This window comes from Ostrea edulis, chromosome 5 (assembly GCF_947568905.1).
Source record: "Ostrea edulis chromosome 5, xbOstEdul1.1, whole genome shotgun sequence".
Classification (NCBI taxonomy): domain Eukaryota; kingdom Metazoa; phylum Mollusca; class Bivalvia; order Ostreida; family Ostreidae; genus Ostrea; species Ostrea edulis.
The window spans coordinates 55,008,596-55,069,543 of NC_079168.1; the positions used below are offsets into that span (position 1 = coordinate 55,008,596).

Sequence of the window (60,948 nt, forward strand, 5' to 3'; positions counted from 1 at the left end):
GTGGACGCCGCCTACCCGCCCGCCCGACTGGAGGTCCACCCTTCGCCAATTTAAAAGCCGAAATTTGCTAATGCAACTCGGCAAAAAAGAACTTGATACATTGTCAGAATAGCTTAAACGTATAAGAGGAATATCAAAATCCCGCACATTAGACACATGAAAACAAAAGTACATACCATTTATCCGTCTGTGTTTAGTAAAGCAGAAATAATAAAAAAAATTTAGATAGGTTACATGAGGAACAGGTTTTGGTTTCAGCTGACAAAGCTTAAAACAACATTTTCTTTGTTTGTAAGGCTAATTATTGCAACTGTATTTTAAGCGAACTTGGCATTCATTCCACTTTTGGTAATCGTACGTATATTCCAACTGCCTTTTCAAAAGATGAAATTTTTCAAAACCATGCTTTAGTTTTAGGCACATTTAATATCCCAGTCAATGGGTCGGATGAATATAAGTTACTGCACCTATACCGAATTCCTAAACTTCATAAAAACCCTTTCAAACAAAGATACATTGCTGGATCCAGTAAGAGTTATACCAAGCCTCTATCTTAACTGTTGTGAAGGAGAAGCTTTCAACGTACTGTGCCACTATAAAAGCCAGAAGTGTTATAGATCACTTGTGGATTCTAAAAATTTCTAAAGAACCTCTAGTAAACTTGAAATCCCGAAACTTTTCTCAAATCAACAACATCAAAACGTATGACTTTTCAACGTTTTACACGACCATTCCTCACGACAAATTAAAGACTAGAATTTTTTTTACATCATAGAAAGTTGCTTCTTCAACAAAAATGGAAAAAGGAAATATTTGTATTTAGTGATCAGTCATCCAAAAAATACTTTGTTAAACACCACTCTGATTCCACGCACAACTACTCTAAAGTTGAAACAAAAAAATATCTTGAGTTCCTCATTGAGTTCCTCACTGATAATAACTTCGTAGTCTTTGATCTCCCCTCTGTTGGTGCGGGTTTGAATCCCGCTCGCGCCGGTAAGTGGGAAAGTTTAATTTCGGGAGGTCGGTGGTCTCTTCCCAGGTACATTGTATCTGGTTTTTCTCTTCCACCAATAAAAACTGGGCGCCATCATATAACTGAAAAATTGTTGAGTGTGGCGGAAGACATCAATCAATCAATCGTAGTCTTTTATGATCAGGTCCTCCAACATTCTGTTGGATTTCCCATGGGCACGAATTGTGCTCCTTTGTTAGCTGACCTGTTTTTATGTTCTTATGCAGAGTCTATTGAAAAGCTTCTATATGAGAAGACAAAAATTCTTCCTGTGGCCTTCAACTCGACATTTAAATATATCGATGATGTTTTATCTACTAACAATAATAATTTTGATTCATATGTCGATTCGATATATCCCGTGAACTCGAAATAAAAGACACGAGTGTCCACCACATATGCTCAACTCAACTTAATGACAAACGGAATGATTTCAGCTTCTCCATCTTCAGTTTCCCATATTTATGTGACAATATTTAAATATCACCTGCATATGGTGTTGATGTGTCTCCACTGACTCGTTATGGAAGAGTTTGTTCTGTGTATGACCAATTATCAAATCGAGACATGCAACTGACAAACAAGTTGATGTTACAGGGGTTTCAGCAGTTTCGTTGAAGTCAGCAATTCACAAATTCTTTTGGTCATTATAATGATCTAGTATGCCAAATGCTGCCTAACTTGTTTCATATCGATTGTTAGGTCGTTCTTGACACACTGATTTTGACTACGGATTACTCCATTACCTGATCAAGCCAATGGGCTCACGGCGAGTGTAACCTGTCGAGAGGGGATGTTTACTCCTCCAAGTAAACTGACCCCACCTCTGGTATGTCAAGGGGTTCGTGTTTGCCCAACTTTTTATTTTTGTATTCCTTATGAGATTGATCACTGTCCGTTATCTTCACCTTTTGTGTAATTATCTTTGATTGGCATGTAATATTAATTTGGGCCACTTACGTTCCATGTGAGAGGAACTATGTGTAGACGATATATCATTTTGAGCAGAATGTTTACAATTTTTTGTTGTAAACTCCATAGAGTAATGAATACATAGCTGAATCATCTTTTTGCTTCTGGTCAGTCGGTGACCAAGAATTGAACTAAGAAATTACAACTTCCTGGCCGTAAAACACGCGAGACAAACCCTATAGCGAACGCCACGACGTGATCTAATGATAAAACTGATGTAAGTTAGTGTGAATGTCGGATGAGAAAATGCTTGTCCTGTTGTATATTTAGCTCAGGGGCGGGGTCCCGAATCGTTATCAATGTTACAGCAGTGTCTATTGAAGCCATTCAACCTCAATGTTTGACAAGTACACATAAGTGTTGTTTGTATATACGTAATTATCTTATAGATTTATATGTTGTTTTCAGTTGAACTTAAAGTAAGGTTTATTTTTAGATACAAATATTTATGTTAAAATTTGTTAATTTATATCTATTGATGCCAGTAATTATTTGTGTGTTTATTCTAGCAGCTGAATTTTGTATTCATATGTGTTTAAATATTTGATTGCTTGATTGATTGATGTTTTCCGCCACACTCAACAATTTTTCAGTTATCTGGTGTGGCCCAGTTACGATGTACCTGGGAAGAGACCACCGACCTTCCGAAAGTAAACTGGGAACCTTTCTCACTTACCGGCGCGAGCGGGATTCGAACACGCTCCGACAGAGGTGAGAGGCCGTGTGATTTTGAGCGCGATGCTCTAACCACTCGGCCACGGAGGCCCCGAAAAATATTTGAAGTTTTTAACCAATTGAAAGATTCTCAAATGAACTCGGGGCAAACCTCCTTTTTACTTACTGTGGTCCGTTTTATCCCTTTGCCCTTTTTATCCGTTCACCATTTTTTATCCGGTCCGTTATTCACATTAAAGTCCCTATGTCTGTTTTCAGCCAACCAGATTGCCGCACAAGGCGTCTTATTTACATGATTTAAGGTGCTGCCATGGAAGACGAAATAGCAACCTTCACATCCACTCCATTCACCTTACTTTTAATTGACTATTTCATCAACTTGTGTCTATTTTTGTTTGCCCTTTTTATGCACAACTTTTAATTGATGGTACCGTATATACTCGCCTATAAGTTGGTTCACCTATAAGTCGGTTGTATAGTTTTTAGGGGTTTTTTTTTGGAGGGAATTGCCATTGACCTATTTATAAGTCGGTCTAACTTTTTTCAAGAACTGATTGTTTATATCATATCAATGCTCTAATGTTTTTACCTGTGTTTCAAATGATATTTTGAGAAATGCGCCAATATTTGATATTTTTTTCTCGGCAAATCAATTTCATATCAATACTCTTATGTATTATTTGTGTTCCGATAATATTTTGGGATATGACATCGACATTTAATTTTTTATTCTCAACAAATTAAACAGTTACGATTTTGTTTATTTCGTCTATGTTTTTGTTGTTTGAAAAATACTAGGCTATACAGTACGCCATCCAGAAAAAATACTTATCCTCTTAGGACACTTCTATAAATCGGACATAGAGTTTTGGTTAAAAATTTAACTCCAAAAATTCCGACTTATAGGCGAGTATATACGGTAATTTATACAACAATATTATGGCTGTAAGACCGCTGTTGTGTAATACTTTCATATAGATCTTGCATTTCTAGTCAAGAAAAGTCTCCATATGAGTGAAATTTCTCGAGAGTCTACCAATATACAATCAATCTAGTCAAGAAACACTTCATATATCAACAAACTCCCCCAGCCATTTTTTCTGTGTTTATTTCTGACTTACAATTTTCATCATTTAAATGTGATGACTAGGTTTGATACTTTAATGTGTTTTCTGTTCTGATTTTTAGGGAGACAATCAGAACTGCAATGTAGCCGTGGATTAATAGTGAGGTTTTAACATTTAGGTATTAAGTTTGTTGACCGTTATGTTGCTGTCGGTTAGAACTGGTACGGGTAACTTTTTTAAAAACATAAAACGGCTCTATGATCTAATAGTCACATTATACCGCAGGGTGACCTAGGAGTGTCTTTAGGGGCTTGTAAGTAGATTTGTAATTATAGATGTATGTGCTTAATTGAACGTTAATGGCCCACAATTTCAACTCCTATTGATATACATGTTAACATTTTATCATTAGCGTTGTGATTTGTCATACAGTCGTATCTTCATAGCTTTAAGCCTCACAACCACTACATTTAATGCCATGTCTATCATTAAGCTGCGTTGTGTTATAATGCACATTATAGTAGTGTATATCTTAATTTTTCATATCCATTTGGGAATAAGTTCAGGGGCGATCGAATATGACACACACACACACACACACACACACACACAATTATTATGCTATATATGTCTATGCTATCTATGGCTATGGCAGATCACACACTCTTTCGTTTTCATAAATTCATGTATACTGTCTGATCTTAATCATAAAATGTTGGGAAGAAATGCAACACAAATTTAGGAGAAATCGGTGACATTGTTAGGGAAAGTGGAGGTTGTTTTTAATTTGGAATGGGATCGGATTTGGGCCTTACTGGAGATGATGGAAAATCCGATCTAGCTGTTACTTTAACATTAAATAGTGTTTGTTCGCTCATATCTTATTGCTCTTATTGGGGATTTAGATAATCTAAAATCCAGAATCACCATAATTACTGTCTTTAAATTGTATTGATTGATGAAATTATTTTTTATGTATTTGTTAGCTTAGAGATGAAGATTTTTCGACTAGACGCGGAGATAATCTGGATGAAGTTGGCCATGACATCCACGACATTGTCACACTGGACGACGACGTGAGTGTTGATACTGTATATTATTGCTTGTAATATACATCGTGTACCTATTTCAGACGGCAACATTTTATATTCTAGGGGTAATGTACATCAATCAGTATTTTTATAGAATTCATATTCTGTTCTTACACATCACGTATATGATACGATTTAAATAAATGAACACATTCCACCATTAATATTTCCGATAGCAGAGGATGTAACTATGTAGAATACTGTATTGTAAATTATTCTGCTTTTTGTTTGACGTCATAATACAAATGCTGAAGTGGCAGGGACGTAAACCTTTTTCTTACATTCTACTATTGGAATATAGATTTACCATATTTGACCTAATTTGACCCCTTGTTTTGCGACAATGGACCGTTTGTTGATTCAAAAGAAGGTACGTGCACATAAAACGGATGACCACCATAGGACACTAGAGGGTTTACCGGTTCAGAACACTGAATTTGTTTTTAAAAAATCTAACCTTAGAGTGAAAACATCAAGGCGATAACAGAAAATGAAATTTAGGGTTTCTTACCTTTAAGTTTTTTCTCAGTGTATGACCTTCACTGTACAGGTGTGAATAATGCAACCAAACGAAATATTTTTCGATGGTACAAACTTTATTGTGCATAAAAATAAACATCTTTGTAAAATAAACAGGATAATTCTAGGTCCAGTGGTCAAGTGTCTGTGACAAAATGAATGTAAACATTGTCAATGCGGTTTTCATCGCCTCACCTCACTTCACCTATCCTCTTCGTGCCCACTGGTACATGTAGACAAGGCCCCGATATTTTTCCGTAACCTTGAACTTTTGCTTTGCCTGGTTATTAGCCATGCAGAAACTCCCAATACTTGGAGGACCGGTGAGTTCCTGTTGGCGTTCTCCTTCCCTTAGCCACGTGTTTCAGTCATTCGAAGGCGTCCGAGACTCACTTTTCACCACTGCCACCAGCTGCAAAGCATTCTCAGGGCCACCAAACGTGGAGATGGGACGCGTGATATGCTAGCAGAACTTGTTTGAGACAGTTGGCATAACTCAAGGTTTAATAATTATGGTGAGACATAGTGGCATCGGGAACACCCATTGAGACCGAACCAGCATTTGACCCCATTTCATCGCATCACTGCGATCGAGGAATTTCAAAACATTCACTTTGTCAAAAGTAATTAGAATAAAAATATCTGGAAATTTTGTCAAAGTTACATAGAAGAAATTTTGTAATATCTTCAAATGTTGTCAATTCTGCATCAGACACGTGAAAATTTTACATGGATATTGGGGCCTTTGTCATGTCGTACCTGAAATTATATTCCACTCTTTCTGAACAGATGGATCCTTTGGAAAATAGTGGAATGATGTTGCCGTGCCCGACGACTGTCCTCCTTACAGCAACAATAAACCACGGAGCTTGTTGTACGTGCATCATTCACTGCTCGCTTCTGTACGTAGATGTGATGGTTGTTGAAACTGCTTCGTTTTGAAAATGCGCGTGTAAATAGAGTCTATCGAGAAGATTGGTTTGTACAAAAGCAATAATTTCCGTACCTAAATATAACAACTACTCACGTCAATTTTCCAGTTTGAACCCCATGGTATACCGTTTTGTGCGTGACACCCGTCCCTCATTGCCTTAGGATTAATTTAGCATCCACGCACAAAGCGAAATGTTACTTCACTTTATTAATATGACAGAAAAATTATTGGACTATGAATAACTGTAAGCTTAATATCGGACTTTCCGAATTTTTCTATAATTTTCGTATTGTTTGTTCATCATTACACTACAGAGATATGTCAGTTGCGGATACAGAGTGGGGCGGGGGGTTCCGACCTCGTTGGCCGATCATGGTAGAAAATAAATACATTTGCCTATTGCCATGTTTTACGTTTTTTCCGGTTGCAAAATAGTGATAGTACCTAGTATAGACTGTGCCCCTGGAAAATGGCACGGAGTAGAACCCACTCCCCTTGGAAAAAATCTGGATCCACGCATGTATATGCATGTGAGAGCGAGCTAACGGTAGCACCGATGATATATTTCTAGTACTTATGGTCTCAGACATAGTTGAATGAAAGCCGACATGAAGTACTGATTATGGAATTATTATTCTTTTTGGAGGTACATGTACATTTCCTACAGCTGTTATTGGATAATTTTATTCCGGGAATGATCGTGAAAGACAAGGTATGTTGCTTCCATGCTACCGGAGGTATATGACCAATCTGCCAAAATCACGTGAACGTCTGTTTTCTTTCTGTGATAAAGCATAATGCTTAAATGAACAGCTCCCAACATGGTACTCATTAGGAAATGCTTCAATAACAAGAATTGTTTGTAAAACATAAATGCCCCCATGGTGCAAAACTGAAAAGGGTTATACACATGAATCATTTAAGTGATAGCAGTACCAAACCAATTCAAGATATTAAGCAGACAATATCTCCCTATGTCCAGAGTGGATTGACCATGTGACCTAAAAATCAATAGAGATTATCTACTTCTTATGCTATACCAGTGTACCAAGTTTAGTGTCAATCAAGCAAATGATTCTTAAATATAGGAGACAATATATAACTATGTCCAGTTTAACCCTTGACCTCTGACCAGGTGACTTAAAAATCAATAAATACTCCTTAAAATGTACCAATGTACCACGTATGATGTCTGTCAAGCAAAGATTTCTCCATATATTGAACATACAGTGTATTCTAATGTCCAGAGTGGATTGACCCTTGACCTTTGGACCTGAAAATCAATAGGGTTCCTCTTCTACTCATAACCAATCCAACTATGAAATATCATTACGATCAAGTGAATGGTTCTCAAGATATTGAGCGGACAACATGTGGTCTACCGACCGACCTACATACCGACCGACCTATTGACCAACAGGTGCAAAACAATATGCCCCTCTTCTTTGAAGGGGGAGGCATAATTATAGGAGACAATATAATACTATGTCCAGTTTAACCCTTGACCTTTGACCATATGATGAACATCTACTCCTTATGACGTACCAGTATACCAAGTTTGATGTCTGTCAAGCAAAGGTTCTCAATACATTGAATGGACAGCATGTTCGTATGTCCAGTTTGATCCTTGACCTTTTAACATGTGACCTCAAAATCGATTGGGGTCATTTTCTCCTAAGATGTACCAGTGTACCACGTTTGATGTCTTTAAGCTATGGGTTCTCAATATATTGAGCACACAGTATATTCCTATATTCAATTTGACCCTCAAATGTGACATTGTGACCTCAAAATCAATTGGGGTAATTTTCTCCTAAAATGTACCAGTGTACCATGTTTGTTGTCTGTCAAGCAAAGGATTCTTTAGACATTGAGCGATCAGTATATTCCTATATCTAATTTCACCCTTGACCTTTGACCATTGGGTCTCAAAATCAATAGGGATTATCTACTCACAATTTATCAGTATTCCAAATTAAATGTCTGTCAAGGAAATGTTTTTCAAGACATTGAGCGGACAGTATCTTACTATGACCTTTCTTCTTTTGATCTGAAAATCAAGAGGCGTCCTTTGCTATTTATAACCAACCCACATATGAAATATCATTACGATCAAGTGAATGGTTCTCTAGATATTGAGCGGACAATATGTGGTCTACCGACTGACCGACAGATGCAAAGCAATATATCCCCTTCTTTGAAGGAGGGCACGCTTAAATCAATATTTTCTCTATTCACGTACATTTTATACTCTTGAAGGAAGACAATGAGGGAGATGCAGATAATGCCCATGAATTTCAGGTGGTTGGAACGAAGGGTGAGACTAACGCAGCTCACGATAAATACCGGGAATATCAGGTTAGTTCACTTAATACAACATTGAATGGTTTCAGCATATTTACCTATAGAATGGAGTTATCGTTCCTAGATTCACGGGCTAGGAAGATATAGGCATGTTTTTCTATGTACCCTAACACAAATGTTATAGTTTACTATAATTAAATATAAATCGGATACTTTGATGTACTATTATAGTAGAAACGTCGATAATTTGATGTACATGTACTTTACACTATACTCAAATCAATGATGTTTTGTTTTCCTGTGTAAAACAACTTTTTTGCATACAAAATCTTTGATATTTGATTATTGTATTGATGATTTACACTAGTAAATCTGTCAACTAAATACATTTTACAGACCATGATCTTATTGACAAAAAATGCTTTTATTCTTCAATTTACTATCATGAAAACTTTGATTTTTTTATTTACTATTGTAGAATCTTAGATAAAATGATTAACGATATATGTACCGTACTATGTAGTATTTTTTAAAGGATATCTAAAACAATTTGTATTTAAGATATTCCTTTAGAAAGATCTTTGTAGTAATGGTGTTATTTTCTTAATTTCGGATACATGTGAACATGGACTCTCAATGAAAAATCTTTTTGAAATAGATTTAGCCCCAATAATTACCATTTCATTAATTTGGAAAATAACATAAGATGTGATTTAAAGGCATAGGATCTAAGATATTGGTAAAATCTTGCATGTTCCAAAAAGGTGGCGAAATTAAAGATCATAACTCGAAAATCACAAAATGTTCCTCAGAATGTTTACAAACACATTGGATACGATAGTAATTACAAAATAATTCCCTGTTCTCATTTGCCTAAACTGGCACCCTGTTGACTTTGCATCTCTTATGTTTGTGTGTAGCCACCAATCAGCAGGGTACCAGTTTAATATATTGTCCTCCAGACAAACATTTTGTAAAGGGCTAAAACGTCAAAATGACTTCAATTTCAAAGCGCTGCAGCTATAGATAACTCATAATTAATACTACAAATTTGTTGTTTTTTTTTAGTTCTTCTTGCAAAATATTGTGATGTAATTTTTTAGATAAAAGATAGACCCTATGCCTTTAAAAGTAATGACCTCGTACAAAAGATTTTTAACCTCTTATAGCATACCTACTGCGGATTCTTTTATATGAGATGTTTGAATCTCACTACGGGAAGTGCATTCGGAATAGAAACGGTTGGCGTTTCATGTAGAATAACTGCTTCTGCATATGACATCTTTTCAGGATGTGTAGCTACGCTATAAGTACTAGTAAAAAAATCCGAAAAATGAGTGCTTCAAGACAACAATCGGACAAAACTGAAGAATATCAATTTTATTTAAACCAAATTAATTCAACGTATGGTTCTGTTTAAAATAGAGAACAAACATTCATATTGGCAATGAAGAAGCTGTAATTCAGGACCAAGAAACGGAGTGTCTGGAATATCGTCGTCAACAAGAGATGGCTATAAGACACGGACGTAAGCCTGAGGATGTCCCAACACCCAGAGTACCGTGCGAGGTATAGTGCTCCTATCCATTAATTTATCTAACATTGACGTAAGCCTGAGGATGTCCCAACACCCAGAGTACCGTGCGAGGTATAGTGCTCCTATCCATTAATTTATCTAACATTGACCTAAGCCTGAGGATGTCCCAACACCCAGAGTACCGTGTGAGGTATAGTGCTCCTATCCATTAATTTATCTAACATTGACGTAAGTCTGAGGATGTCCCAACACCCAGAGTACCGTGTGAGGTATAGTGCTCCTATCCATTAATTTATCTAACATTGACGTAAGCCTGAGGATGTACCAGAATACTATGTGAGGTAAAGTGCTCGTATCCATTAATTTGTCTAACATTGACGTAAGCCTGATGATGTCCCAGAGTACCGTGTGAGGTATAGTGCTCCTATCCATTAATTTATCTAACATTGACGTAAGTCTGAGGATGTCCCAACACCCAGAGTACCGTGTGAGGTATAGTGCTCCTATCCATTAATTTATCTAACATTGACCTAAGCCTGAGGATGTACCAGAATACTATGTGAGGTAAAGTGCTCGTATCCATTAATTTGTCTAACATTGACGTAAGCCTGATGATGTCCCAGAGTACCGTGTGAGGTATAGTGCTCCTATCCATTAATTTATCTAACATTGACGTAAGCCTGAGGATGTCCCAACACCCAGAGTACCGTGTGAGGTATAGTGCTCCTATCCATTACTTTATCTAACATTGACGTAAGCCTGAGGATGTCTCAACACCCAGAGTACCGTGTGAGATATAGTGCTCCTATCCATTAATTTATCTAACATTGACCTAAGCCTGAGGATGTCCCAACACCCAGAGTACCTTGTGAGGTATAGTGCTCCTATCCATTAATTTATCTAACATTGACGTAAGCCTGAGGATGTCCCAACACCCAGAGTACCGTGTGAGGTAAAGTGCTCCTATCCATTAATTTGTCTAACATTGACCTAAGCCTGAGGATGTCCCAACACCCAGAGTACCGTGTGAGGTATAGTGCTCCTATCCATTAATTTATCTAACATTGACCTAAGCCTGAGGATGTCCCAACACCCAGAGTACCGTGCGAGGTATAGTACTCCTATCCATTAATTTATCTAATATTGACGTAAGCCTGAGGATGTCCCAACACCCAGAGTACCGTGTGAGGTATAGTGCTCCTATCCATTAATTTATCTAACATTGACCTAAGCCTGAGGATGTCCCAACACCCAGAGTACCGTGCGAGGTATAGTACTCCTATCCATTAATTTATCTAATATTGACGTAAGCCTGAGGATGTCCCAACACCCAGAGTACCGTGTGAGGTATAGTGCTCCTATCCATTAATTTATCTAACATTGACCTAAGCCTGAGGATGTCCCAACACCCAGAGTACCGTGTGAGGTATAGTGCTCCTATCCATTAATTTATCTAACATTGACGTAAGCCTGAGGATGTCCCAACACCCAGAGTACCGTGTGAGGTATAGTGCTCCTATCCATTAATTTATCTAACATTGACCTAAGCCTGAGGATGTCCCAACACCCAGAGTACCGTGTGAGGTATAGTGCTCCTATCCATTAATTTATCTAACATTGACCTAAGCCTGAGGATGTCCCAACACCCAGAGTACCGTGTGAGGTATAGTGCTCCTATCCATTAATTTATCTAACATTGACCTAAGCCTGAGGATGTCCCAACACCCAGAGTACCGTGTGAGGTATAGTGCTCCTATCCATTAATTTATCTAACATTGACGTAAGCCTGAGGATGTCCCAACACCCAGAGTACCGTGCGAGGTATAGTGCTCCTATCCATTAATTTATCTAACATTGACGTAAGCCTGAGGATGTTCCAACACCCAGAGTACCGTGTGAGGTATAGTGCTCCTATCCATTAATTTATCTAACATTGACGTAAGCCTGAGGATGTCCCAACACCCAGAGTACCGTGTGAGGTATAGTGCTCCTATCCATTAATTTGTCTAACATTGACCTAAGCCTGAGGATGTCCCAACACCCAGAGTACCGTGCGAGGTATAGTGCTCCTATCCATTAATTTATCTAACATTGACCTAAGCCTGAGGATGTCCCAAAGTACCCTGCGAGGTATAGTGCTCCTATCCTTCAACGCGAGAAGAAAAAATCTCTCGCTGTGGCCTTCAATTCGACATTTAGATATATCGATGACGTTTTGTCTATTAACAATAATAGCTTTCATTCATATGTCGATTTGATATATCCCTGTGAGCTCGAAATAAAGGACAGCGCAGAGTCGTCCACTTCTGTTTCATATTTACATATTTTATTGAAAGTAGACATTAACGGTAAACTGACAACTCAACTGTATGACAAACGGGATGATTTCAGTTTCTCCGTCGTCAACTCCCCATATTTATGTAGAAATATTCCATTATCACCTGCATATGGTGTTTATATATCTCATCTGATTCGATATGCAAGAGCTTGTTCTGCGTATAGTCAGTTTTTAAATCGAGGTAAGCTACTGACAAACAAGTTGATGGTACAGGGGTTTCAACAGTATCGATTGAAGTCAGCATTTCGCAAATTATATGGTCGTTATAACGACCTAGTTCTTTAATACAACCTCGCATTGGGTCAAAAGCTGTCTGACGTGTTTCATACCGATTGTTCAGCCGTTCTTTGCACAATGATTTTGACTGCGGATAACTCCGTTTACCTGATCAGGATATAGGGCTCACGGCGGGTGTGACCGGTCAACAGGGGATGCTTACTCCTCCTAGGCACCTGACCCCACCTCTGGTGTGTCCAGGCGTCCGTGTTTGCCCAACTATTTATTTTGTATTGCTTATAGGAGTTATGAGATTGATCACTGTTCGTTATCTTCACCTTGTATTGATCTATCTAATATTGACGTAAGAATGAGGACGTCCCAGAATACTGTGTGAGGTATAGGGCTCCTATCCATTAATTTATCTAACATTGACCTAAGCCTGAGGATCTGTCAGAGTACTGTGTGAGGTATAGTGCTCCTATCCATTAATTTATCTAAGACTGACCTAAGCCTGAGGATTTCCCAGAATACTGTGTGAGGTATAGTGCTCCTATCCATTAATTTGTCTAACATTGACCTAAGCCTGAGGATGTCCCAGAATACTGTGTGAGGTATAGTGCTCCTATCCATTAATTTATCTAACATTGACCTAAGCCTGAGGATGTCCCAGAGTACTGTGTGAGGTATAGTGCTCCTATCCATTAATTTATCTAACATTGACCGAAGCCTGAGGATGTCCCAACACCCAGAGTACCGTGTGAGGTATAGTGCTCCTATCCATGAATTTATCTAACTCATCTTTTGAAAATATTTCTCCTGAGGTCTGAACTACCTTATACGACTGTTAGAAACACTGCATTTGTTTGATTTAGACTCCGCATGAATGTATAATCAATGAGTATTTTTCAACATGTACTAATATAAGAATTAATCATGTTTAATTAAATTTCTTTCGCCGATGATCATTCAGACAATAGAGAAGAGAGGGAGAAATAAGAGATTCGCCACGCGGAACCCCGGAATCTGGGATAAAGGAATCGTGCCTTTTTCATTTGATGTCGAGACAATGACCGGTTAGTGGGTTGGATTCTGCCATTTTTTGATCTGTGTCCTTTCTTTACTTTTTTAATATTGTTTAACGTCGCGCTCGAGAATTTTTCACCCATATGGAGACGTCATCATTGCCGTTGAGGGGCTGCAAAATTTACGCCTATGCTCGGCGCTTATGGCCTTTGAACAGGGGGCGATCTTTATCGTGCCACACCTGCTGTGACACAGGGCCTCGTTTTTTACGGTCTCATTCGAAGGACCGCCCCATTTAGTCGCCTCTTACGACAAGCAAAGAACTTATTCTAATCCGGATCCCACGGGATCTGATCAGTGTTGTTACTTTTAAATTCAATGATAAATAACAATGTTCTCTTGCAGATAAACGCCAGCAGTTAGGGCGAATACGAGCTCACAATCATTACGAGTACTGGACCTGCATACGATTTGTTCCATACAATGAAACCACACAAAGTGACTACGGGTTGGGTCACAACAACTACCTAAATCACGCGAGGAGAAATGGGTAAGAGTTGGAAATTTATCATCAGAGTAAATTTCAGTGCAGAGAAAATAACCACACACGGTGGAAATTGGATTTAAGTAATCCATGCCTATTTGTTCATTTCGGGAAGCAGGTGTCGTTAGTTTACGAATACATGAACTGGATTTTGTCTAAATTCCATCCAAGTTTTGTAATGGCACGGATCAAATGATCCAATTTTGTGACGTTTCCTTGGCGCGTTTACCAACGGGTGATGAATAGAAAGAAATCGACCTTGGCTGTATTTATGCCTTTCGAACGTAATGAACTTATTCGAAACTACAGAATTAACTGTAACTAAAAGTATATATGTAATTAACTTGAAAAACAAATATGAATATACATATATTGTTACAAAGCACTTTGAAAAATTATGCATTTTGAATTTTTCCCCATAGACTTTAGAACCTTCAAGGTGGACCTAAATCCTCTAAAATTAAACCAGCCTTTAATGGGCTTTGAAGAGGTTGAAACCTTGGTTTTGTAGCATTGTCTAATTCTGATTTTTAGAGAAAATGGGAATTATAAAAATTATGAATAAAAGCAGAAGACATATTGCTTGTTATTGAGCTATATATGGACCGAGTCCCTGTCGTGCTTTGGCAGTGCTAAATCTAAGAGTCGCGGGTCTTTCGGATGAGACCCTAAAACTCAGGTTCTGTATCGCAGCAAGTTTTGGCACGATAAAGAACATTCTCTGGGTACTTGTATTGCTTTAATTGAAATTTGATGAATTAATACATTTTTTATTTATCATATTAAACAATGTTTCATCATTTATAAAACATAAATGTACTTCCCACCCCATTACATAAATTGTAAACAGAAATTATCTATAAAAAATATATGGGGACGGATCGACTGCGGCCGGATTGACCGACATTCCCATGCATGGGTCAAAACTTGTAACACTTCACCTACAGTTTGTGATGTCTCAGAATACGTAAACAAATAAATAAAGACTTCACCTTTTATGGCCCCTGTCATATGCTGAGTACCCTATAGTTATCGCTCTGTTTGTCCGTCCGTCAACACTTTCTGTGGCAAGCGATAATTTTACTTCCGACTTCAGAACATTGTGTTGCCAGATTTATATCATTGGATTAAGGTATAAAACCCAAACGTTTTTTTATCAAGTTTAAAAACTAGTTAACATTGTGGTCCTGAAAACATATACACAGACATCAGTATTATACAGATACAATATAAAATAATATATGAAGATATGTTGCATACATACGTAATCTACATATGTAAAACTGAAAATAAATGAATAAAATAAAACTGAAAATAATCAAAAACATGTTTTTAATTTCGAGAATGAACATTTTTCCGAAGATCAAGAATTGGATAAACGCGGATTCCTAGAGGCCCCCCTTGGTAGTAGGAGGATTAAATATCACATGTCGACCGGTCACACCCGACATAAGCCCTACATCTCGGTCAGGTAAACGAAGTAATCCGTAGTCAAAAACGGTGTATAAAGAACGGCATAACAATTGTTATGAAACACATGAGACAGCGTTTGAATCAATAATAGGTTGTAACGGCAAACTAGATTATTATAGCGACCTTTAAATTTGTGAAATGCTGACTTTAAACGATACTATTGAAACCTTTGAAACATCAACTTGTTTGTTAGTAGCCTGCCTCGATTTAAAAACTGATCTACTGCAGAACAAGCTGTTGCATATCGAATCAGTTGAGAAATATCAACATCATATGCAGGTGATGTTGGAATATTGCTACATAGATATGGGAAATTGAAAAAAAGTCGTTAAGTTTGTTTTTAGTATGCCGGTAAGATCTATGTTCAATAAGATATTACGTATGAAGCAGATATGCAAGACTCTGTGCATGGCGTCTTTTATTTCGAGGTCACTTGGATATATCGAATCGGCAAATAAATTAAAATGATCAATGCAAATAAATAGAATGTCGTCGATATATCTAAATGTTTAGTTGAGGGCCACAGTAAGACACTTTTCTATTCTCATGCAGAGGCTTTTCAATAAATTCTGCCTCGTTAAAATATTAAAAAACATATTAGATAATGAAGGAGCACCATTGTCACCCATGACAATTCTAACAGACTGTTGAAAGACCTGATCACCAAAGGTTGTGCAGATATTGTCAATGAGGAACTCCAGAACATTTTAGATATCAACTTCAGATTGCGTTAAAGAAAGTAATGTTTTTAATGACTGATCACAAGATATGCATATTTCTTTTTTCCATTTTTATTGAAGAAGCAACTTTCTATGATGTCAAAAACTCTAGTTTTTAATTTATCGTGAGTTATGGTTATGTAAAGTGTTGAAAAGTAAACGTTTTGATGTTGTTGATTTGAGAAGGGTTTTGTGATTTCAAATTTACTCAAAGTTCTTTAGAAATTTTCTAGAATCCACTTTTGATTTACATCACGTTTGGCATATGTCATGATATAATACGTTTGAAGATCGTCACTTACAGCAGATGATATTTTCGTGAGAAGCAAAGATAGGGGCTCTTTAGAACATTGGTTGGATCCAGCAATGTATATGTAAGGTATTTTATTAAGTTTAGGAATCCAGTATAGGTACGATAACTCATATTCATTCACCCCATTGATTGGGATAGTAAATATGTTTATAAGTGAAGCATGATTTTGAAGAATTTCATCTTTTGAAAGGGCAGTTGTAATGTTCAGAGTAAGTAGGGTCACCAAATGTGGAATGAATGCCAAGTTCGTTTAAAATACAGTCATAATGATTAGCCCTACACAGAAAAGACAATGATGTTAAAAGCTTTGTTAACTGAAACCAAACATATTCCTCGTGGAACATATATAATTATTGTATGACTTCTGGTTTTCGAGACACAGAAAGATAGATGGTATGCACTTTTGACTGGTCTAAGCTACAAAGATTTCGTATCCATTATGGATGTATATCTTTACAGCTCTAGCAATTTGATGTATATTGAAATATTTACATGTTTCGAGATTTAAACAATCTGTTTGAAACCACATTAATTCTGTATTTTAGCCAAGAATATTATGATTCACGTATTTTAGGCCTTTTTAAATGTTTTCATATTGATAAGGTGAAGCATTGGATAAGCTTGAGATAGCATGAGAATATTTTCGTTAATTTTATACGTAATACTCCGAATAGGTGCATGCCATGTCTGCCTCTAAATGTTCATTGCGGGACCCTTTGTGACTTCTCAGTAACTGTTTTCTAGTTGTGCTTAAAATCTAATTTTGATGTATTCGCAGACAATTTGTGTTTTGGTGTCGACACAAGATAAGCATTCTATATTACATCATTACAACTGTATTTTAAAGGAACTTAGCATTAATTCCACTTTTGGTAATCGTATTTATACTGCAATTGCCCTTTCAAAAGATGAAATTCTTCAAAACCATCCGTCAGTTTTAGACACATTTAATATCCCAGTCAATGGGTCGAATGAATGTGTTACCGTACCTATACCGGATTCCTAAACTACAGAAAACCCCTTACAATGATACATTGCGGATCCAGTAGGTGCTCTACCAAACCCCTATCTTTGCTCCTCACGAAAATATTAACAACTGTGAAGGAGAAACTTCAAACTTACTGTGCAACTACATATGCCAGAAGTGGTGTTAATCAAATGTGGATTCTGAAAAATTCTAAAGAACTTTTAATAAACTTCAAATCGCAAAAACTTTTCCCAAATCAATAACTTCAAACCCTATCACTTTTCAACACTTTACACGACCATTCCTTACGATAATTTAAAGACTAGACTTTTTGACATCATAGACAGTTGCTTCTTCCAACAAAAATGGAAAACGGAAATATTCAAATCTAGTGATCAGTCATCCCAAAAACTTTTTTTAAAACACCACTGTCATTCCACGCACAAGTGGTCTGAAGATGAAATAAAAAATATGTTGGAGTTCCTCATTGACAATATCTTCGTTGTCTTTGGTGATCAGGTCTTCCACCAGTCTGTTACAATTCCCATGGGCACGAACTGTGCTCCTTTGTTAGCTGACCTGTTTTTATATTCATATGAAGCAGAATTTATTCCAAAAATTCTACGTGAGAAGAAAAAAATCTTTAGCTGTGGTCTTCAATTCGACATTTAGATATATCGACGACGTTTTGTCTATTAACAATAATAACTTTCATTCATATGTCGATTCGATATATCCCTGTGAGCTCGAAATAAAAGACACCACAGAGTCGTCCACTCCTGCTTTATATTTAGATATTTTATTGAAAGTACTCAACATTATGAGAAATAGGATGAGTTCAGCTTCTCCACCGTCAACTTCCCATATTTATGTTCCATTGTCACCTGCATTTGGTGTTTATATTTTTCAGCAGATTCGATACACAACAGCTTGTTCTGCGTATGGTCAGTTTTTAAATCGAGGCAAGCTACCGATTAACAAGTCGATGGTACAGGGGTTTCAACAGTATCGATTAAATTCAGCATGTCGCAAATTCTATGGTCGTTATAACGATCTAGTTTGCCAAGACAACCTATCATTGGCTAAAATGCTGTCTGACGTGTTTCATACCGATTGTTAAACCGTTCTTGGCACACCGATTTGGACTACGGGTGACTCCGTTTACTTGTTCAGGATGTAGGGCTCACGGCGTGTGTGACCGGTCGACAGAGGATGCTTACTCCTCCTAGGCACCTGATCCCACATCTGGTGTGTCCAGGGGTCTGTGTTTGCCCAAATATCTATGTTGTATTGCTTATACAAGTTATGAGATTGATCACTGTTCTTTATCTTTACCTTTCATTAGTCCAATTTATATTCATGTCTAATAACAATATTGATATTAAAATATATAGGAATCGATAATTTTGTCTGTAGTAATAATAGTAGGAGCATATACCATATCGCTCCTTAACACAAGCACAGGTATTGAAACTTCGATTCAAAATAGCTCTAAAATTCTGCTTTTATTATCACCCACCTGAAAGTTTTTTTTCTGATCCGGTGATTTAAATATTTATACCATTGGTTCATCATAAAGATAATTTTCATCGACGCATATAACCAGGAATATTGGATGGTTTTACGCAACCACTTTTCGTGTCAATCCCTCGTCTGTCTCGATGAGGATGAACAATGTCACTACCGGTATCCCGTCTAGGCAGATAACACCAAGTTTGAAAGTCAAATATTGAACAACAATTTATCTCGTTAAATATTGTGAAAAAAGGTTCATATAATTTTATTCGATTAATGTAATAGAAAATATATGATTACCGAAAGATTTCACAAGGTGTTGGTAGTTTATTGTTCTCTAACTTTAATCCAATTTGATCAAATGAATATGTTTATGGTTTGTTCACTAACTTTAATCTCTTATCACGAGGTATTAATATTTTGCTATCGCTAACTTTTATCTTTTTTGATCAGGTGTTGGTCATTTGTCGGAAACTTGCGAAAGAAGAATGGTCAAGACATAAGTTGCTGCAATAATGTAAGTATCAGAACATGGTTCGTTATTTAATGTTATTCTGAATCCTTTTATGTAATTTAAGCAGCAAAATGGTTTTCATTTAATGCGATATTTTTTACTGTGTTGCGATTAAACTCTTATTTTCAAATAGTAACGATTAAGATATATATGCAAAACATCAAACAGCTTCCTCTAACTCTCAGAAACGGAATTGTAGGACATTTGTGTTCATGAGCTTGGTCATGCTTTTGGATTACACCATGAACAAAAGAACCCCTTGTATGATAGCTATTTGGATGTACATTATGGAAATATTAATGAAAGTAAGTCTCTAAAACATTACATGTATGGATTTGCAAATAGACTCAATTGAAATTGATACCTGCGAAAGTAATAAAATTGTACTTGCGTGCATAGCTGAATTGACTGCACATGCGTACAGTGTATGAATGAATATTCAAAGTTGACTGTTCATAATCACAACAATACTCCATTCTTAAACTTTGACATTTCAGTGTATTTTCCTTCGTTATCATAATATGCATACAATTAATGAAATGTTATGTGTATATTTTGACTTGATTTTAAACTCTTTTGTAGAATACCATAGTCAATACTATGAACAGAACATCAAAAACAGTCGGTTGTTTGGCTACTACGATTTGTCGAATGTAATGCATTATGGAATATATGTAAGTTCCCATGTGATATCCACGATCTAATATTATATTCTATTTTCCCCAATACTGGTGCAAGATTAAAAATACTTCCAAATATCCACAACCCAGAGCAAGATATTTATATTACATGTACTAAATGGTATATATTAATAAGATACGTAAGAAATACATTCCTTCAAAAGAATTGATGATACTGAGATTATCAAAACAAGAAAAAGTACGAATTCTCTAATTTTTCCGCGATTTTGTGTTTTGTTCAGTAGGGCTCCCAAATGAATCGTACTCCAAGGACCATTTTTGTGATGTTGCACCTCATAACAACCTTTATCTCTTTCCCTCGTATCTGAAACCGTATTCAATTGATTTATAAACTATTTATACAGTTGGGTATAGTTGTTTGCTTATCCTTTGAGAACCTGTGGGGATTCGGATTAAAATAAGTCTTCTGTACCCCTTGCTTGTCGGAAGAAGTGACTAAATGGGGCGGTCCTTCGGATGAGACCGTAAAAACCGAGGACCCGTGTCACAGCAGGCGTGACACGATAAGGATCCCCCCTGCTCAAAGACCGTAAGCGCTGAGCATTCGACTAAATTTTGCAGTCCTCACCGGCAATGATGACGTCTCCATATAAAAAGTATGGAGAGGGACGCTAAACAATAAACAATCAATTAACCAATATCTTTTGAGAATATTTTAATTGATATTGAGTCACCAACTGTGGACCAAGTGTCAAGAACTTAGACCTAAGCATGACGCTAATGACGTAGCATTGATGATTCTTTATTATGGTAATGCCTACCGTGACAAGGTCCTCGGGTTTTAAAGTTTGATTTTGTACGTCTTGGGTACATGTATGACGCGGCCAAAGTATAAGCGGGGCTCAAACCCACGGTCTCCAAGCCATGAAGTGAACCCTTTAATCTCTAATCCACATAACCATTTGGTCTGAATAAATTTTGACACATGCAATAAAACAATAAATACCAATTGTACATGTAGTTTCTATTGGTATAGGCTTTCTCGAATGGAGGACAGACTATGTCTGTCTTTGATCCTGACTTGGAGTACCTGGTGAAGAAAACTGATCCTTACCAATATTACATGTTCGACGAAGTTTCTCAAATTACGGATTGTAATGGTACATTTTTTATTTGATAATCGCTATGAAGGTAAATCTTGTGAATATCGTTTAATTGACATGCATGTAATTGCTCTGGAGATAAATCTTGTATACACATAAACTATTACATGAGGCACCTGCTCGAAAATTATTGTATGTTATAAACTCGACAAAACAAATATCATACATGAAAGTTTAAATTCTCTACTTGTACAATTACATCCACAGATATATAAAAGTTAAATTTTGAGTTGTGTGTGAATAGAACATGCTGTCATTGTTGACTCTTCCAAATACCGTGGTCATGTCGTCTTAACCAATCTATTCGAGCTTGTCGACGCCTCGGTATTAGTGGATTACCAATGCATCGATATTGTGGACAAATTGCAAATGTTGACAGTCTGTGACACACAGTTCGAACACTTATGCGTTGATTCCTCCATCAAATCTAGCAGCTGTTTCCTTAAGAAACTTGAAGACGTCACGTAGGTGCTCAAGGCGGATCTGGTGGTCCTGCCTGAGAGTGGGAACTCGGGCATACCTGGTTCTGGGTCTATCATTTGTGTTCCCAAACTGATGAAGACGTGTCGTCAACTGATGCACAGTATAACGATTTGATTGGTGTCTCAAATCGCAGTTTGAACTTTCTGTGATGTAGTTCCTCCGAGTAACATCGTTTGCAGCACCGTACACGATATAAAATCTTAAATATAGGTTGGGTTAGAGTATTTATTGTTTGCTGAACACCAAATTTTCAATGATAGCAGACTACTAGTTTACAAGAAATCATGTCAAACATTCTTTTTATGAACGTGATTTATCGAGCGTGACAGACTGATATTGGGATTTTAATGATCCATATTTTTATGTAGGTCACAGGTAATCAAATATAAAAAGTAATTCGATGTACTATTTTGAAATTTATTTGAAACGAGAAAATATGCGTGCTTTGTGTGTGCGTGTGTGTGTGTATGTGTGTGTGTTTGTTTTGTTAGGTATATATTACATACTTTAGTCAATCCCTCAACAGGTAAAACAGTCGATATCTTTTAGGTATAAAGTGTAGCAGTTTCTCACTAACCTGTGAGAACTCTGGATATCCGGCCTTTATAAAAAACAAATGTACCTGTCGTTGTCCGGAGGGACTGGATCCTGCTACAGGTTGTCGCACACGATACAACGGAGGTATGATTGACAGTGATACATGTATGTAAAATTACACGAAACAATACATTATCTTACAGCGCTGGATTGAGTTTGATATTTTTTTTAAATGGCCGCTTTGTCATACAGGAAATGAAGTAATTGATATGTGCTTCAGTTATCCCAGTCACGGGTACTACATGTACATCGTATGTAATTATAAAGTAACATTTGGGTGAACATTGGGTAATGCTCTTTTTGATAACGTCTGTATATGCACAAAAATCTTTTTGATCAATCTTGAAAATCACTCGGCGAGACGACTACTGGATACGTAAAAATAACTTAAGGAAATTGATTCACTGTTTATGCATGTACCGTTGGTTCGGGTTCTTTGCGATAATTACATGTGCATCTGCGAGGCTACATGTACGAGGTCAGGAAGGTAGTTTCACAATATTCTTAATATTTTAAATTAGTACATAATGAATTGTTGGAATAAATTAATCCCACAATGCTGATATTTCGAGAAAAAAAATCCGGGATTGGAAATATTATTCTTAATTGTCCTACATACAGTTATAGTCTTTTAATATGTATTCCTTTACCATCAGATCGAATGATTGCAACCATATGGCCGTCAGATTCCTTCACTCTTCTAAGTACCCGGATTACCGGCTGTCCGAGTGGTTTTTATGAAGGCAGTTTCACACAGCATCACCAGGATACGCGAATGACACACCACAGCGCTAAATTTAGCGCTGACATCATATCAAAACGCACCTATACCCGGTACAAATTCTGTACCAAAAAGAAGACTGAGGAAAATGGAATTTCACCAAGTTGGCCTGAAGGAAAATATTGTATCTATCGCTATGGAGGAGTTTGTCCCATTGGTAAATAAAGCAGTGATATATTAAAAATTACACTATTAATTACACTCTCTACGATACACTTAAACTTACCATCTTACATTGCATTTTTCAGTGCATCAATCGTACAATGTGCTAGTCTAATTTTAATTATTAGATTTAAAAAAAAAAGAAAAAGAAAACTTGTCTCATATGCACAGATTTATGACAATTGCTCTGGTGCAATATACAAATTTAATTATATTATTGATCAAAGAAATACGAAAATCACTGTTTATGAAGAAATGTATAAAAACGTTGCAATAATATTTATACATTACATGTGTTTATTATTTGAATATATTCGTTAATGAAGCTCAAACCTCACTTTTATAGAAATAAAAAAAAAATTGGAAGCAAAGTTTTAAGATAGTTAGAAAGGTTACATGAGGAATATGTATTGATTTCAGCTGCCAAAGCTTGTAATAACATTGTCTAACATTGTCATTGTTTGCAAGGCTCATTATTTATTTTAAATGACCTTGGCATGAAGTCCACATTTAGTAATCCTACTAATACTCCAACTTCCTTTTCAAACTATGATATTGTTCAAAACCATGCTTCATTTTTAAACATCTTTGATATCCCTGTCAATGGGACGAATGAATATGAGTTACCGTACCTATACTAGATTACTAAACTTCATAAAAACCTTACAAACATAGATACATTGCTGGATCCGATAAATGTTCTACCAAGCCCCTATCTTTGCTCCTCACGAAAATATTAACTGCTGTGAAGGAGAATCTTCAAACGTACTGTGCCACAACATACGAGGGCTGTTCGATATGTAATGTGTATTGTACAAAAGCATTCGACTCAAATAGTGAAATGAACACCCTTCAAAGTATTCTCCGCGCTTTAGAATACATAATTTCAATCTCTGAATCAATTTCTGAAATGTGTCACGGTACGCTGATTTAGGTAGACCTCTGCGGCACTGACTGATGGCTGAGCCAAGGGCTTGTCGGGACTTGTAACGACGACCAGATAAAAACTTTTTAGGTTTTGGAAAAAGGAAAAAGTCACATTGGGCTAGATCTAGAGAGTATGGTGGGTGTGGCAAGACGGTAACCTTCTCCGACTTCAAGAATTGCTTCACAAGCTCAGATGTATGTGATGGAGCATTATCATGAAGTAGATGAACATGCCTAAATCCTGACACAGGGCGTCGTTTATGATAATATTTCTTGAGCATTTTGAGTATAATATCTCGGTGTTACCGACCTGTAACACTTTTGCCCTTCGGCACCGGAATTTGTACGGCTATACGATCACATGAGAAGAATATGCAATAAAAAACCTTCTTTGTGATTATGGTTCTTTTGGCAACTACAGGCCTTCTACCGTGTTTAGTTAGCCATATTTTGTTTCCAATTTTTCTTACTGGTTCGAAATAGTGAACCTGAAACCACCAGTAAGAATATTTGCAAATTGTCTTTGATTGAATTTGGGAGGGATTTGGAGCAATTGCTTAGCGGTTTGTACTCATACCCGTGTTTGGTCATCTGTCAATATATGCGGTATCCATCTGGCAGAAATCGTTCGTACCTTCTAAATACGCTTCAAAATGAAATGCACCCTCGATGCGATATGCAAACAGCTTTGGAAATATCACGAAACGTGTATCTGCCATCACTTTCAATTATTTCCATGACTTTTAAAAACATTTGCATTGCCTGTTACAGTCACAGATCGGCCATATTTTGCTGCATCTGCGACGGACTCTGTGCCGGTCAGAAATTTCTTTCTCCACCTACGAACTGTCTCATAAGATACCTTATCAGACCCATAAACTTCCCCCAATCAGTACAAATCTGCATTACCGAATGACAGAGTTTTGTGCGAATTTTAATATAAGCTCTAATTTCTTCAATATTCTCATCCCGTTTCCCAACCTTTTTTACAACAGTGGTCAACGACTGGCTCTATTGAAATGACTATAAGTTTAAAACTATGTGAAGCTGAAGGCTCGTGTTTATACCGTTGGAAATGTATTGAATAGAGTTATTTAAAAGTATTATCACCCACAAAATTCTGCAAAGCGTTATCGCGCTGTGGTACAATACACATTACATATCGAACAGCCTTCGTATGCCAGAAGTAGTGTAATCAAATGTGGATTAGAAAAAATAGAAAGGAAGATCAGTAAAACTGATGGATGCTCCCCGAAATGTATCTAACCAATGAACTACTTCATATGACGAATGACTCGCACAGTGATCAATAACTGTTGAAATATTGTTGAAATGAAGGTTTCTTTTTCATATATAAAGTACTTGAGGGACCTTTGTCTGAAAGACAATTCCCTATAACTTATTTGTATAATGCATTATCAATACTTGTTCAAAACTGGTTATATAAGGCATTTTTTCTTTATATATGGCATGTCTTGGGTGGCCTTGACCTTTCAAAAATGACCTTGATATACCTAGCGGTAAAAGATCAATATCTGTTGAATTATTGTTGAAATGAAGTATTTATTCATGTATAAGGTTCTGAGTGACCTTGACCTTTGCAAACCCACCTTGAGTGGCTTTTGTCCAAAAGTCATTTGCCTATTACTTATTTTTGTGATATATGATCAATATCTGTTCAAACACTGTTAAAAAAAAAAACTTATAAAAGGTATGTATGTTCTGGATGGCCTTCACTTGTCAAAAATGACCTTGGTCCAAAACCACCCTGTCTCACAAAATATTTGTGATCAATTATGATCAATTTCTGATTGAAGTTTTAGGAAATGGAAACTTTTACAGTAAAACTGTTGAAATAAGGAACTTTTATTTGTTCTGAGTTACCTTGACCTTTCCTAAATGACCTTGAAAGACCTTGGTCCAAAAGTCCTTGTCTCAAGGAATATTTGTGATCAATTATATCAATTTATGACGTTTTATCTATTTATGATAATTATTTTTAAACGGCAAACTGATAACTCAATTCAATGACAAATGGGATAACTTCAGGTTCTCCATCGTCAACTTCTCAAGAGTTTGTTCTGCGTATGACCAGTTTTTGAATCGAGGCGGGCTACTGACAAATAAGTTGATGTTGCAGTTTGTTTTCAACGGCTTTGTTTAAAGTCATTTCGTAAATGCGTAAATACAACCTGGCATTGTGTCAAATGCTGTCTGACGTGTTTCATACCAATTGTTAGGTTGTTTTTTAACTCACTGATTTTGATTACGGATTACTCCTTTAACCTGATCAAGATATAGGTCTCACGGCGGGTGTGACCGGTCGAAAGGATATGTTTACTCCTCCTAGCCACCTGATCCCATCCATAGTATGTCCAGGGGTCCGCGTTTCGCAATTCTTAATTTCTTTATAGGAGTTAAAATGTTAATGAGTAGGCTTTTGAGTACTGTTAGTAATTAACATGGGACATAAGTATCAATGTTTTGTTTCGAACATAGATTTATTACTTTTTTATTCTTGGCCAAGAAAATAGATGCTCGTAAAAACTTTCGGGTCATTATAATAAGTGGTTTTAGGAATCTGTGTTCTGTTTGTTAAGATATATTAACCAAATTCATGCATTTACAAGAAAACATAAAGATAACGAACAATGATCAATCTCATAACTCCCACAAGAATCAAAATCAGTGTGTAGAGAACGGTCTAACAATTGGTGAGAAACACGTCAGACAGCATTTGACAGATTGTATTGGCAAACTAGACCACAGAATTTCCGAAATGCTGATTTTAAACGCGACTGTTGAAGCCTTGTAACATCAACTTTTTTGCCAGTAGCCTGTCTGGATTTAAAAACTGATCATCTGCAAAACAAGCTCTTGCGTATCGAATCAGTTGAGAAACATAGCCATTATATCGCAACTTCTACGGTCGTTATAATGATCTAGTTCGTCATTACAACCTATCATTGGGTCAAATGCTGTCTGACATGTTTCATACCGATTGTTAAGCCGTTCTTGGCACACTGATTTTTGACTACGTATAACTCCGTTTACATGATTAGGATATAGGGCTCACGGCGGGTGTGGCCGGTCGACAGGGGATGAATACTCCTCCTAGGCACCTGATCCCACCTCTGCTGTGTCCAGGGGTCCGTGTTTGCCCAACTATCTATTTTGTGTTGCTTGTAGGAGTTATGAGATTGATCACTGTTTGTTATCTTCACCTTTCATGCAAGTGATAATGCGTCTACTGTTGGTAAAAGAAAAAACTACGAAGTGGAAATACATAAAAATACTAATATTTAGAATATTTAAGATGAAGTAGAAATGATAATATCACAGAGATTTATATTATTTTTGTTTTTAAAATCCTTCCGCAACAATGTATAGTCTTTTCCAGGCCATTTCTAAATTGAGTTGGCATAAATGTTTTGGACTGGATAGGATTAACTAAATGTAACAAATATGTAATAAATCTTGGCAAATGCAATACGCATTGAACTAGAACAAACGGAGTTCTAGTACCTCCCAATGTTGTGGTAAAAAGCGAAGGTGCTAACTGCCTTAAAAAGATCTTAACAATTACGATATTTTTCTTGAATGTAACATTTATCACACTGAAAATATATAAATTACAAGTAGTATATGCTATTTTTAAAAATATTTTAGAAATCACTAAAACTTAGCTGGTGAAATTTACTCTTTACAGGATTCAGTGAGGGATACATACAATATGATGATACAAAGATTCCTTCTGATTTCTATGGCATTCTTCCTGATGGCCAATTCTCCAGAGATGCTAGGTTTTATTTCTGTTGCCGTGGTGATGGAAATACAAACACGCCCATAACACTTCCGTCAGAGGAACCGTTTATTTTGTTTGCTGATACTTCAAGTTGTCAGAAAGTCTCAGGTTCTGTGGTCTTTAGTTACTTTATATCAAATCTAAATTTTAATTCTTGAGAGCATGTGAATAATTATATAGAATTACGCTTCATTGATTTTCAATACTGATTAATTATTTTAATGGTTTAATTCTTTATTAACCATATTATCTCCTGTTTTGAAGTAATGTTTCCTCTCAACTTTCTATTTGTAGGAATGGACGCAAGCATGCAATATTTGAGAATAAAAAACAATAGAGAGATATTGCATACTTCTGGAGATATACCACGTATAACAATATCCTATAAAGTAAACTATAGACTCGATTTATGTTACTATACACCGAGCAATTTTGGTGAGTACTGCTACGACCATTAATCACAAATGTATAATTAATTTTCCTACATTCTCTTTTCATTAAATTCGTTTAATTATTTTTAAGGATTTTTATTCAAATAAATGTCAGTAATATGAATGAAAATCAGTTATTGTGACAATCGTTCCAACTTTCTTTTCAGATGAAAAACTTTCTTATTCAAGATGGCCAAAGGAGCCCTTTGCATTAATTCAAGCTGCCCCTGGTTGTCCTGAAGGATTTGAATCTGGACAACTTGTCGAATACTCGCAATATTCTTTTGTTTCGTCTGATACTGACACTGCACTCAAGTCGGAGGGTGAAGCTCTACGTTATAAGTTCTGTACAAAGACAGAAACTACCCCATTTGGAGACCGGGCAATGTGGAGCCCTGGATCATATTGTATCCTCCGAGTCGGGGGAGTGTGTCCTGATGGTATGTACTCGATGGACTCTTAGTACAGGTTTGAAAATTGATAACTCTTAATAAGATATAAGAAATCTGTCAGTACTATACATAACTTGCAACATACTCTTTTGTTGAAATATGTCAGTACTATAAATACCGGGAACTTGCAACATACTGTTTTCCTTGGGGTATTAGGATTCTCTGAAGGTTCTATTTCATTGGTGGACAGTCAACCTCCAGACAATTTAACTGGTTCCCTTCCCGATGGTTCCTTTGTCGATCATGTCAACCTGAATTTCTGCTGTCGTTCCGATGGATTTACCCGAAACCCGATTCAACTCCCAAACAAAGAGCCTTTCATAATGTTTAAAGAATCATCTTCTTGTCAAAATGTCGAAGGTAAATTAAAGATACAATGAAGTTACAGATTAAATTATTCAAATTATTAATGCAGTATCTAGTGTTTTTAAGAATTATATCAAAATCATTAATTTTCAATGCAAACCATTTTCATTTATCGTTATCATCAAAATCATCATCAGAATAATCAGAGAGTATCTTATCTTAATATCAAATATTCATCATGAATTTTTTTTTCAAATATAATTTGAAACCAATAGTAGCAGAACACATTTTGATTATTCATTAACTAATTTCTAATTGAATGATGACACCTATTTCAGATATGAGTTTTGAAGAGGGTCATTATACTGTTGGGACTAAATCAAAAGCACCATCAACCTCAGGAGACACTCCGAAGATTTACATAAATTATTATAAAATCACATATTTCTACATCTGCTACTACTATCCAGCACAATACGGTAAGTTTTACTGTCAGGCTTTGTTTGAATCAGTTGATTAAACTAAAAATAATTGTCTATATATTGCAAACACACAATTTTCATTTCAGAAATAAATCTTATTTTTGAAAATACACGAGGATACGAATTGCGCCGGAATATTTCATGAAGCGCGTTAGCGTTGCAGTTCATACCCTCATATTTTTGGTATTAAAATTGAAACTTATACCCATATATTTACATTTTTTATTTTTGTCGGAATTCCGAGACGTACTATATCGAGATTCATATATGCATTGTTTACAAGTGCAACTCATTCATTACAATTTGTAAATATATAAAGGTGAAAGCATTTGGGATTGTAAATATATAGCTATGATTACATGTACTCTTATTATTTGAATCACACCTTTTCTGTCATTTTAACGAATCAGAATGCTTCTGATCCACTATCAAAATTTATTTTACCGATTATCAGTCATACTCATTAATCGTCATAGAATATTTGATCATGTATGCTATGGATCCAAAGTATGACTGGAGTCTTACTATCTAGAGTCACAACCTACATATAAGTAATCATCTTTAGATTTATTCTGGGCTTGAAACGTTGGTGCAAGGAATCTCTATTTTTTCACAATACATCGTCAGTCATTTCCTCTTCTAAATATCCCATATGTACATGTATGATTGGAATGGAGAAATGTGAAAATCAAGTGAATTTAAGATAATATGAAATATAAAATGTATATTTTCAGACTGTGGTGATACAATACACTTAACTAAAGATGGACAGACGTCCGCAGACATTTCAAGTCCCGGGTATCCTAACCTATATCCTGGAGGAAAAACATGCTACTGGAATATTATCGTCAGTATATAAAACATGCTACTGAAATATTATCGTCAGTATATCCGTAAACCGTTGCATGAAGGAATGCATTTACTTTTGAAAAGAAATACAAATAGTGTCATGTTTGCAGTATCAGTAAAACGTAATTATGGTCAATCATTTTTTTTGTGCATCGGTAAAGCAATTGCAGTGATGATGTTTGATAATTTGTTCACCCAGAGCATCCCGGTATATAATATCAATACATGATTAACATCATTAAATCAATTTATATGTATATGCTGCAACTATCGCTTAACTTCTTTCCAAAGTAAACTCAATCCAAAAATTATTATACATCAAATGTTGAGAAATCCAGCGGACACAAAGACGCTCCATACCTGAATTTCCATTCAGTATTTGTATGCTGTTGCGACACCGATATAAAATGTTAACGCTATATCCCTCACAATTTGACATGGCATGTTTTATTAGTTTAACACCTGTCTCTAGATAGACGGCCTTTAAACCCTCTTCAGTCACTTTGGGTTCACAATTTTTCAGCAAACTTTTATGCCGTCTGTATATTAGAGCTTGGACAAATTTCTTGTACTCTTAAGTTTGGTTTGTTCCAATAATGGCCATAAGCACTAAGCATAGGCCTTTTTCAGCCCTTCACCGGCAATGGTGACGTCTCCATTTGAGTCAATCAATCATACTTTTATTTGTAAAGCAAGTTTTTCAATTGTTTCACAGGACGACGCTATAATCATAAAAATCAAAATGACATTTTATTTAACTAATTATTCTCCTGTTGTATTTAGTTTGGTCTATATCGTGTAAATTGTCATTTCTTACCAGTGATGTTACGCCTTACGGTAAATACTCCTTATGCAACGTATTGTACTGGGTAGATAACTGCGTAAAAATGAAAGAAAGCAGAGGTGAGCAAGCTCATATACCCCACGTTCCAATATTGTTTGTCAATGCCTCATATAATCAAAATTGGTACCGTATAAGTTTTACATAATGAATGGTAATGATATGCATTACTGCAAGAGCAGGACAGATGGGCTCAAAATTCTAAGTTCAATAGAGGTATAACTCCCAGAAAAATTATTGAATCGGAATTTTATGGGAATATGCACATCTACACAGTGTGTCCTTATAAATTACAAAGTTTCATGAAATTTTGTTGAGCTGTCTCAGAGGAGTTGCATTGACAAGAACTGGACAGACAGGCAAGTTCAAAAGGGGCATAACTCCAACAAAAATTATTGAATCAGATTTTCCTGGGAATATGCACATCTACACAGTGTGTCCTCATTAACTACAAAGCTTCACGAAATTCTGTTGAGTGGTCTCAGAAGAGTTCCACTGACAAGAAAGGGACTGGCGGACTGAAAGACGAGTCAAAAACATTATACCCTCCGCAACTTCGTTGCGTGGGGTATAATAAAAATCGTGAACCATTTTAGTATGAATGAGATAGTGTTGTACAAATATCCAAATTTTCATCAATTGTCATATAATTAGATGGATAGATGAATCGCTGTGAGTGTCTATAATTTCCAAACATACCTTTTTTATCTGTTTCTTTCAGAAATAAATGTAGTAAAATGTATTTCATTTGTATATTACTCTATTTCTACAGGCACCAAATGGATTCAAATTAAAACTTCAATTCAACGAATTCGACATCGTAGCTCATTCACATGGAACTTGTGATGATAGAATAGAAATTAGACATTCACTGCCGGGCCAATTTGGACTAAGGTGAATTATCGTCTGTCATATGACTTGGTCGATTTGAACTGAAATTCATGGGGAAAGCTTATTCTGTGTTAAATTCATAACGCAATTGATTGAAACAATATTTTCAAATATGTAAGTTAAATGAAAATGAAAATTTTATTTAGTAAAACTTAATATATTAATATCTAATCATTCGAAGTTATCCAGTGCATCGGATAACCTTTGATTTATTTAACACTTTGTATTGGACAGCTATTGCGGGGACAGATATCCTATGACGGTTCTTTCAGAAGATAACCATTTAGGCCTGACTTTTGAGACCAGTCTTCGGTACTCTGGAAGGGGATTTTCTGCGAGAGCTACACTTCTAGAACGTATGTGTAAAGTATATATTGATGAAAAAGAAATGTTAGCAGTTGTGTAATTGAATATTTAAAAGCAAGTGTATAAAACACCTATTTATACAGCATTTTGAGATGAACAATCTACAAGTCTCAGTCATACACAGTTGGTACACCAGTCAAACAGTTTTGCTTCAGTATATGACGGACGCATGTTGTATATCATCAAAACATTTCTCAACTGAGGTATCAGCTCAAGAGAGATTTTCTGATCACCCGTTGTCCGTTCATAAACTTTAAGCTTTGTTGACTTCTCTAGAATCACTGGGTCATTTTCAACTAAACTTGCCATAAAGCATCATTGGTTCAAGGGGATTCAGATTTCTTCAAATGATAGGTCACTCCTCTTTCAAAAGCGATATAATAAAGAAAATTAAAAATGTGGTGGTATCTTTTAAAAATCTTTTCAAGAACCACTGGACAAGAAAAGACAAAACTTATGTAAATGCTTTTTTTTAAAAGTTAAGATTCAAAATTCTTCATATCATGGCCCCTGGGAGTAGGGTGGGACCACAATAGGGGATCAAAGGTTTACATATGAATATATAGGAAAAACCCATTTAGAATCCTTTTCTCAACAACTACAGGGCCTTGATAAGTTATATTAATATGCAAGAATTCTCATGTCATGTAGGTTGAAATTTGTTAAATTCATGTCTACGGTCGTAAGGGTGGGGCCAGAACAAAGACAATTAAGAGTAAGGTAAACATGGAACCCTGGACCAGAGGTGGCATAACGTGCCTAGGAGGAGTAAGGACCATGATTAGTCATATCAAGCAAGCTTTTTTATGGAGGGCAGATTCAAGTTTGTTCAATTTGTGGCCGGAAGTTACATGTAGATGAGGCCATGTATGCTCATTTTGCAAAATAAAAAATGCTACAGGGGTAGGCCGGGGGCACGATAGGTATACATTGGAAGTATTATTTAGGAATATATGGGGAGGGGCTTTAAAAATACTCCCCTCAAGAGTAGCATAGCCATTATTAGCGATATTGGTATGCAAGTCTCATCAGGTAGTTAAAATGCAAGTGTTTTTTCAACACCTGGCCTCAAGGAGTGGTTGGATGCTCCAATAGGGGATCACACTTTTCAATAAGAATAAATCTGTTAAAAAATATTATTGTCCACAGCAACAAGGACACGGTTAGTCATATCAATATACAAGCATCTTCATGTAGAGCATATTCAAATGTCTCCAAATTAAAGCTCTAGGGGTAAGTTTAGGCCCAATACGGATTCAGCGTTTTACATGGGGTTAGGGTGGGTTGAAAATGGGGAATTATATTGTACACGATATGTGAATATAGGGGAATATGGGACATCCCTATGTTATATCATTCAAGTTGGGCTAAGTCATGAGATCCGTTTGCTTAGGTGGATTGATGATATGGGTTCGAATTTTATCATGGGAATGAAAATGTTAAAATCTTTTTAATCTTCTGAAGAACAACTCATGTGAGCGTTATGGCTCATAGGCCTCTTGTTTTACATGACTTGCAAGAAAGTACATCTATGAAAATTATTTCATAATATGTCACGAATAAGCATAGAATGTACATTTGTATATTCACATAAATTACTTAATCTAAGAATATGTTCTTGAATTAGCATAGAGTCCGCTTGTTTTCTTGTATAATGACTATTCTGAACACGTATTACATGAAATAGAGGCTGCTGTATAAGAGTATCATCTTGCATGTAGTTGTCACATAATCCATTAAAATTCCATCCTCAAGACTAATTGGTTTTAATCGGTGGTTAGGGCGCTCTCTTCGCAACCGAGAGGTCTGGGTTCGCTTCTCGATCCCGATGCTGCTTTTAACACAGTAGTGAATATTCCTTCGTTAAGCACCCGGCATTGGAAGTGAAAGTCACGAGTCTTTCGGATATGACCTTACAGACGAAGGTTCCGTATCATGGTAGGCATTGGCACGATAGATAACCCCCACTTTTACGACCCTGATCATTTTGCATAGGTCAATATGTGTGAATATTGACCTAAAGTTGGCGACATCTTTAGATAAGTGAAAAATATTGAATGGAAGGCAAACAGCGAACAAATTAAAATTAAGTTTTACCAAGAAAATCCTATATAGATGATTTGATTATTGGTGTCAATCATTCCTTCTTCATTTCAGTTGATTAAGGTAGAGACGGATAGCAACCACGTGATCAGTAAAAATCGTGTATATTCACGTGAATTTATTTTCCGGAATTCCGTACGCCGTCATAGAGTAGTTGAAAAACATAAAGGAGTTCCGAAAGTACAAGTTGTTGCTGTGACTGACTCGATGATTGAGGGGGTCGTCTCGACGAAAGATAGAGACAGTTGGCCATAGTTTAGATTAGGAATACGTCAATGTAATAATAGTGGACCAAATGTTTCGTCCGTGCAGAATGGCACTTTTTACCTCACGACCATGCATAGCTGCGCTACGTAAACAATTTTACAAAGTTGTTGATGTAGCGTGATCGTGATGTCCGACTCCGAGTACGAGTGCTGCGAGTTTCAATACTGTTTATGTAGTCATTGAGAGTTTAAACAAAGTTTCTTCTGAGAAGAGAAATTCGATGGATGCATTCAACGTGGATAACGAGATTATAATTTCGTTTGGTAAGTGAAAAAATATGGCAAATTAAATGTGTATTCAACCCACTTTTCCTCTGCTATTTCACAACGTGAATTTATAATAACATCTATAAACACACAACTTGGAGATGTTTCATTTTCTTTACATTTATATATTCCATATGTGCCCAAAATATAACTCCTACAAGCTCATGTAATTGTAAATGAATATCATGTATATGCCACATTTAAAAAAATAGGGCTCTCACAAGTTTTTTTTGGAGGGGGGGGGGGGGTGTTGCACTAAATTTCTATTTGGTATACATGATAGTACTTATAGTATCTTGAAATTTCATTGACCTAAGAGATATTTCAAATCTGGGGTTTCATGTTTCACACAAGCATGAAAGTCTACAATTTAAAATATTAATATTTTGTAAAATCACAAGTCCCCTCATAGGCAAATGTATGTATTGTATGAACATAAGATATATATGTCCTTCTCTTGACCCACACTTGGTAAAGGAGACATGTCTGATAAATCTAGAGTTGACTTGTTTTGATATTATTAGAATGAACTGGCAGTTTATCGTATGAAAACATATTTGTCATCTCATATTGCAATATGATAATCATGATGTTTATTCACCTCATTAAGGGGGGTATGGGGTATGTACAGTTTAAATAGAAGTTAGCTATAACAATATAAAGTAAATAACAATCATTCAGATGTACTACTACTGCAAGAGTTCACATTGCTGCACTGCACACATTTAACATAGTGTTACATATGTAATACTGATTTCAGACAAGATTTTAAAAATTAACATAATAAATGTAATTTTCAATATATCAGTATTTTAAAGTTCACTGAAGATGAATTGAGACACACAATTTTAAAATTGACATTGTCTGACACAGTATAATTAATGATTAATACTGACTGTGCAAATATTAATTATGATGATTTTTTCCCTAAGTGTCATCCTAAGGACAAGTGCAAGTTGAAATGGACTTCGAGTCAACAACTTCAACAGCAATTTGCCTTGAAAATCAGCAAGAAAGGTACAGTATTTTCTAAGATATATTTTTTTATTTTAACACCAGACATTTGTAAAGGCTATTCTTAGTATATTAAATAATCATATTCATCTTTTTTTCTCAATATTTGAATATACAGAATATATTTTAACAGGTACTTCATTTACATTGATGATGTCATATCCCCTGAACCCCACAACTTTACAGGTTACAGAGAAAATTCAAGAACTTCTGCACAATGTGGGACTCGGATAGAATCAATAATGTATTTGTGAGCCCAGATATATTGTGCAACATACTAAAGTGTGAATTTAGTTGAAAACAAGTACATGTACTCATGTATACTATTATATGTCTTTCTTAAAGACAATAATATTGCATAAATGTAGATGAAGTGTCATTGTTGATTATTCTAAGTTTTTGATATATCAAAATCAGTAAACATTTCTAAATGAAAATAAAATACCAATTTTATAACTTTTAATCAATGTGTTTGAATTTCTCATTTTCTAATGCTCGAGAGAGAGATAGACGTTAAACAAGATACAATCAATCAATCCATGGGTCGCTTGAGTTGAAATTTTTCTATTGATATTGAATATAAAGTTGTTATTTAAACATATTTGGTGCACTATGCTGTATAATCATATCAATTTCTTCAAATAGGTATAATAGGTAAGCGTGTCTGGTTATTATAGAAAATTGTATGAAAAATAACTGAATATTAATGCAATCATTGTGAGTGCAAAAAGGTCAATTGCAAGAGCACATACATAAATGCATTAGGTGATTTAACAGGGGGGGGGGGGGGAGGGGGGGGGCAACCGGCGCGAGCTCCCCTAAAATTTTCAAGTTTAAGGTAAATCGTGGTATGTTGTTTAGAAAAATGTATACGATAAAAGAAGCAATAATTTCCTCCACTCTCGGAGAAATAAATGTCTGACAAAACATTTTGATTTATTGAATTACTCTTAGACCACTGCCTCATACAGTCCCCCCCCCCCCCCCCCCCCCCCCCCCCCCTCCCCCCCCCCCCCCCCCCCCCCGATTACAGTTTCCGATCCGCTCCTGAAATAGCTTATAGAAACCTTCTTATTGTCGTGTTCAATTCTCAGAGATAATTTGGGATCGAATGCTTAAACATTTTAAGTTATTAAAAAGTCAGTAGTTTATCTCTGCTGGCTAAATCCTTCTTCTCAATGCGCCGAGTGCAATTCATGATGTCTATGTTCCTGCTCATTCTTTCTCCTCCATACCATGCAGTATATTAAAGGGGTTGGGATGTAATGGAGACATTTGTTTTAACAAATATAAATTGTATTTCTATTTTTTGTGGGGGTTTTTATGTGGGAAAACTCTAATATTAATCATCAAATGTGATGACATATGATAAATTTATATTCTGAGTGTAAGTGCACAAAGGTCAACAACGAGAACTACAACAAAGTATAAGCTAAAATTTGAAATACATACTTTCTGTATTATATTTATTAATTTAAAAAAGGTATTACAAATAATCTTCGAATTTTAGCAAGCTTTTTTTGATGGATTGTTTACAACATCTTTTAATAATTCTTTTTCTTACGAAAATGTGTAGTTTGTAAAAAGGGGGTGGGGTTAGGAATTTTTTGCTAGTTCCATATTGAACCCCATTATGGTGTATAATTTTTTTCTTATATTTAACTTACTAATAGACTAACCACTTAATGAAATAAAATAAGAAATTTGATGGGTAATTTTTTTTGCAGCTAAAGCAAAAGTATGACCCTGTGTGCAAATATTGTGCACTATTTTAAGGTAATAGGCCAATGTAGCTTTGTTGAAGTAATGTTGTTGCATGTTAACAATGATTGCTGAACTTGAAATTGATGTGTAATATACAATTATGTGAAAGGTTGTTTGAAACCATATATGACAAGTTATGATCCTTTTTACAATAAAAATGTTATAGCTCTATTTGTATATTGCTCTCTACTTATTTTTCTTCACTTTTTACGCTTTGCAAAGACTAAAGAAGGTGCTATTAAAATTGCCATATTTCTCAAAAACAAGGTCGATTACCAACATTGATTTTTTAATATGTTTTATATCAAAGCTTCATCATAAACATATATCGAAATTAAAAAAATTCAATGGTTAATTTTTTTAGCATCAACCTATCAATCTCTACCTTAAAAGGAAATGCACGTGGCATTTTTGGGATGTCTCGAATCATTCATTTGTATAATGTAATCTGCAAGTAAAGGCACTGTCTCTGACTGTTTGTCATGACTTACTTTTGCCTTTAAATATTTCTTTGCAGCAAATGATACCAACTTCTGTTATACCAATAATGGAGAAAATTACAGAGGAAATGTTGATATCACTCGCCGATTTGCTAGATGTTTACCATGGTCTGATGTGAAACACTGCTTAAGTAATACATATAATCCAATGTAAGTACCATGTGAGTTTTTCTGATCACTTTTTTCTGTCATCCGTTTGTCTGTCTGTCCGTCTGTAAACGTTACCCATTTTAGGTCACCTGAGTCACTCATGTTCTTGTCAGTCGACCGTCATCGGTTGTAAACTTTTCAACTTCTTTTCTGGAATGGCTGGGAATAAATAAACAAATGTAGGTATATGAGATGTATGGGAAGAAGAATGAAATTTGTGCATTTCATTATTCTTGCCTCCCTGGGGCCTGAAAGGTGTAGCAAAACCATGAAAATTAATGTAATCTTCAAACATCTTCTTTACTCCTCAATATCAAGCAGTAAAACTATTAGCAATCTTTTCATAAGCAAGACCCTCTATCAACTATGTGAAATTCATGATTCCTGGGTTCAGGGTTCATGCCCAAAGGTGAGGCTAAGTTGGTCGTAAATTGAAAATGCAGTAAATATCAGAAAAGCTTTACTTTTGGACATCAAGTAGTCAAATTGTATTCATGATTATAATGCGCAATAAACCCTATACCAAAATCTGGAAATCGTGACCCTTGGGTTCAGAGTGGAGCCAAGTTGGTAATATGTTAAAAATCCATTACGTCTTAGAAATATTCGTTACTTCTTGACAGCAAGGGGGTTACACTGTAACCGTTGGCATGATTACAATGAACATTGAGCCCTCTACCAAAACAGTGAAATTCATGACCCTTAGGTTCAGGCCTTGAAGTCAAGCTAAGTTCACATATTGAAAATGCAATATATATTAGAAATTTCTTTTTCTTTCTGGACATCAAGGAATGAAAATGTTTGTTTGATTATAATCGGCATTTATCCTCTACCAAAACTGAATTCCATGATTCCAGAGCTCTGGTACACTGCAAGAGTGGTACTAAATTGAACAGATACATTATGCATTGAAAATGCAATAGAAAATCTAGTTTACTGCTATACATTGTACATACATACATGTAAAGTAGAGTGTAATAGATGTAATGAGCAGAGTGAAATTTATCACAATGTACCCCTTAGTTCAGGTCCCAGAGTGGGGTTTAGTTACTTATTGGTGATCAACTAAACCCCACTCTGGGACCTGATCTAAGGAGTACATTGTGATAAATTTCAACAGTGATCAATCTCATAAATCCTATTAAGAACATGAAATGGAGAGAAGGGTAAATACAGACCCCTGGCCATATCAGACGTGAGATCAAGTGCCTAGGAGGAGTAAACATCATCTGTTACACTAGCCGTGAGGACTATATCTTGAACAGGTAAACGGAGTAATAAGTAGTCAAAATCTGTATGTGAAGAATGGCCCAATATGTTAGACAGCATTGTACTTGGTAAAAGCTTGTATTTGCAAATTAAAGCATTATAACGACCATAGCATTTTCGAAACACTGAATTTAAACATTAGACTGTTGAAATCCCTGTAACATCAACAATAGCCTGTGTCGATTTCAAACTTGATCATTGCTCTCACGTATTGAATTAGTTGAGAAACATATACATCATATGCAGGTGATAATGGTATATTGCTATACAGAGATGGAAAGTTGACGATGGAGAGGCTGAAATTATCTCGTTTATCATACCGTTGTGTTGTTGGTTTAACCCGCTGACATCTATGTTCAATAAAATACCCCAATACGAAGCAGGTATGAAAAAGAGTATTGCTGATAGATAAAATGTCGTCGACATATTTAAATGTCGAGATGAAGGCCACAATAAGAATTCCTTTCTTCTATTGTAGAAGGTTTTGAATAAGGTTTGCTTAATAAGAACACAAAACAGGTAAGCTAATAATGAAACACAATTTGTGCCCATTAGAATTCAAACAGACTGTTGGAAGACCGGGTCACAAAAGACTACGGAAACATTGTTAATAAGTAACTCCAACATATCTTTAATATCAACCTCAGAGTACTTGCGCGTAGAATCAAAGTGTCTTGCAAAGAAATGTTTTGCATGACAAAATATGAATATGTCCGATCGATGTTCCACTTCTATTATAACAGCTGTTTATGATGTCAAAAGGTCTGGCCTTTAATCAATCATATGGAAAGGTCGTGTAAAGAATTGGAAATTTGTTCGTTTTGATGCTGTTGAATTAGGGGGAAATTTTGTGATTTTAAACGAAAAGTTCTTAGAATCATTGAGAATCCACGACACAGCTACTGACAAATATGTTAATGTTATAGAGATTTAAACAATATCGTTTAAAGCCAGTGTTTCGGAAATTCTATGGTCGTTATAATGATTTCATTTGCAAATACAAGCCATCACTAGTTCAACTGCTGTTTGACATGTTTTATAACAATTGTTTGGTCGTTCTTTACATACTCATTCCAACTACGGATTACTCCATTTACCTAATCAATATATAGGGCTTACGGCGGGTATGACCGGACAACAGCAGATGTTTACTCCTCCTAAGCACCTCTAGTGTATCTAAGGGGTCCGTGTTTGCTTTTCTCTTAATTTTGTATTCTTTATAGGATATATGAGATTATCACTGTTCGTTATCTTCACTTGTTTAATGATATGATTAATCAAGACCAGTACTAGTGATCTCGAGAAGATGATTTTCAAATAGATTTTTAGGTCACCTGAGTAAATGCAATTGGTTTTCGTCCGTCGTCGTCCGTTAACAATTGAACATTTTTAACTTCTTCTTAATAACTACCACTCCAATTCTTTTCAAATTGGACCATGGTATGAAGCATCATTGGGACAAGGGGGACATAAATTGTAAATATCAGGACTCTAGCACCCCTGGGGCCCTACAAATGTAGGGGCGGGACAAAAACTGTCCAAAATTGACCAATTTTCAAAAATCTTCTTCTCAAGAACAACACACATGTAAGAAAAACTAAATGCATAGTGATGTAGAGCAGGAAGGTTTCTACCAAAATTGTAAATTTCATGATCCCTAGGGTAGGAGTTCTGACCCCTGGGCGGGGCCAAACTTGTTATATAGTGTTTATGTGTAAAACACTTAAATTACATCTTCTTTAATGCTATTGACACTAAATTGATAGTAAATAGACATTTAAAAAGAACAGGTAGTCCTTTACCAAAATTGTAAATTTGATTATTCCAGGGGTAGGGGCTTTGGTATCAGGGTGGGGCCAAAATGATCTGTTATTAAATGTGTTCACAATAAACATTTTTAACTTCTTCTTGATAACTATCATTCCAATTATTTTCAAATTTGGTATGAAACGTATTTGGAACAAAGGGAACATAAATTGTAAATTTCAGGATTCATGCACCCATGGGGCCTTAGGGCAGGGCAAAAACTGCCCCAAAATTACCAATTTTCAAAAATCTTCTCAAGAACAAAAACTAAATGCATAGTGATGTAGAGCAGGAAGGCCTCTACCAAAATTGTAAATTTCATGATCCCCGGGGTAGGGGTTCTGACCCCAGGGCGGGGCCAAACTTGTTATATAGTGTTTATATTTAAAACACTTAAATAACATTTTCTTTAGTGTTTTTAATACTAAATTGAAACTAAATGGATAGAGCAGGTAGTCTTTTACCAAAATTGTAAATTTGATTTCCTCCAGAGTAAGGGTTTTGACCACAGGGTGGGGCTAAACTTAGTATATAGTATGTTTGTGTAAGTTTGCTGATACTATATAAAATCTAAATACATACTTAGGAATAGCAGAAAAGGATGTACAAAAAATGGTGAATTTCACAACTCAGGATTATGACTTTAGGATGAGTCCAAATGAGTCATATATTTTAATGTTTTAATTTAATACACCTATTATTTAAAGCCTTTCATCAGTGTATGCACTTTTGAGGGCAGTAAAGTTTCAAGAACGCATCTTGTTTTATACCGTTGTTGAACATTAGAATTTAGCTTAGATATTCAGAACAGGAATTTTTTTCTAGATTTCATAGCCCATGGAAGTAGTAATACTTTTTCATTAGTATTCAGTTGACCGATAAGGCCTGTGGGCCTCTTGTTTCATATATTCCTGTTAAAAAAAATTATTTCTTATTTTTGCTCCACCGTACCTCCAAGGACAATCATTCAAACAAACTTAACTTTGCACTATCTGAGGATGATTGCATACTAAGCATGACTCTTCCTCTTACGAAAAGTTTTGGATTTTCCAGACATACTCTCATGTAAAACTTTGAATCCAAAATGTGGTCCAAATCGACAGCCAGGGCATTGACTTGAAGAAACTTGAATTTGTACTCTCTGAGGATGGTTGCATAATGATAGGACTAAATCTGGTCCTGATGCTAACCAAGACTTCACATGTCATTTTAATCTTGACGAGATTGTTTGTATATATTCCCATCTAAAACATTAATTCTCTATTGTGGCCCCACCCTACCCCCAACAAATTTGATTCTGTACTACTTGAGGATGCTTGGCTATTAGAATGATTAGTCATGACCAAGCTGTTCAAGTGAAGATTTCAATGTAGCGTACATTCATATTTTATCAAATCATTTAGCTAGGATGGGGATAAAATATGATGTCAAAATTTTACATGAAAATATATGTAGGAAATTGTTTTAAGAATTCTGGCCAAGAGTAGCAGGCTCACACTAAATCATAGTAATATCCAAACATCTAAGTTTTATGGATTTAAGGTGGGTATTTTTCTTTCAAATTGTATACATGTAGTCCGAATTTCAACAATTTTTCCGCCTTGTAAAAACGCTGTTAAATCATCACAAGCATTTATGAGGCTGTATGGCACGTCTTACGTTACTTCACCTGTTTTAACCAGAATTATTTGACTTAAAGCTGTCTTTACAAACACCATTCACTCAGCCATTTCAAGTCAGTCACGTGACCAGTTTAGACTTTCAGATCATCGGTGATCTTATCTGTGTAAAGCTGTGTATTTGGTTACAACAGTACAGTGCCATAAGTTTAAGACAAATAAAAACATCAAATACCTCATAGTAATTCGTTGTATTTCGCTCTTTCAGCTTTAAAGTTAGACAGTTGCCTTTGATTTTTATACCTCATGTTGGGATTCCCCTGACCCGCGTGGGGCTATTCATAGACTCAAATTTATGCGTTCCCACTACTATTTACTTATTAAATAATCTTTTCATTGTTTTCTTTTGCATGTAAATGTTTTCAAGCATGTAATTAAGGGAAAATTAATAAATTAAAAAACTAATTAATCTGCTTTAAAGTAATTATGTACAAAATAATACATGAACATCGGATCATACAGCCTTAGATTATGGAATCACTATGTTGGGTGAACTAAAGTTCGAATCCCGGCCGCGACAGACCCAAGTCGTTAAAAACGGGTAGTGATAGTTCCATCGACAAACGCTCGGCATCATGTGATTGTAAGCAAGATACAATCAATCAATCAAAGTCATAATCCCGTGAGACTAGGGTGGGTTACTATACAGGTTTCAACTTTTTTGTGGAAATAAAGAGGTAAACAATCTTTTAAAGATCAGCCTCTGAAGGACGAGGGTTACTCAGGGGAGGGTTGTAGCTCATGAGTATCTTGTCTGATAATGTCAGTCATTGTTATCTAATACAACATAGGAATTGGTTATCACCTTATCATTTATCTTTACGTCAGGGACCTAGATGATGATCTACTTAGTAATTATTGTCGGAATCCTGGACACGGCACCAGACCGTGGTGTATCACCAATAAGTTCCAGTGTACAAGAGACTACTGTGACGTCTGTGGAATCGGTAAAGCATATTCAAATAATCATTTCCCCTTGATAATACGAAAAACGTATGTGTTTACTGAGATACACATAAACAGATAAATGTCACAAATGGTGTCATCATTATCGAATTTAATGAAAAACATTTTCCGTGACTTCATGAAATATTGATATACAAATAGATAAAACATTTTAAAACTTAACTGTTGCTTACAGTTACATTAATTTTAATGGCATGTGAACCCTAATAAATGTAAACAGATATCACTACATACAACAATGTAAGATCATACTGAAACTTATGGTGAAGAGATCCACAAAAGTTCTTGTTTTCGTGCAAAAATGATTCAAGCTAGTAATGAGAGCATTGTATAGTATACAAGGCGTGAATTTTATTTATTTTTTCCTACTGGCCTAATTAACGCTGTAGCAGAGTATTAGAATAATTGTTGTTGAATTACAGAGAAGAGTTACGATGTATTTGACGACTGTGTGGATAGAATGTTAAATATATCAAACTGTGATCATGATCCAGAGCTGCAAAAAGGTTGCAGAATGTCTTGTAACCTGTGTGACACACTCCCTCAAAATAGAGGTAAATATACAATAATGAATCACTTGAATTACATGTTCCAATTCTGATTGTTTTGCTGTTTTCCGCCACACTTAACACTTTTTCAGTTATCAGGTGGTACCCAGTTTTTATTGGTGGAAGAGAGAACCCATATACAATGTAACTAAGAAGAGACCACCGACCTTCCGAAAGTAAACTGGGAAACTTTCTCACTTACCGGCACGAGCGGATTCAAACCCGAGTCTGCGATAATTCTTAAAATCACATGACAAAGAATTCACTTCAAATAAATTATCTCACTTAACATCATTCCATGAAATAAGAATCAGCAATCTCTGTAGATGAATTTTCATTGATAAAAGATAATAAATTCATATATTCCAGTTGGTAATGTAACCTGTGATAAACCAAACGTTCCGTCAGATTCAACAAGTGGGACATTGAAAGAGAATTACTCTGTGGATGAAACGGTAGAATTCACATGCAAAACAAATACATTCGAGAAGCAAACGATAACCTGTTTACCTGACGGATCGTGGTCGAACGCAGGATTCGCTTGTGGACGTAAGTACATGTAAAAGCAAGGAGTCATATACTAAGTACTTAATTGTACGTAGTTGTAAAAGCAATCAGTATCTGTAAAAGGAGTCACACACCAAGTACTTCGTTGCATCGATACAAGGTCAAAAGAGAAACTGTCCCCAGTTCTAAAATGAACGAGACGGATAATGAACATTGTTAAATTTTCGTGACGATCCGTTCCTTCTCCAAACCAAAGAAATTCATTTTAAATGGAAGAAGAGATGTTTGTAAAACACATATGCCCCCCATGGTGCAAAATTGAAAAGGGTTATACACACACATCATTTAATTGATAGTAGTATCATCAATTCAAAATATTGAGCAGAAAATATCTTCCTATGTCAAGAGTGAATTGACCATGTGACCTAAAAATCAATAGGGGTAATCTACTCCTTATGCTGTACCAGTGTACCAAGTTTGGTGTCAATCAAATAAATAATTCTTAAAATATTCTTATGTCCAGTTCAACTATTGACTTTTGACCTCAAAATCAATATGGGTTATCTTCTAGAGCAGTCCCACTTTTTGAAAGAGCAGTCCCCGGGACTGCTTGGGTGTGAGGTTGGTACTGTATCAGAGGTTGAATCAGGTACTTAGAAGGAGTAAGGTTCCCCTGTCGACCGGTCACACCCGCTATGAGCCTATATCTCGATCTCGATCGGGTAAACGGAGTAATCCGTAGTCAAAACCAGTGTGTAAACAAAGGCTAAATATTACATGTAGTTTATTGAGTCCTGAGAAAACATGTTATATATATTTCATACTCGTTTGTGTAGATGTGCTATCGAATCACAAACCTCTTTGATCGACCTGTGTAATATATGAACGATAAGCGAAGTTTAGAAGAAAAATCCCCAATAATTCCAACACTGGAATATCTTTTAGAGTAAATCCGTTTGTTTTGAAAATATCGGTAGCTTATATCATGACTGAAGGTAGACTTAGGGTCCTTGGCGCATTCATACCGCCGCGGTGGCCGAGAGGTCAGAGCGGTTGCCCCGCATGCGGAAGGCCCAGGGTTCGAATCCCGGCCGCGACACACCTAAGTCGTTTAAACAGGTAGTGACAGCTCCATCGCCAAACGCTCGGCATCAGATGTGAATGTTACGGGTCCTCGGAGATGAGCTTAAAACCGGATGACCCGTGTCACAGTAAGTGTGACACGCTAAAGAACCCTCACTGCTCAATGGCCGTAAGCGCCGAGCATAGGCCTAAATTTGAAGCCCTTCCCCGGTCTTGGTGACGTCTCCATAAGTGAAAAATTCTCGAGTGAGACGTTAAGCAAGATACAATCAATCAACATTCATACCATGAAAAAAATATTGTCTCATTTCCATTTTATTACGACTACAGGTTGTAAAACTGGGTGGACGCCTTACCAAGGTCAGTGTTATAAAGTTTTTGAGGAGGAGGTGGACCGTACCACTGCAGTAGCACGCTGTTTGGGTGAAAACAAGGCAACGCTGGCGTCCAGTAAAGACAAAGACGAAAACGATTTCTTGAGAAGTTTGGTGTAGGTTTCTGTTTAGAAGAGTGACGAATGAGATTTATAAATATCGATTTAGAATATAAGAAGATATTTACTACAGCATTTACACAATATTTCCGATTGAATTTTACAGACAGAATGGGGTGGATTTTTGGATTGGTCTTGAAAACGGTTTTTGGCCAGATGGAGAGAAAGTGCAGTGGACTAATTATAAGCGTGGTAAATTTGTTTTAAATATTTCTAAAATCTGTTTATTTCATCAGGTATAATGTTTTAGTATATTATTCATTATAGACAGAGTCTTTCTAGAATTTATACATCGTTTCAGGTTCCTCAAATGGCTGTGCGTATATTTCTGACAAAACGGGGAAATGGCGAGGTGTTAGGTGTGGATCTGCATTTTATATTCCCTATGTTTGCTCATACTCACCACAAGGTTTGTACATGATTACAGCATAACTCTGGTATATCCAGAGGCCCGTGTTAGCACAACTCTCTATATTGTATTGCTTATAGGAGTTATGAGATTGATCACTGTTCGTTATCTTCGCCTTACATTAGTAAACTTATTAATTATATTCAACAAAACTGTGGATATCACAATGTTTAGCAATCAGTAGTTATTTTGAATGATAAATCAAAAATACCTGTTGATTAAGTACGTCTGCAAAATATGTGTCTATCTAGTTAGCATAAAGAAAATCATTGTATGCATTCGTCATGATCGTAACTTTTTATAGTTTATATATATTCTTTTTGCGCTCATATTATATTACCCTATGCTACATTTTACTCTATATCTGCTTTTAATTTATGTTCCTATTTTATATTACAAAGCTCGACAGATATGCGAAGATGCTACACCTAAATGTGAAATTTACTTAAATTTGGATCCTCGTGCTTGTGAAAATGAAGAATTTGTTTGGCACACGTGTCCCAAAACCTGCGGATACTGCGATAGTATACAAGGTAGTAATTATTTATAATGAATATCTTCATGCATTTTAACTCGGGACAATGGCGAATCTCCCTTTTTCTGAGCATCTTATATAAAAATTTCATTATACTGTCGGTTATCATCTTTAATGGGTGGCAAAGGTACTATCTTTTGTCTCAAATCCGTCTGAAAATTTTATAGATCCACCTTAGCACATTAAATACAATTAATCTGCTAATCTGTTAATGTAAAATCTATAACATTATTCCAGAACTGCCTTGACTTTTTAAAAACTCGTTTTATTCCCTCAGATGACGACTTTAATATGAAATATTGTTTAAATTGCCTGTAAGAAGACTGATGACTTTCCAGAAATCTCGTTTCAATTGCTTGTGACGAGACCATTTCTCAAAACCATATTAAAGATGTACTTTCAGAACCATAACGTCGGTTTTACATTAGCAGTAGTATTTTAACTACAGCAGAAAGACATGCGTAACGTATAATGCGACATATCTACCGGTGACTCAGTGGTGCTTGCCTCGTGACGAGGAGGTCATAGGTTCGAGCCACGCTCGTGCATTGGCCACGTTGGAAGACGTGAAAATAGGTAGTAATTAACTGCTCCTACACTAAACGCTCGGCATTTAAAGGTAAGAATTACGGGTCTTTCGGTTGGGACTTTAAACACAGGAGTCCCATGTTGGAACTAGCATTGGCACGATCACAATCGTTGCTACGACTGTAAGTGCCATGATAAGGTCTAAATGTGTAGCTTTATATACACCTGGTGACTTCTTCATGAAAGGTGAATATAACGAACAGTGATCGATCTCACAACTCGTATAAGCAATACAAAATATATAGTTGTGCAATCACGGACCCCTAGATATACTAGAGGTGGGGTCAGGTACCTAGGAGGAGTAAGCATCCCCTGTCGAACGTTCACACCCTATATCTTGATCAGGTAATCGGAGTTATTCGTAGTCAAAATCAGTGTGCCAAGAACGGTCTAACAATCGGTATGAAACACGTCATGTGTTAATCAATATATTATCGATTGATCAGTACACCTTGCTTGTCGTAAGAGGCGATTAAATGAGGCGGTCTTTCGGATGAGACCGCAAAAACCGAGGCCCCGTGTCACAGCAGTAGATCCCTCCTAGCTCAAAGGTCATAAGCGCCGAGCATATATCTAAATTTTCAGCCCTTCATCGGTATTGTTGACGTCTCCATATGAGTGAAAAATTCTTCAGAGGGACATTAAAGAATATACAAGCAATCAATCAATCCTTTGTAAGTGTCCGACATTAAAAGTGAAAGTCACGGTCTTTTAGATATGTTTCTTAAAAATAGAGGTCCCGTGTCGCGGTAGGCGTTGGTACGTTTTAAAAGATACCGCCTTTGCTACCGCCTTGAGTGCCATGCATACGACTAAATCTGTGACACTTAACCGACTGCTGGTGACATAGTCTCAATCATCCAGACGTTTGCGTATACTCCCAACGAACGTCTGAATTCTTTGTTCAGTATCTGAACGCAAAGCGAAACTTACTGGAATTCTGATAATGACGCTGATTGGCTATAGTTGCAGGAATTACGTAGAATCGAACTCTAGAGAGTTGAAGGATAAATTTTCCACTGAAAAAAAACCAAACGATTCAGTGTTCAGAACGTTTTTTCCAGAAAGGATCTCTTTGGACTCTTCCTTGTGTAATATTATGTATGTTGAATGTGACACCTGAGATTACCCATCGTCGGTTACCCACGGGCGCTTCTAATCGATTCTCTCCATCATCATTTGAGGGAGCGTGTGTGGACTGAAAACCGTGGTTTGCGACGATGGGAATTATCTTCATCTAACTACACTATTTTCAATTATTCTTGAAAAAATATCGGTTATTTGAATTTATACAAAAAATTACCAATTTTTATCAAGCACTATATAAAATATAATGCAAACATATTTTCTTTCAATAATGTCCTTGAATTTTGGTTTACAAATCAGCACCATTTAAGGGACATTTTATATCTATAGAAAGTATCGAGTCGTTTCTTAGGGAGCATACATAAATGTCTGGAAAACCAGGACTAATTCCCGCGTATGACTCAGAATAAAAGCCAAAGGAATCTCGCAGTAGGGATAAGTGTTACAAGATTTATATGTTTCGATATTTCGTTTTAGTGATTTACCATAACAGATATATCTCTTTTTTGGTAATGGAAGACAATTGTCTTGTACCCAGCGTGACCCCAGATAGCAACACCGAACTTGTCACGTCTGCTGCCGCCTTGTCCACCGGAAACGTCTTAGAATACAGGTGTAAAACTGGTTTCTCTCGCGCTGACGGAAATCTCCACAGAGCCTGCCTCAGAAATAAGGAATTTACGGGCTCCCAGCCAGTATGTGAAGGTTAGCTATCACTCTTATTTTAGTGGTTAAATATTAAAAAATGCAGTGCATATGTATGAAGCGCTATATTAATTTAAACTCAAATAATTGAAGATATCTTTAATTATTTGAAGTGATTATCAATTAATTTGATGTGCCCAACACTTCAATTAAAGATCTCTTCAAATAATGAATGGTATCTTCAATTCCCAATTATTGTGTGCATTAATTAATATACCCCCCGCAACAAGTTGTGGGGGTATACTGGAATCGGGTTGTCCGTCTGTCTGTCCGTCCGTCTGTAGACGCAATGGTTTCCGGGCTCTAAAGCATTATCCTTTCCACCTACAGTCACCATATCATATATTTGGACTACCTATGAGCTATCGATTTTGGGGTCAAAAGGTCAAAGGTCAAGCGCACTGGACATCGAAGTAGCAATATGGTTTCCGGGCTCTAAAGCGTTATCCTTTCCACCTACAGTCACCATATCATACATATGGACTATCCATGGGATGAAGATGTTCCCTATCGATTTTGGGGTCAAAAGGTCAAAGGTCAAGCGCACTGGACATCGAAGTAGCAATATGGTTTCCAGGCTCTAAAGCTTTATCCTTTCCACCTACAGTCACCATATGATACATATGGACTACCCATGGGACGAAGATGTTCCCTGTCGATTTTGGGGTCAAAAGGTCAAAGGTCACGCGCACTGGACATCAAAGTAGCAATATGGTTTCCATTTAAATTCTTTAACGGCTTTTTTCATCGCATGGAGATGCTGTGTTCCTAGATACCTTTTGGATCATAATACTGAAGTTTTACTTATTACCAACACCCTTTAGGAGATTGGGGTAAGCGGGGGGGGGGGGGTATTCTTAGTGAGCATTGCTTACAGTACCTCTTGTTGAATTGGTGATAATATTAATGAATTCTGCTGAATTGAAGTGCGGTATAGTTGAATTGTTGCTCTCTTTAAATCCGGGTTAGAATAAGTCCCTAATACCCCTTGCAAGTCGTACAGGTAAAAGGCGACTAAATGGGGCGGTCTTTCGGATGAGACTGCAAAAAACCGAGGACCCGTGTCACAACAGGTGTGGCACGATAAAGACCCATACCTGCTCAAAGGCAGTAAGTGCCGAGCCCAGGCGAAGTCACAATTTTAGGTGCAAGTTTACATCACACAGAGATTTCCTCTTTTACGACAAATATTTGGGGCAAATAAGTAAGAGTCACTCCTCATCAGTGTCCTGTGTTAATCAGCCCTCTGACTTTTATCAATTGTTATATGTATAATTCATACTCAAATTGTTAATATAATATTTTTAGATATTTTTACCTTAACTCCCGCTTTGGCACTCTTGAAGCCAGAACCCCCCAACCCCCCATAAAATTTCAGATACACTGGCCAGTATTTGCACGATGTGAGAATGGATTTTAATTATACATTGACGTAAAGTTCTATTATGATAAATCCATGTTAAACCACAGGCCTTGGGGCATGCAAATCCAACCCCCTCTTATTTTTTTCTGATCTCGGATCAATACATTTATTATACCCCCGCAACAAAGTAGAGGGGGTATACTGGAATCGAAATGTCCGTCTGTCGACGCAATGGTTTCCGAGCTCTAAAGCGTTATCCTTTCCACCCACAATCACCATATCATACATATGGACTACCCATTGGACGAAGATGTTCCCTATCGAATTTGGGGTCAAAAGGTTAAATGTCAAGCGCACTGAACATCGAAATAGCAATATGGTTTCCGGGCTCTAAAGCTTTATCCTACAGTCACCATATTATACATATGGATTACCCATGAAGCGAAGATGTTCCCTATCGAATTTGGGGTTCAAAATTCAAGGGGACTGGACATCGAAGTAGCAATATGATTTCTGGACTCTAAAGCGTTATCCTTTCCACCTACATTCACCATGACTACCCATGAGACGAAGATGTTCCCTATCGAATTTGGGGTCAAAAGGTCAACGGTCAAGTGCACTGGACAGCGAAGTAGCAATATGGTTTCCGAGCTCTAAAGCGTTATCCTTTCCACCTACCATCACCATATCGTACATATGGACTATGAAGATGTTTCTTATCGAATTTGGGGTCAAAGGTCAAGCGCAATGGACATCGAAGTAGCAATATGGTTTTACATGTATCCCAAGAGTATTTTTTGTCATGTCCTTTCTTTTTTTACACTCAAGAAAGAGGTAATTTGTACCTATTAACAACACCCTTTGGGAGATTGGGGTAAGCGGGGGTATTCTTAGTGAGCATTGATCACAATACCTCTTGTTTTCTTTTTACTTATATTTTGTAAATAAACATTTAAGATGCTCGTATCTGTTACGTGTTAATAAGGGTTTCGTTATCAGTGAATGCTTTATTTTTTTATTGTTATTTTTTACAAATCGCTGAAAATTTAAGTTTTACTAATATGTAACAAAAATACATTTTATATGATCCTAAATGTATATTTTCAATTCAAAAGTAAGAAAAAGGTGTGTAAATCCCAGATCAGAAAAGGTTCGGGGCGTGTTGCATGATCCATGGCCCAAATGCCTATGTATATTAAAATACCTCTATTGTAATCCCACCACGTGAGACTTCTGGTGAAATATCGAGTTCGAAACCTTCGATAAAAATAAGCGATAAATTTTCTCCAGAAAAATTGTGACACGTGGACGCACCGAATACAACTAGCATCGCGATGCGCGCTACAATTCAGTTGATGGTATCAACAATACGCCAGTTTCGAGATACGAACTCTTCTGTATAGGAGGTGCATTTAGTGGAACTTTGAATGCCTAAGTGGAACAGAGTGGATATACAGCCAACGAGGAAGACGATGAAATGTATTAAAAGCGGCTTCTCTTTAAATGTGTAAATGTGGGAAATACTAAATACTATCGAAAGAATTTTTTTTACCTAAGTGAAAACATACAAACAATGTCATATTTGCAAGAAATATCTTGGATATGGTACTTATGACCAGCAAAATAACGTGATAGGATAAGAATTCTATGTATTTAATTACTTCCTAAATACTTATCACTTACTTAGTTTGTGTATCAGTCGAATTCGGGTTATTAAACAGCGTATGAGAAACTTACTGAGTACATTCACTTACGCTGTGATGAATATCTGTCCCACTCCCGCGTGTAAACAAATTCTTTCGCGCCTTACTATGTACGATAGTTCTACAAAGGGAAATAACTCGGACGTATCTCGAAACCGGCGTATTGAATTGATGCGCACTACAAAGGCATATTCAAAAATATGTTTGTTTCCCCTCTCCTGACCCTAAATTTCAAAGGAGGCTCAGTAGGTAAGTAAAAGGGCTTTTATTTTTAGCCAGCAGAATTTTATTGAGTATGAAATCCCCATGACCATTAATAAAGCCTGATACCAAAACGTCATATAGCATATCATTCCATGTTTCTTCTTCAAACTCGTAAAGTCGGTTCTTGCTTAACGTTCTTTGATTGCCACATTTAACAATTTGGGGAAGGTGTTGATATTTCGTACAGTACTCCATATATTTCGGAAATTCACATTATCTAACCATTGAATATAGACATATATTGTATATGTTTAACGGTTGATTCGACGAATACTGGGGTTTCATGAGATTTTTTCTGCTATGTATGCCACATATTAACACTTAAATAAAGTCAGGTAGATCGTTGCAACTTCGGACAGTGGTGTTATTTCGGACACATGGTGTCATAACTTTGGACAGTAAATTCGGTTGCTGCCTTTTATTTGTGGATTACTGTGCTTTGTTTTTGCACATTATGCTAATTCATATCTGGTAGTGATTTTGATATTGTTTATATTATAAACCCCCCGCAACAAAGTTGTGTGTGGAGTGTGGGGGAACACTGGAATCGGGTTGTCTGTCCGTCTGTAGACGCAATGGTTTCCGAGCTCTCAAGCGTTATCCTTTCCACCTACAATCACGATATCATACATATGGACTACCCATGGGACGAAGATGTTCCCTATCGATTTTGGGGTCAAAAGGTCAAAAGCCAGGTCAGTTCGTACCCTGTTGTTGGTATATATTCATAAAATTCGTCATATGTTATGTATTCGCTCTTCATTTATTATCAATACGAATAATTTATAGAAATTAAAAAAATAAAAGTTGTTCTAAAGGTAAAATAAGCTCTTGATTCATGAAAATGCTACTAAAGTCCTTAACACTCGTGTGGCAGGGATGGAGACCGGACCAGACTAATGAAAGCGGCATTGCCAGAGTTTAGCTATTTGAATAATTATTATTTAAAGGCACTGGGATGATATATTATTTAAAATATTTAGCTAAAATATTTGTGGGGGTATTAGTTCACATCTAGACGTTATTGTGCAAGTATGGAAATTAACCAGGATTCGAATTGACCGGCTACCTAACATGGCTACGTCAACAAACGAAATCATTTGAAGCTGGGAGTTTTCAGGTCGTGTGGGGCTTTAATGAATATTTGTTTAGACACAAGTATAATAGGAAAATATGTTAAGAATTTTTTATACTAAATTTATGAGACAGTAACTCAAGAATACAACGATATAAGTCCTCAACCGTGCGCAGCTTTTTGTGCGCCGTAAATCGAAGGTTTTTATAAGGGGTGGCTCTGTAGCTCTCTGTTATGTCAAAATATTTTTTCAGAGAGCTACAGTTCTGCAGCTACAATTAACATAGACAGTTGCTTCAACAAAAATGGAAACATTCATATCTAGTGATCAGTCATAAAATTTTTTTACTTTGTTCAACGCCACTCCCATTCCACGCACAAGTACTCTTAAGTTTAAATTTAAAAAAAAAACATGCTAGAGTTCTTCATTGACATTATCTCCGTGGCCGAGTGATTAGAGCATTGCGCTCAAAATCACATGACCTCTCACCTCTGTCGGCGCGAGTTCGAATCCCGCTCGCGCCGGTAAGTGAGAAAGTTTCCCGGATTACTTTCGGAAGGTCGGTGGTCTCTTCCCAGATGCATTGTATCTGGGTTCTCTCTTCCACCAGTTTCGACTTCTTAATTGTACCTAAAAACAACAAAACTTAGCGAAGGAATTCTGGCAACTTTTCGCCTTGCTCGTGTTTTTATATTACCTATTATTATTCTTACATAACGCCTCTCCTAATAAGGGAATTCAGCACTCTCATCTCCCTGGCTCTATGTGAGAATCTACTTATTTCGGAATTGACCACAGTGGAATAGTGCATTCGTACCCACTGACCACGTAAACAAATTATCTCTGACATCTGTGCATTATCTACATGTATCTAGTAACCTGCAAGTGTCCGTAATTACTGTCGGCTTGCCGTGTTTACTCTTAAAATCCACCTATGACGTCATTCTTTTGTTCGAACACTCCATTATTTTTCAGGAATTGAGTGTTCGGAAAGTAGGTCAACCTTTATACAAGTAGATATAAATACATGCAACAAAAGAATGAAAACAGTAAGACATGATTAAAATGCACAAAGTTTAGTTTTTATTAATCCAGCAAAGGTGGATTTTAAGTGGGTCAATGTACTCGTATCACTCCATTCCTTAAAAGCAATGGACCTCGGCCCCTTCGGTCCATTACTTTTAAGGAATGGAGCGATACTCGTACATTAACCCTTGCATAATGCTTATCGGGGTTTTTTTTCCCAACAAAATGTAATGATAATCAAATTATATTATTTTCATTTAAAACATTTTTGTTACGCGATCCTTTGTCTTTTAGGCTTTTATATAGGAGAAAGTCCACTTGTAGTGAAAAGGTTACATGTCGGTGTCCAACAAGTTGACAATTGCTGTCCATTATTTTTAAGAATGGACAGATACTGTCCTTTCTTAAAAATAATGGACAGTAATTGTCAACGTATTGGACAGTGCCAGGTAAACCCAATAACTTATTAGACGTCTACAGGTAGGCTGAAAATAAGAGAAAAACAATACGTTTGTCAAAGAGATACAAATTTAATTTTGAATTTCCTACAAGTAAGAATCAACACAGATATCGGAAAAATCACTGAAACACTTAAAACGATATTTTCCCTTAGTAGAATTATCTGCTTCAACTTTAAGGTTAAAACTTTTTTAAATTCCATTGTATCGCATCAAAACTTAAATGTGAAAGACATATTTCCATACTGTATTTGAATTTCGCTGGATTTCGTATTTGAATTTCGCCGGTTGAGCATCACTGAAGAGACCTTATTTGTCGAAATGCGCATCTGGTGCATCAAAATTGGTACCGTATAAGTTTTACATTCAGTGGCACATGCCAAAACTTCTTCACAACGCTTTTTTGTTTTCTTTATTAGCATATCCTAATTCTGAATTATTATTTTCGCTTTCATGAATAATTTCATTTCACGAGTTGGGCGTATTGAGTTCTTTTGACTGGCGTTAATTATTTCCTCATCCAAATATATTCGAAAACACAAATGCTTTTCAAATCAAAATTTGGCTCCATAACTTTCTCACCTTTCATATCCATAATATAACACTCATTAAGATAATGTACAGTACTTTCATTAAAATCCTTAAATTGTGATTGTGCAATGAAAATGCTCTCCCCATCAGAGGAAGACATGATGATATAGCCCAGTACTATAGCGTGAGGGAATATAAAACCTGCAATACAAGACTACTTACCTTAAATGGGGCGGTCCTTCGGGTGAGACCGCAAAAACCGAGGTCCCGCGTCACAGCAGGTGTGGCACGATATAGACCCCTCCCTACTCCAAGGCCGGTAGAGCTGAGCGTAGGCCTAAATTTTGCAGTCCTTCACCGGCAATTGCGATTGAAACTAGCAAATACTTCATACGGTGTGGAATACCCTCAAGTCAGTAAGCATATAGATGGGAGAAATTTCACAGACCTCTCTCTTGATAACGAACGAGTTTCATGTCTTTGAAACTTTCTTAATGATATAAGTATTCAATAAACGATATTATTCTCTATAATTCCAGCTTCCAGTACGTTAGCAGAACCCAATAATGCCGCACCCCTGCTGCAGCTTGGGAGATCGTTAGCTACAAAGTATTCTTACACTGCTCTGAATGATATGATGAGCATACAAAAATCCGGAAAGATCGTCAAATGGCAATTTTACAGCGAGACAAACGGGATCGCTAGTTTACAAGTTTGGCGACCAACTTCTACTGTTAAAACGTGTGTACTTAATGTCAGGGTTGTTTGCTTCATGGGATGTAAAACAATGGAATCATAGAATGATTTAATCAATAGATCAATATAATTATGCAGAAGTCATCCCTCATGCTACATGTACCATAGTTTATATCCCTCTAATACAAATAACAAACTTTTTATGCTCCTGGAATCGAAGATTCGGGGGCATATAATGGTTGGCATGTCCGTCTGTAGCAAAAACCTTTGACCTTGGTCATAAGTAGTAGAGTTTTTATATTTTTGTGTAGTTTTCATGGCAATCCATTGAGACCAAATATTTGACTTTGTGACCTTAACATTGACCTGGTTCCATTTTGTTGTAAATTGAGGCATTGGCGTTTCACAAACACATATTGTTACATCTGTAGTTTAAAATTTCCTTTTTTTATTATCATTTCTCTAAGACTATCAAGATTAGTTCATATGAACATAACCTGAGAAAAGGTCATATTTAAATATGACGTATGTTGCGTACAGACCGGTTCTATAAAAAATGATCATGTACTTCAGTCATGCGTGCGTCATACTGTAATTGTTTAATTACTGCGTGGGTGTAAATACAAACATTACAATAATTTTCAAATTGTAATTTTCGTATTCACACCCATCCAGAAATTCAAATTCAAAAATTAAAACATGACACTTGATTTGAGATTTATGGGTTCATCCCCGATCTGGTCTTGACCATTGTATTCTGGAAATTTCTCCTTTTCCATGACATAAAATAAATGTAAGGCAGATATACACCGTACGTGTACTTGTATACAACCGTTGACACAAAATAGTAATAATGAATTACAAATGATACGTAGTTACTAATTAGTAAAACAAAATACGAAGTGTTTCCTGGAATAAACGTTTCGATATGTTATATTGTGGGTCTCAGTCCTCATTCCCTCCCTTTTTCGTCCTCCTTTCCTTTCTTTTACTCTGCACCCTTCTATAATCATTGAGAAATTTGAAAGTGGTTGAGGGAAACAACTTATGCGTTCTCTAACGAGTACACAATTCTGGTTTTAAAAACATGTCTTGCTGCATGATTTTGAGAAACGCTCAAGTGTTTTATTATCACCAAACAATGCAGGTTATATTAGAAAAGTTACATACCGTTGATGATTAATGGGATATATTTTTCACAAGGCATCACGAGTTATTTCCCCCGAATACAGATTGCGCACAGTACGTTGTGGTACTCATGAATAAATAGAAAATTAACGATAACTGATGGTAATAACATGCAAGTGGCAGTTAAGAAATTATTCTAAGAATTGAGTGTACTCCAGATGTCCCTACCAAACTTTGAAAGACGATGAAAGGACTCATTAAATCAATATTTAGGTGACTGATTGTATCTATATTTAGTTGACTGATCGTATTTATATTCAGATGACTGATTATATTTAAATTTAGGAGACTGATTGTATCTATATTTCGTTTACTGATTGTATTTATATTCAGGTGACTGATTATATTTATATTTAGTTGACTGATTGTATCTATATTCAGGTGACTGATTATATTTATATTAAGTTGACTGATTGTATCTATATTCAGGTGACTGATTATATTCATATTTAGTTGACTGATTGTATCTATGTTTAGTTGACTGATAGTATCTATATTTAGGTGACTGATTATATTTATATTCAGGTGGGGACCGACCTGAAGTTCATTATATCCAAAATTCAATATAACCAATGCTGAACTACACAAATATTGCAAAATTAATGTAGGGTCATTTAAAAATCTTCTTAATAACCACTGGGCCAGAGAAGCTGAAATTTACATGAAAGCTTCCTGACAGGCAGATTCAAGTTTGTTCAAATCATGGCCCTGGGGGTAGGTTGGGGCCACAATAGGGGATGAAAGTTTTACATAGAAATATATAGGGAGAATCTTTAATACTCTTCTCAAGAACCAATGAGCCAGAAGAGCTGAGACTTACATGAAAGCTTCCTGACATAGTGCAGATGGGGATGAAAGTTTTAGATCGGAATAAATAGAGAAAAACTTTTAAATTTCAAGAACCAATGGGCTAGAAGAGCTGAGATTTACAAGAGAACTTCCTCACATAATACAGATTCAAGTTTGTTCAAATCATGGCCCCTGGGGTAGGTATATAAATATATCATCTGTTTTCCGTGATGATTAACCACAATCCATGTCTATATTTTTGTATAACAGTTTAGGTTAAGCTTTTAGGTTCGAAGTATTTCGAAATTCAATGAAACAGCACATGTGTAAATAGTTATGAGACATATTATTTGAGAAAAATGTATAAAGCATTTTTTTAATTATTTGATATAAAGTTTTCATGTAGTTTGGTCATAAATCATGTATTACCGATCCACCGTTAAAAGTAACATTTATTCTATTGTATATTCATATAGGTACACTTTGATTGGTCAGAATGAGATTTCTGAAACATACGTTGGTAGAATTCGCACATACGAGGTGCCAATTGATAACCAGATCGAGGTTCAGTTAGGAGACATGATTGGCGTATTTCCCCTCAGCGCTGAAATTCCGTATGAAAGATGCAACACGGCTGATGTAGGAGCAACGTATGGTTCCGTGATGGTGTCAGTGAGCAGGAAATCTACAACGAGTTGGAAAGTTTTGTCTGATTACTCGTTCAAGGACGTGAGCTACAACTGCAGAGTCATACCCGTAACTGCTTTCATTCGGTAGATACCATGAAGGAAACGGTTGATTCCCAGAAACTTACAATCATGATTTATTCATTAAATATACTTCAACGATAGTCTTAACGAACAATGTTTTGAAAACGTTATCTTATAATTGTTTTAGTCAAACCAATAAAATTTGCACTTATTTTGCAGTCTTACAGAGGGACATTACTAAGTTCATTTTTATCAAACATCAAGGATTTGTCTCAGTCAAACTGATATCATTGTTCTCCTAGACCAATTTTCACCTTAACATGTTTATTCAGTATGCAATTTTAAATGTAAAAATGTTAACCTTTTTACAAAGAATCCAAATGAAAGGTGAATATAACGAACAGAAATACATCCCACCTCTGATATATCCTGGGGTTCATGTTTACCCAACTCTTCATTTTGTATTCCTTTTAAGAGTTATGGGATTGAT

General features: G+C 36.2%; 1 long non-coding RNA gene and 1 pseudogene across 1 annotated transcript; both read left to right on the plus strand.

Moving 5' to 3' along the window:
* Nucleotides 1-3,601: 3,601 nt before the first annotated feature.
* LOC130054968 (uncharacterized) lies at nucleotides 3,602-60,670 on the plus strand (annotated as a pseudogene).
* Nucleotides 35,172-37,029, plus strand: LOC130054582 (uncharacterized). Its single transcript, XR_008802894.1, has 3 exons — nucleotides 35,172-35,549; nucleotides 36,485-36,569; nucleotides 36,700-37,029. It is a non-coding gene; the product is annotated as an uncharacterized LOC130054582 (long non-coding RNA).
* Nucleotides 60,671-60,948: the final 278 nt, after the last annotated feature.